At 46.2% G+C, this 56,860-nt stretch overlaps 2 protein-coding genes and 1 long non-coding RNA gene across 3 annotated transcripts; 1 reads left to right on the forward strand and 2 right to left on the reverse strand.

Moving 5' to 3' along the window:
- The first annotated feature begins 1,759 nt into the window (after window positions 1–1,759).
- LOC142881353 (ADP-ribosylation factor-like protein 4C) lies at window positions 1,760–4,567 on the forward strand. Its single transcript, XM_076015626.1, has one exon. The coding sequence runs from the start codon at window positions 3,020–3,022 to the stop codon at window positions 3,602–3,604; it is 585 nt and encodes a 194-aa protein (XP_075871741.1). The 5' UTR covers window positions 1,760–3,019; the 3' UTR covers window positions 3,605–4,567.
- A 19,192-nt stretch (window positions 4,568–23,759) lies between these two features.
- Window positions 23,760–26,075, reverse strand: LOC142881370 (uncharacterized). Its single transcript, XR_012925566.1, has 2 exons — window positions 25,330–26,075; window positions 23,760–24,387 (listed from the first exon to the last, which is right to left on the reverse strand). It is a non-coding gene; the product is annotated as an uncharacterized LOC142881370 (long non-coding RNA).
- A 4,126-nt stretch (window positions 26,076–30,201) lies between these two features.
- On the reverse strand, window positions 30,202–56,453 carry cckbra (cholecystokinin B receptor a). Its single transcript, XM_076015638.1, has 5 exons — window positions 55,985–56,453; window positions 46,304–46,552; window positions 37,997–38,258; window positions 32,875–33,002; window positions 30,202–31,360 (listed from the first exon to the last, which is right to left on the reverse strand). The coding sequence occupies exons 1-5, from the start codon at window positions 56,130–56,132 to the stop codon at window positions 30,753–30,755; spliced, it is 1,395 nt and encodes a 464-aa protein (XP_075871753.1). The 5' UTR covers window positions 56,133–56,453; the 3' UTR covers window positions 30,202–30,752.
- Window positions 56,454–56,860: the final 407 nt, after the last annotated feature.

A 56,860-nucleotide genomic window follows, 5' to 3' on the forward strand; every position in this document is an offset into this window, starting at 1 on the left:
GTAAGAGCAAAAGCATCAAAGGCATGGAAGGTGGTTACTAGTCTGTGTAACTTCATGGGCAATTTCATTAGAGACACTGGCAGCGAAAAAAGATAAGTACATTTAGCATTCAATCTGTACAGCATGTTGTGAGATCGTGAAAGCTGCGCTTTGCATTTTGTTGGGTACATTTCTGAGACAGGCGGACAGACATCTCGCTCCAGGGGAGACTGACTGGTGGTTGGAAGGTCTGCAGTGGACGGAACACTACTCAACACGTTATTTATGTGGAAATTCACTATTTTATAGTGGGTCAAGTCATATGCTATTATCAAACCCTAAAGCTGTTGAATAAAAGTTTTTGATCAAATTAATTAAGTCAGTCATTATTGTGTTGCATTCACAGTAGCTGAGGCGATAATACACAAAGATGACATATTTGACAACCTAACATGTTTTTTCAGCTTTGTTCATCAAACCGCTTAAGTGTAAATGTCTAACATGTTGAGTGTGTCCACAGGTACACAAAGCTGATTCTGCTTCTGTTTTGGCAGAGTGGAGTGTGTACCAACAGCATTTTTATTCAACAATCACTTAAATGTTTTTGAAACCATTTCCCTTGAGAGATTTTCTCCAAATCTGGAATTTTTGTGCGTTTAATCTTTTCTTCTTTTGCTGAACAGGAAATTGTTTTTTTCACGTCTTATCTTTATGTCAGTGTTTCATTTTTTTTTTTTCATCAGCAGTAAAGGTGACAGCTTATGTTAGTGATGCAGACCTGCTACAACGCAACCACAACACAACCCATGGAAAAGACATACTTTGGACACCTGTCTTTGTTGTTGTTGTTGTTGTTGTTTGTTCTGAACTAATGTATATTAGTAGTATTGAAGTATTTCTTTTTAAAACAGCATTATGAAAAAGACATTTTTGAGAAGTCAGCTTGGTTTAGGTCGCTTGTTAACATTTGTAATCCATTGTCTCCGTGCAGCTGCACCATAATGCATCAGAAAAATGTCAGATTACCTGTAGGACTGATGTGAATGAGTAATATTCTAGAACAGTCCTATTTTATTTCCGTGTAAAATGAAATCTGAAGCTTGCGTCTACCCTGAAACTGTGAGGTTGTGGGTTTGATCCCGGCTTGGTCATACCAAACATTAACAGTAGCCCTCAGTAGCACTCACGGTCTTTCTTCATTCCGTCCACTTGTGTGTTTATTGACCTTTTCTTTGCAAAGAGAATAAAAACCTTGACGACGAGCAGAAGCCCCATTTTCATTTGGGGCCAGCAGCTGAAAATTTCCACGACATTTCTGAGAGCAATATACTTTTTTTCCTGTAGTAATAGCATTTAAATACCAGGGAGAGCTAATTTACCATCTCACTGAAGAGTATGTTTCATTTACAGTTGCGATATGTTCTCTAAAAATCTATCAAAAAGTTCAGGCGTTGCATGGCCAATGAGAAAATATAACTATAAACAAAGGCCACCAACATTAGAGGGGGAAAAAAATCTGTGCGTGGTACTGTGCGTTCAGTTACTTTGTCTTCTTGCTTTTACATAATAAGAAAATTATGCATAAATAGATAAATATTGAAAAACAATGATGCAAATGACTGTTCTACAAAAACTTTTATGTAAACTTGAAATGAACTTCATATGAACTATGCAGCAAACTGTCCTTCCTGGACCCAGATACAGACGACGGTGTGCACTTATCTGGAAAAAGAATTAACTTTCATGCAGCAAATTTTGGTTCCTCCATCTTTGATGTGATGAAGCAGCCGTCAATAAGAGGAAAAGTTATATTTTTGAACCAGTCGGTCATCTTTTGCAGATGAACAAGGTCAGGCCAGTGAGTGTGTTTGGCCACAGGAGGATTTTGATCCAACCCAAGGCCTGAGCAAATAGCAGACGGACGAACTGACTGACAGACAGACAGACAGACAGACAGACAGACTCAAGTCAGTCACTCACTCACGTAAACATCAAATCAAACCTAAATCTCTATTTCTAGCAAAGAAATAGAGATTTATTATTTTATTTTACTTTTTATGATCACCTGATTTCATGATTTCTTGCTTGGAATCCTTCATCTGAGTGCCAGTCATCCTTTAGAAAGCTTTACAATAGTTTTCTGAATGTTCTGGTAGTCACAAATGACTCCCAATGACTGGTGCCCATTGTGTTACAACCGAAATTCCAAAATCGACTATTATCAGAAGAGCAGCAAACACATTTTACTGCTGACACTTACATAATAAATATATATTAACCTTTGAAATTATTGCATGTGACACTATCTATTTCCACCACCATCAGACATTCCAAAAACTCCCTATCATTATCATGGAACCACTTGCCAGAGTCCTCGTAGCATAGCTTGTCTCTTTGCATTTTTTCCCCCAACATTCTGCAACAATGAAACGATGATGGAACCCATAGCCTTGAGGGGAAAGAGACAATAGCAGGGGATCAGTGTGACTCAATCCTGTAAAGTGTCTGTTGAAACTTTTATTTTGGTTTTTAACTCTGCAAATAAATGACAATATAGTCCCCGCTGACTCCCTGCAGAGCCGCAGTGGCCACATCCCACCGCTAGGGGTCCCCGTTTTCGACTCACTCGACACGCTCTGACGTCACAAACCTCTCACAAGCGACCCAAGCACCAACACGCGCCGTCACCTGCGCGCGTGCGTCCCTGCTTGGTGGAGACTGCTGCTGCTGCAGACATGTTATGACGCGGGCTCTGCGTCTGCATCAGGACGGTCCGGTCCAGGAGGGGGGAGTGGGGTGGGCTGGGGAGGGGATGCTGCGGCCCCGCCTGGGACGACGCCGGAATGCAGCCCTCCATCACGAGCATCTGAGGCCGGGGATCGGACGCGTGGGTCCTGGAATGGGACACGTCTGAGCGAGCGTCGCCCCCTGCGGTGACATCGCCGCTGCGGGACTTGCGGGGAGGGTAGGGTGGGGGTGGGGGTGCGTAGGGTAGGTGGGCTGGGGTGTTGGGTGGCGGGTGGGGGTAGCGCCTTCCAAGATGGGGAACAGCTTCACCAACCTGGGCGCCTTCCAGTCGCTGCACATAGTCATGCTCGGCCTGGACTCGGCGGGCAAGACCACGGTGCTGTACCGGCTGAAATTCAACGAGTTCGTCAACACGGTGCCCACCATCGGCTTCAACACGGAGCGCATCCGGCTGGGCGGCGCGGGCGCGTCGCGGGGCATCAGCTGCCACTTCTGGGACGTCGGCGGCCAGGAGAAGCTGCGGCCCCTGTGGAAGCCCTACAGCCGCTGCGCCGACGGCATCGTGTACGTGGTGGACTCGGTGGACGCCGAGCGACTGGAGGAGGCGCGCGCCGAGCTGCACCGGATCGCGCGCTTCGCGGAGAACCAGGGCGCGCCGCTGCTGGTCATCGCCAACAAGCAGGACCTGCCGCGCGCGCTCGACGTGGCCGAGATCGAGGGCCAGCTCGCGCTGGCTGAGCTCGGGCCCGGCACGCCGTACCACGTCCAGCCGGCGTGCGCCATCATCGGCGAGGGCCTGCACGAGGGCATGGACAAGCTGTACGAGATGATCGTCAAGCGGCGGAAGTCGCTCAAGCAGAGGAAGAAGAGGCAGTGACCACCACCTAATCCCAGGACCGAGACCATGACTCATATATCAAACTGTAGTAAACACTGCGGGTGGTGGAGGTAATATATGCAGTATATGTTTATAGTGACGCTACTTTGGCTGGATTTCTATTAGTATTTTTGCCTCTCTGTCATCGTCACAGGGCATCTCAGTACGACTGTTCATGAATGTGAGACGAGCCTGTCTTGGTTTTTATCTGTTGCATTAGTTCAGACGAGCATTGGGGATTCCGGCAGCGTCTCCCTCGGATACAGTTGGTGTGCCGGATCATAACAACCTCCCATCTCCACCATCAGCCTTTGCCATTTATTTATTTATTTATTTATTTATTTAATGTGGGATGTCAAAAAGATATCTAATCTGAAAGGCTCTGAAGTCACACAAGCTACATGTAGACTGCTTGAGAAGCCAATGGAAGGGGGGAAATTAATGTTGTGTATACAGTACTAAGTGTAGCATTGGAAATTGTGGCAGAAGTGTTAAGATTTGTCCACTTGTAGCTCTGCAATTCCTCGACCCTCTTTGAATTCTGAACGTTCCATCAGAATGTTGGATCTTTTAATCGATGACGACTGACTGTTGGTATGTGTGTGTGTGTGCGCGCGTGCTGAGTGGCAAAAAAATCTTTTTTTTTTTTTTTTTTGTCAGTCTTTGAGAAGCTAAACCAGGAGTCAGGCCTGCTGGCTACTCATGTGGTCCTTGGGGGCTACCTGGTGCCCGTGGGCACCACGTTGGTGACCCCTGACCTAAACTATTCTGAGGAGGATTAACATGGAAGCGACTGTTTCTGTTCTTTGTGCACCTGGGTCCCAAAAGCAGAACTATAAGATTACCGACGGGCCTGACAACATGTTACTCTTGGGAATCGAAAATTCCTGCTAAATATTGTATTGCTTTCCAGCTGTGTGTGTGTGTGTGTGCGCGTGTGTGCGTGTGTGCGTGCGTGCGCGCGTGCGTGCGTGCGTGCGTGTGTGTGTGTGCGTGTGTGTGTTGTTTGTTTGCTGACGGGTCAACTTGGGCAGCAGATCATGTGACTAGTTGACAAAAACAGAATATTCAGAAAAAAAAAACTATTGTAAAACTTTCCAAAGGATGACAAACGACCTTGCGCAATTAAGAAATATACTATTTAGATTTATAAGGAATGTATTTAACAGATATTTATATTAACAAGAAGGCAACGTGATGAGACGGGACAAAGTTTCCTCACTAGTGGCCACCACGTAAAACACAATCAAGGAGGGATTGAACGTGTTGCTGTGTCAGTTTGCTTGCAGCTCATGACTTGGGCGGGACACAAACTGATGGAAATCAAAAAAAAAGAAGAAAAAAAAACTCGAGATCGAATAAAAATCTAAACGCTTTTTGTAATCAGCTTTTTGTTCGTCTTGCTTGGTGCCGACCGACAACTGACAGAAGCAAAGTGTCTTCCTGTGTCAAAACACAACTGGAACCGGTTTATCTGCAGCAGAAAGTTGACTTTTCCTCTGAACGATGGCTCCTTCATATCACATGGGCGAATGCGGAACAAAAAGAAAAAAGAAAAATGCTGCATTAAAGTTTATTTTGGTTAATTCCTTCTTTCCAGCGAGACAGCCGACCCTTATCTGTGTCTGCTTCTGAGAAGGACCGATTGCAGCAGCAGAGTTCAATATAAAGTTAAATCAGCATCTTGTACTTTTCTGACCGGACTGTTGAATGTCATATCGCAGAATCAAAAACTTGGAGAGTGAATGTGCGCGTGGCAAAGCTTGTGGCGCCCTCTCCGCAGCACACACAGCCGGGCTGCATGAGGCCGTGCATGACGGCCGCTGCTTCTAGGCCATGTAAATTATACAGTGTAGTGTCGAAGGCGGGAAAAAACAGCAAAACCAAATGATGCATTGAATGCCACAGCGGGTGGGGGAAAAAAAGTATTTTCTCAATTAAACTATTTGTAAATCGAAATGTGTGTTGTCTTTTTTCTCAAGCTGCCATATATGCATATTTACTTCTATTTATCAAATACATTTACATTGATTTATTATTAATTGAGTGTAATGGAATTCTTTAACCAGACCAAAGGGCTAAATACTGCTGTTTTTTTTTCCCTCCTAGTAATATTCATCAAATTACATGAAGGTAATTAAATGTTCTATTGTTATGAAATTAAAATCTATGACCGCTCGAGATAAAAAAAAAAAAAAAAGATGCAGACAAAAAGATTTTTTTGGGGAAAAATAGTATAATACTGATTCTTGAGTACAATTAATGTACCAGAGCCGCAGTTGCAAAAAGAAAAAAAAAACAAAAAACGCCTTTGTGATATTTACACATTACTTAAGATTTCACTGAAGGGTCTATTTACATTTTTTGTCTTCCAAGGGCATGACCTCTGACCTCTGAATGACTTCACTACATGAGTGAATGTGAAACCAAAAATGCTGCATTAAAGTTTCTCTTTGATTAATTCCCTTTTCTAGTCAAAGTGACCTCCCAGTCATAGAGCTTCCAAACTGTGTCCGCTTCCAGGGAAGACAGATTGCAGCAGAGTTGACACAAAGTTCAGTCAGCGTCCACTGTAGACCGACATCCAGCTTCAGATGTGTCCTTAGTTTCGTCAAGGACAAACTAACTAACTAACACACCAACTGCAGTCAAAGAACATATTAGTGAGAATTTCCTAATGATGTTACAAGGATAAAACAAAAAACTGTGACTATTATACTCCATACTTCCTGTTTCAGGCTTGGCGTGTGCTGCAGTTCTTTCATGTGGTTCATATTGACACTGTAAGGAAACGTCACACACCACAGCACAGTGAGATTCACTGAGCGCAAACCGCCGACCGCTGTGTCTTTGGCCGCGCCTTTGACTCCTCCTCCATCCCCGTTCACCTCCTGTCCATCTGTGAGAGGCAGCGAATGGGATTTAATCCCTTGTTTGGCTGTGAAACACATGGGACACTCTCTTTTCTAATATTTCATTGTGGGTTTATCTGATGGCAAGATTGTTAAGATTAACTTGTGTTTCTCCGTCAGGAGCCACAACAAAGACATGGATTTGTGTAGACAAACACGCAGCTCTATTATTGGAGGTTAAACAAGAACCGACAAGATGGGAAATGGCTCCTCCAGATGGCCAAATACACTTTCAAAAATAGACTGCACTTATATAGTGCTTTCCAGCACCATCATGGTACAACAACGCAAAACCAGTGGATTTCTGTACCTGTAGGTCCCTCTTGTGGTAAAACGTGTGACTTGCATTATCACACGTTAACAATTTGCTGCTCTTGGTCTTGGTTCAGAGTGCAGTTGTGGCTCCTAGCTCATCTCACAAGACGGCCACGATGGACCTCTGTGCATCCTTGCCTGGTTACTGTCCTCACTGGCCACAAGTCTACTGTTTAGTAAGAACAGACTGATGTGTGAGTGCACGGAGCGCTCAGGTGGCAAGAAACAATTCACGTTCAGTTCATTGTCAAGTTCATCGGCAATCAAACATTCAATGTTCCTTTACTTCTAAGCAGGCACCGTGTGAACATCTGCAACCAGGTTAGAAAGGTTTGACAGAGTCATAAATTAATTCATTTATGAGGAGAAAACATTTTTTGTTTAGAACCGGATAAAATAAATTGACTCAGTCTTTTGCCATCGGTAGAAAAACAAGTTTTGTTACATCAGGAAAACTATTATCACGAGATAATAGTGCGTAAAAAATACACTAATGCCGCTTAAATGTTGTAAATGTTACACCACTCACTGCAGACGACTCTTGTGGTGTGGGAAAAACGTTCATTTATTGCTTCACAGACAGGAAAACTCCTGGAAAAACGCTAGGCAGCAGGCATACAGCAACACGAGACAAAATCAGTTCTTCCGGGCTCGACTATCGACTGTCACGGTGTATAACCGATCGCCACCTGCTGGCAGGTGGAGCCCGTGAACTTGTCCCCTCCCATACACATCAAACAGTTTGAAAGAGTGACAACCCTCAAATAAAACAAGTGCACAATAAACTCCTTACAGGTGCCACATAAACAAACCAGCTTCAAGTCAGGGACGCCGTCACGGGCAAACAGGCCTGGAACCGCTAACTCTACAAGTAAGCTGTTGCATTATATAGTTTGGCCACACGATGGCGCCATTAGACTAGTTCAGCTAATGACCGATTGAGGTTTTCATTGAAAACAGCCATTCTATTAAAAAATCAAAGAGATGGGAAATGTTTAATGCTAAATAAATAAATAGCCACATTAAGATACAACATAAATGACAGGAAGCAAAGTAAAAAATATGTCTTTTTACTCTTGAATTGGTCCTCTAATGAACAAATTTTAATTAAAAGCCCTTAAAATAAATTATTCAGGATATTAAAAAAAATAGAAAATTGATAGGCTAACTTAAATTTCTTATAACTTCGGCATTGAGTATGTAATTTTTAGGCATGGATTAAAAACAAAAGAAATTAAATGATAAACTCTCTCATGTGGATGCAGAAGAAAGCTGTCGGTTCATCAAGTTCACACTGCCTCTGTTCCCCATTCCCCAAATTGGGAACAACAATTTGAGTTTGTGAGTTTGCTCTGTCTTTCGCTGCCACTTCCTGTTGGCACTATTTACATTTACATTTCCCACCGAATAGCCGTCCTCGCTCCCTTTTTCAAGCGCACACCAGGGCCTCACGCAGGACATTTCTCCAGTTCTCTGGACCCCTTCAGTCTGGTAGATGTCTGGAACCAAGATAGACCTTAGAATTGTGTTGTTGTTGGTTTTTTTTGAAAGGAGAAAAGATTTGAGATGTGTCCTCTTGGAGTGCAATAGAAAAATGTAGCGGCCCTCTCTTGCTGTCACACAGCTCGCTCCCAACGAATTGGAAATGCCAGCATCCCCTCCCACGCTGCGTCCTCTCGCCGCCCACTCTCCTTCCAGTCTGGGCTTATTTATCGCACAAACTGGCGTCTGAGAACCGTTAAAGAAACACACACGCACAAAGAACAACAACAACAACAACAACAACAAAAAAGAAAGAAAGAAAGAAACAGACAGGATGGATTTGTTACAGCAGGGGGTTTTGTCGACTGTACGCGCTGCTCTGAGGGGGCGGCCACATTGATGGAGAATAATGTGTTTACTAGACAGACTGTGAGACGAGGTGCCCCACACAAAAACACACACACACACACACTCACACACACACACACACACACACACACACGGGTTGAAGTGCAATGACTCTGCAGTCGTCTGACGTCGCGGCCTCTGGACACGCGTGTTCAGCCTCTGTCATCCGTCTTGGAGCCTCATGCATTTCCAATCCGGAGAGCCGGGAAACCACATGAAATGTTGATGTCGCAACACAAATTTCTCATGAGCATTTTTTTTTTCTTGGCTCGCCAACAGATGCAGCTAATTATTATGAATGTCCACATTTGAATGGAAGAGAGTTAATATTTGTTTTGCGCGATTATAACATTTCCTTTGTTTGAAGATGCCGGCGATCCAGGAACATTTGGTAAGTTTTCTGTCACTGTGACAGGACTTGTTTTCTTCCGTCTTTCTTTCTTTCTTTCATAAGTTCTTGAAAACTTGGACTTGGACTTACTTAAAAAAAAGGTTTTCGGACACCCGTAAATATTGTCTCATTCCCAGTTATTGTCATTAAATATTTGCCTGGGTTTTTTTTCTGGTGTGTGCATTTCAAAGGGATTGGCTGCATCAGTCACACAGACAAATGGAATTATTTTGTTGTTTATTGACAGAACAGTGGCCATGCATCTTATGGGTAAATGACAGTCACTAAAATAAACTGTGCTGGGAGACTTAAGATTCATTCTCAGTTCAACAAGCGTAATTATTAAACCTGATTATTTGAGAGAGCTTGTGTTTTGTTCGAAGTCAGGGGAACAACTTGTTAATTAAAGTCATTGAAAAAAAATTGCTCAGTATTGGTGGCTGAAAATTAAAATTTCCATTTTACCTGAATCTGGCAGGGAGGCTATAAGGCTACAAACAATGATTAAATTAATTTTTTTTTTTTTTTTTTTTTAAATGGACTTCATTAGCTTTAAAATCTCAGCCCTCCTGTATGTTGCTGCCAAAAACGGTCGGCTAGCTGGATTTTACAGGAGAAAAAAAAATGGTTTGTGGTATTGAGCAACGCTCTGATAGCTGTTTGATAGATGTTTTTATTTGTGAGGCCATTCACTCGACGATAAGGAGGTTGAAAACAAGGCTTCACAGGGGATGATGCAAACAAAAAGCAGAACAAAATAGATCCAACTGAGGAACAAAATGTCAAAAAAGCAACAACAAACATCTGGCAGGTTTTGCTGTTGGTGAGGAGAGAAACTGGGACATAATGGTCAGAAAAAGTCACTTTTGATCCGGACATGTCTGAGACTGGAGGCATTTAGCAGGTATCGCTCAGCGCCTGACATTAAAATGCCACCAGAAGTGTCTGAGCCCAAGGCCGGAGATGAACGGCTGCCCTTTCATCTGCATCTGTGAAGGCGAACGGCTGTTCTCCGTTTGATCCGAGCCTTGTGAAGAAGCTAGGATCGCGATTTCGTATTAGGAGGGGGAGGTGTGACGGCTTCACGGCAAGAGGTTTGGTCAAATATTTACCCGTATCATCAGTGAATAGAGGATATCTCAAAGGATTTGGCAAGAGTTCCGGCTAATGAAGCAAAGTCCCTTTCATCGCTGACAATCAGACAGTTTGAATGAATTCTACGTCTCTTGATGTACAATAGACGTGGCGTCGGAGGAGAGGGGAAAGCGCAAGCGGGTACAAGCAGCCGTCAATCAGCCCGACGAGTCGTGCAAGAGCCACTCGGGGCACTTAGGAGACGTCGCTGAGGACAAATAATTAGGGCCTCCTACCCATGGAAAGGGATTTCTTGGCAATGTAATGGAATTTGTGTCGCCATGAAGAGGTTGCGCAGGCAAATGCATCGTAAAAAAGGTCGGTTGCAGGGAGCTGGATGGACTGTTGAGGCTGCGATGACAGCAGGCGCGTCGTGAGTTGAGGCGCTGCTTCTTTTTTTTTTCCCCCAGTGTGACATTTAAATGCGTCATGAAGCACTGCAGCACAGAGCGCTCAAAGAGTCTGCGCTGCCTCGCAGTAGTCACATTATATAGACATTTGGGTTTTTTTCAAATTTTTACTCTTGCTGTGACTCACCGTCATTAGAAGTTCTTGGTTCCTGGACCACCCATCATGGTGGTGGTCCAGGAACTGCTGAGCTCTTCTCCTCCAGGTGTCTATGATGTAGCAGCAGGAAGGCAGACAGAAAGGCCTGATCGGAGGTGGAGTAGAGAGGTAATGTTTGTATTAAAGCAAACAAAATGTCTTAGATTGACCATCGAGATCACCTTCTACTATACAGTAACACAAAACTGCCGGCAACATTGCTAACTACAGCCTGTTTTCAAATCGTAGCTAGTAGCTAGAAAGTGTTTTTGTCTGTCTGCTGTTTATTTATTTTCGATATCGCTGTCACATTTTCAAGTAATTCCTTCGTCATTGTCTCCCCGGACAATGTGGGAGGCTCCAGTTGGAGTTCAGTCACCAGAGGGGTGAAGCGACAGGAGGTTGTTAACCCTCATCCACCTCGCAGGGAGGAAAAAAAAAAAAGCAGATCGGGGTGCGAAAGTCAGAGGGGCTGACCGGGCTGACGGCCGAAACGCTTCCCGCTCAGCCTTGCACCAAATCAAATGTCATCCCTGCCAGGGTCAATTACCGGAGCCGCCGGGAGGCGAGGGAAAAGGAAAGGAGGCAAACGAAGGAGAAGAAATATGCGGCCGAGGTGATGAAAGTCTAAAGAGCACAGACAGCGGAGGAGTTCACGGCTGAGCTGGAAATACACCATTGATGTTCGAACCTCAAGAGCACAGCAACAACAACAACAACAACTCAACAAAAACGATTATCCTCCGCCGTCTGATTACCTGGAGTGAACAGAGAAATTAAAGGGTGTAAACACTCAGTGTGAACACCCAGTGATTACAATCAGCGAGACAGAGGACTTGTTTGAAGGAGGGAACGGGAATAGCCAGAGGCTTCGTAGCTACATTTTGAAAAAGCACTACCAATGTCAGCGAAGTGTTGAGGTATGTCTCACCCCAACGCACTGGAGCAACAGAAGAATTGCTTCAGAATTGCAACAGAAGGTTGTTTTGTTTTATTTTATTTTTAAAGCCTCTCTCTTGCATAATTCCATATTCTGTGAGAAGTTCCAGTTTATTTATGCTATTAATTTCTTATCTGGGCACAAAAAGCCTCTCGTCGAGGATGCCTGTTCCCAGAGTGCTCATCGTGAGAAGATGGAGGAGAGGCGAATGAATGACGGCTGAAAAAAAGCCGCCACGGTTTGAGAAAACTTCAGCCTCCGCGCTTCGAAGCCTAATTATTATAGCGAAGCCTGTCTCGTAATATCTCAAACGACACACAAAGGAATGATAGTAAATCATGGCCTAACAATCAGCGGAGGGAGCTGCCAGCAGGCGGCGGAGCGAAAGCGGTACCTTGCTTTTTCTTTTTTTAAATTCAAGCCATGGAGATAATTAAAGGGAAGTTCATTTTAAAAGAGTAATACAACTGATTAACAACCATGTAAAAGGTCCATTTGTAGGATGAATAAATTGAAATGACTCTCCCTTCCCTCTCTCTCCCTGCCTAAGCGAAGGCGAGCATGTTTTATTGCGGAAAAAAGTCTGAAATGTGGGTGAGGTGGGAAAAATCATAAAGGAAGTTGACTGGCATACACTTAAACAATCAGAAGGGTATGACTGAGTTGTTAAACTAATGAAATAAAATAAAATAAAATAAAAACCGGAGAGTATAAATTCTCGGTCATGTGTCATTTTTATTCTGGCTCAGCTGTGACCAGAACATTTCATGGTTTGGTGGAGGGATGAGCGGAGACACGGAAAAATAAACTGGCCCTCGTAACTCCCATTGTAATGCTCCAGGAAGATAAGCTCAGATGATTGATGGAGCTGAACAATGAAATACAGCTCAGATTCTGAGAGGTTGGATAAATACACAAGATCATTGTCTTGCATCCATGTCCATGTCCATGCAATCCAAGACAGCTTAAATCAAGGTGATTGAAGAAGCCAGTGCAAATCCAGACCAGGATTCAGCCCTTTTCAGATGAAAGATCTCGGGGCCGGATGAAATGAAAAGTTGCGCGTCACCAATCGGCAATCCAATTTAAAAAAAATGCAGGAGACATACATACACGGGGGGTGGGGGGTCGACAAACCCCATAAGCCTATGAACACATGGGTCTGAACGGCCCTGCTCCTAGAGATTCCAAAGTCTTCACTTGGTGTCACTAGCTTTCCATGCAAACTGCCTGTGGAGACTTAAAAAAGCCAGGCGAGGGCATTATGTATAGTCAGAAAGATTTCGCAAGTGGTACTCACTGCCGTACTGTGACAGCTGCTTTTTAAGACGGACGTCTCTAAGATGGGAAAAAGGATTTTCACTGGGGCTGGCAAATGACGTACGCCTTCAGGTATTAGTCGAGCGAGGGAAAGAGGAGGACGCCTATCACTGGCTTTTCCCTTCATAAAAGTCCAATTTAATCCCCTGCCTATTTGCAGAGGTCGTCTGTTGGGTTGTTCTCATTACCCCCCTCTTAAACACTTTACAGCTGCCAGACTTGATTCCCTTTGGCTCTTGCTGTTTGTCAGTCCGGTCTGTTTTTGTTTTTCCCTCTGAAATGAAGGTCTGAGAAAACGAGGAAACTGTATGCACAAGTTGGGAGAAGTCGGAAAAGTGTCTCAAAATCATTTGCATGTTCTCACTTACAATAGAGGATTATTGGGAATCCTTAGAATCATAGGGTCAGTGACGGATGGAGGAATCCGGATTTTAGACTACAGAGTTTTAATAATCCTCGCAGCACTCTAGGAACTCATGACTCCCTGAAGGAAGGATAAAGAAGAAAAGAAGTTCAAAGTTTAACAGTGAGGTCAGATACCCAAGAAATAAAGTTACATGGGAGGAGAAAAGAGGTTGCGGTTGATGGTATTGCAGAGGGACATAGTAGGATGGCCTCACCACAGAACCTTGATCCTAATCGACTTATCCAAAAGGGGTACCTTGTTCGCCTCCTGCTTTATTTCATCGACCTCGGCCAATTCAATCCTGCTATCAACAATGTCGACCTGAGCCCAAGAGTTGTCACGGCTTTTACAACCACGTGAGAACGCAGAGAGAATACAGACTTCTCAAGCCAAAAGAACCTGTGAACATTCCTCTCTTTGCAGTAATGGCACATAATGCCAGCGTCGGACATAGAGGGTGGATGGTAATGGTCCTCCCACAAACACGTACACACACAATCTAGTGCGGAACATCTTTCCTTATTCATTATTTGCACCAGGATTCATCTTCATTGATCTAACCCTAAAGGGCATACGTAGTTTTGCAATTCAGCTATGCCGACTTTCTCCCCATTATTCATCACATTTCATTAGACCCTTTTCTGTAGTTGCTGAAAACCTGAATGAGAAGAAAGAATAATGGAAGAGCTCGAGTCTGATTTGAATCAGCACAATGACCCCTCTGCCGTGCTCATCCACCGATCGATTCCCCTCTGTGAGTGGACCACTGGGTTCTGTGCAGCTGTCAGATCTCAAATGGTCCATATCTCCATGGAAAAATAGACAAAGGCTCGTTTAAATTCTGACCTCCGCTTCACTGCAGACCTTGGGTGCAGCCAAAAGTTTTTAAAGACAAGGGGGAGGTAACATTTAGCTTTAAATGAGTGTTTTGGACTTTGAAAATTGGTCGTAGAGGGGTGAAGTGTAGATCGGGGGCTCGGTCAACTTGTTGATCTGCATTAGGTGGCATCAATGTCAGCTAATAGAGCTGAACTTTCCCTTGCTCTTCCATCAGGACAAAAACTTAGAACGGGGCTATCTCTGTCTGCCATGGTTTTTCTCTCCTGTTTGAATTAATGCAACACAACCTGAAGAAAAATATCTTGAGCAAACCAAACTTGTTGACTTTGGACATTAAGAGGCAGTTTAACCAGTTTAATTTTGTTATGGAACTCCCTGAAAACAAATGGCAGGGTGACATTTGTTTAGCAAAAAAACCTCTCATGTGACTCGTCGGCTCTTTGAAGCAGATTATTTTGACCATTAGCATAACTCGGTGGGGGGTGGGAGGAGGTGTGTGGTGCGGCATTTTGAACATTTGTTTAACAATATTTGTTGAGTCCACTAGTAGAGAGAGATGGCTGAAACTGTACAGCATGTGTGAAGAAATATATGTGTGCGGGGAGTGTGCCGCTCTTATTTCACATCAATTTTGCTGGACAGATCCATTAAGTTCATTATTATATGTCAACATTATTAACACCGAGACAGAGGAGGGGCACAGTTAGGGAGGTGGAAACGGCAAGGAGGCAGTTGAGTCTTTATGGAGATGTTTTTGCTTTATGTGAGAAGCCAAATGGCTTTCAGTGGGTGCACTGGAAAACATCAAGGTATGCCGTCACTATCTGGGTCAAATGGCAAAAAAAACTAAAACAAAGATCCAAAATAGGACTAGTTGACTGGTGAATGGGACGTCCCTTCTCCAAATTGCAATCTTTGGAATCCATCTTTCTCAGATGGATGTATGAAATAAAGCTAGAAAACTGGAGACGTTCCACCTGACAGACGATATTGCGAATGGTCTGAAAGACAAACTGAGCAAAACTGAACACAGCTATGGGGTGTTTAAGTTGTCAAGAATGTCTTCAAAAGGCTCTAGATTAGCTTCAGAAACTAAGTGATTGCTCCTCCATCCATCCATCCATCCATTCATCCTTCTGTCATGGGTTTCCCAGGCGAGCGCACCCACGCGGCGCACCCCCTCAGTCCCTGTCTGTCATCTTGACTGGCATCATCCTCCCAGGGTCAAACCCCATCCTTGCTGGATCAGTCACACTCCCGCCCCGAGGGTTCAAATTAGGTTGTTTTTTTTCCACTCAAAGGGTATAAGAAGAAGAAGAAAAAAAAGGCTAATCAGTGTGGCGCACAAAGGTGCGTGTGTGCTGCATGTCGCTCAAGCGGCAAAAATGGGGAAAATTCATTGGGCGTCTCATCTAATACTCCTCCATCACCTGCCCACCTGACAGTGCGTCTTTCTGGTCCTAGTGGTTTATCTGGTTGAACCCCGTCAGTCACCTGCACTCAGAGAAGAACACATGCAGTCTGACAGACTGGAGCATTTAACAAACCAAAATCATAATTTAAGCCTATTTTCACACACTGGACCTTTAAGTGAGATGCTATTGTTTTGGAATCAATGGCATCCTTGAGGAGTAGCGGCGATGGACGAGTCAGGCGTGGCTTCATTTCTGCCACATTCTATTTCCTCAGGCCCCATCAGATGTCCTTAATTCCCACTGAAAGCGTTTTATCTGCACAGCCGACTTTTCCCAAGTACGGTCTCTGAATTTATATGTCCATTACCTCAGAATGTATTATCCCCGGCGGTGTCCACGGGTAGTTTGTTCACAAGCAATATGAAAAATTCAGCATATACCAGGCGCCTCTCTGTTGACTTGCGCCTGCAGAGCGGATTAGGGATTCTGTTTGTGTCGACTTGCGATTGATCGACGTGTTTGCCTTGGCAAAAATGCAGTGACGGCAAAAGTCGTCTGGAATATCAGTTGCCAGAGGTGACATGTTGACATCTTTCCCAACGTTTCTGTTTCTCGCCTTATTTTTCTTCTTTCTTTTTTTCTTTTTTTTGACAGAACAAATACGTGGGAAGTAATTCCCTGGTTTGTTGTTGTGATTGAAGGTACTGAAGGTAATATCGCAATTTCTCAGAGCAGGGCCTTGTTTTTTTCTGCGTGTGTGTATAAGTGTTTTTCTTTCTTTCTACGCCCAGTAAAGTTTATAGTCTGAATTTTGTATATTTACAGAACGGAATTTTTCCTCCCCAATCTTAATTGACTTGTCACACCAGACCGGCTTAGACAGACGTTGCGCAAAGGCCTGAAAAACATTGTCACAGCGCTCTGCCAAAGGCCGTTGTTCTCAAAAAACGTCGGGACCTAATCCCGCTACTTTCATGTCACACGGAGGGGTACGACTTGGGGAACAAGGAAGGCAATTTCAACCTGAAGGGAGCTGCGAAGGATTCAATCTGGAAAAAAAAAGGCAAGAAAAAAAATCCCCTCAGAGGCTCCAAGGCACGTGGTGCTGTCACTCTTGTGCACTCTTGCACTCGAGAGATTCCCGTTAGTATTAGTGGGAAGCTGGCAAAGCAGTCGCCTCTCTTCAGTCTGTTTTACAGTTCAAAGATGTGTTGGTTCGTCTCCCTTCAGTCCGCCCAATCAAATTTCAGCATGTTAGCGAGCCGCCTCCCTACTTCCCCCTGTTGGGTACGCCAGCACTGAAAGGTGCCGGTGGCAAACAGGTGGCTTTCTTTCTCACAGACACCTTTCCCATTTCCCTCTGTGTGGCTTATTGGCGCCGGACAGAGCAGCGCTATAATGAGGAAGTGTCGGCAAGGATGACGTATGATGTCTCCCTTCTCCTCCAATGTGCTCCGAGAGAGAGAGAGAAAGCTGGAGCTAGGAGGGAATCCAAGCGGCGTGGGAGGATTCGGCGGGCGGCACGGGAGCTGGGTGCGAGTTCCCGTCCCTGATATCAGCGGTGACGTGTCGAGGTGCCACAGTCAAAATTGGGCATTTCGGGGTAGGTCTGGTCTGCCAATGCGACCTCAAAGGCTCCCACTGAATCATGGGTACTATTTCAAGAGGGCGGCGGGCGAGAGTGGTGACTACTGCAGTCTCCTTGGCAGACGGAGGTGTAGATTCTAGTGATGCGCAGGCCGACCTGTAACCTGCAGTTGCCCGCTGGTTACGGCGGGCTGAGCCGAGTGGGGTGGGCTGGAGCGGGTCAAATAATGTATCATGGGATTTTTCCAAATTATAAAATATTTATTTTTGACGGACTGAAAATAAATCAGTTTGTATGGATATACTGTGTCAAAATGTCAGTGTGAAATGTCAACAGGGTTCATCTTGTGTTGCGGCTGCAGGTCCATGTGGTATACACACGGCTCTGTTTAGGAAACACGCAGAGTGCAGAGCTCGGGATTCACCGTCACAGGGCTATTTATGCATCACGCGTGTCTGTGATGGCGCTAATTAATCTCAACTTAATGTGCTAAACTGAAAATAGAGGCTGCCTTCTGCTTATTCACCCTCACAGGTTTTTTAGTTGCCAAATATAGGACAACCGCATATTTCACGGGAGGGTTGGCAACCCTATCTAGACCACAGACGGAAATCAAATGAGGTTTTGTCATTTTCCCTAAAAAACGGGACAAATTCTGTCCCGGGAGAGATTTCATTTTTCCCGGGACAGGTGGTGAAAAAAGAGAACAATTCTGGGAAAAAACGGGACGGGTGGCAACCCTCGCAACAGGCTAACAAGCTCCACTGTGACATTTAGCTTTTACGTGGTAATGGTTAGTCCACTTGTTTCTTTCTTTTCCCCCCTGTAGCTGTATTTTGGCTGGCCTTTGCCTAAACACTCTTTTGAAGAAGATGAGTTGTCTTCCACTTAAGTATTTTCTCAGTGGTAAAAATGTTCTGCTTGATTCACAGATTCACACAGAGTTAGTGAACCGTGACGAATAAACATGAATGAAAAAAAAATGGACAAAAAGGGAAACTTCGACAATCTGGATGTTTCCCCTGCGAGCGCTGATCCTTTTTTTTTTTTTCTGAAATAGTTTCACAGCTGTGTTGCCTAATTAAGTTACCCGGCATTCCTTATTAGAAAATCCCCCCTGAAACAGTGGGCAAAAGGTTTAATTCAGGGAGCCGTCGGTCTCTCCTGTACCTTGACCATGGGATGTCACCTTGCACGAGTAACAAAGGGGCTAATTTGAATAACAAGGTGGTTGATAAGCTCCTTGCTTCGCAGTGCGCAACTACAGTTGCCACCACGGTGGCATTAAAATGCGGGCCCTGGTGCACAACTCAATTACCACTTACTGAGGCGAAAAAAGGGGGCCCTTAACGTGTGGCGCTCGGTCTAATGCAAACTATCCAGCCGCAACATGACCACTCACGCCAACACACAGTCATGATATATTTAAAACGACACGTTGCCCACCAGAAAAGCACAACGCAAATTTAGGACGTCTACACATCCTACCTGTTTATTTTCATCCAAAGAACTGTTGAGCTGAGAGCCTCCAGGTGATGCAATCACCCACCTGTGGCTCGTTAAATCAATTAGGTGCAGGTGTGCGCATCCTCGTTACAACCGTCAGCAGCCGGCAGTGATTTCGAGCTGGATGAAAGCAGCTTTGTCCACAGTTGTGTTGTTGATGCTGGAACTCACTCACAGATTAATCCCTCCAACACCCCCTTCAGTCTGAAACCTGGCAGATTCAACGTGTACCTGATTAAGTTCAGGAGGAGAGAATCTGGTTATGAGTTTGTGTGTTGTTTAATATTACATTATATTACCTCACTACATTATTACCTTGAAAAACTTTTGATATGCACATTGTTGAAGCTGAATTATTTGTATTTTGTGTTTTGTTTCAACTAACATATCCCCTTAAGTTTCACAAGCTATGCGTTTTGGGTAAGTAGCAGGCTTATCACAGATGAACATGTTTTTTTTTAGTGCATTAGCGCTTGTCTGACAAGGGTTTGTGAGTCAGTTAATTCAGCTGAGCAGAGGATGTATGCCCTGAGGTTTTTTCTGCCTTTGGACTCTCTCAGAGGTCGGCTCGGCTGAGCCTCCTCGCTCTTGGGTAACTGTGAAAAATTGCTTGTCAGGCTTGAGGAAAAAGTGAATAATACAATACCCATCTTAAAAAAGGGCAGTTTTCAGTCTGTTTCTTATAGTTTTTTATATCACATGTTAAGAAACACATTTTCCTGTGTCCCTTTCCTGGTGAAATGTACTTACATTGTATGTGAGAAACAGAACAGGAAGCGTCATAAATCAAACTTGCCGCGTAGCATTATCCTGCTAAATTATCCCTTTTTTTTGTTGCACGAATGCCTGAACACAAGGTCGAAAAGCGACTCAAACTGCATTTTTAATCAGCTGGCAGTCGGATGCAATATGGTACAGCGGAAACAGCGGGTGGCGGTATAAATCAGCCACAGGCCTCCTGCGCATACCACGCATTCATATATATTTATATTTTAATCTTTTTCCCAGGCACTCCCCCGACTTAACCAGAGCAACTTCAAAAGTAGTTTTCAGTCTAAACGGCACATTCATGATTGCCTCACCCTACCCCCGCCTGCCGTCAAGAGGCGGCAGTTGGATTTTTCATGGCAGCAGGATGGAAGGAGGAAGTCTTTTCAAATGTGCAAAGGCACAATACTGGTATTTTTACTCTGGGTTGATTTGGATGTTTACTGGGTTCCCATGCATCTTGCTCATTTTTAAGGTAGGACCCCAGGAAGAATAGTCGCTGGTGAAGCAGTGACTAATGGGGTTCTAAAATAAAATAAAGAATTTAAGGTGGCAGCAACAGCAGAAATAGATTCCTCCAGAGGATGTCCCACCATCTGTAGCCTTTTTTATTATTATTTAATTGTGTTTCTGCCTTCGCAATAAGACAGCTAGGATAGGCTCCAGCAGACCCCCGTCTTTTTGCTGGTTGGCTGAGGGGAAGGTTTCCGGTTTTTCAATGACACATTCTCTGACATCGCTCCCACCATAGGGAACTCATGCAAAGAAGTCTCGCCAGCTCAGCCTCGGGGCTTCTGGCTCGCAGACGGCCCCCTGATAGACGGCAAACGCCAAATGAGAAAAGTTTGTTCCAAATCCATTACTATTAGCTCGAGGAACGCGGCCCAGGCGATTACCTTCCCGCAGAAAAAATACTCAACTTGCGCCGCTGGCCAACGGCAATCTCATGAACTGGCAGGACATTTGCCGGGAGGGAACCCTCGCACGGGTCGTCTGGTTGGATGTCTGTGTTTCTTCATGAGGTGATGACCTAGACAGCAATAGCGATGGACCCACATCCTTGTTCATTGGTCACATGATCTAGATTTCCACTTCTGGCCAAGGCGTTGCCAACCTGTCAATGAAATCCGCTTGCTTAAATTTTCTGGAACTCATCTATTTGTTTTCCTGGTAGCAAAAAAAACATATTTTTGTGGCTTTAAAATCAGATTTGTATGTCCCTTTAGGGCCTCTTGGAACTTGCCTTACTGTCAGTGAGAAAACGTAATTTACAGACTTAGAAAAGCCTTTGAGGCTCCCACCCTTTTCCTTCCAGCCTTTTAGCTCAGCAGCTGTCTTGGATATGGTGGTAATGGCAGCTGAATGGCTATTGACTCTTGATCTCACTATACCCTCTTGTAGGTCTTCCCCCACATTACGGAACATCACTCGCTCTCTGATGCGGCACAACAAAGACTCAAGAGACAACATGGAGTCGAGTCTAAGTAAATGATTAACTGAGTTTGTTCTCCTCCAGGATGCAGGAGGAAAAAACAAACACAACGTTCAAAACCCCCTCAAGGGTTTTCACGAGGGCACATTGTCTCGTGAGATTGTCTGAGGCTCCAAAAAAATGGGGATTCAACTGAGAATCTGCTGCATATTTTAGCAGGAAGCTATGCAGGAAGTTCCCTCATTAGAACTCACACTTTGCAGCCGAGGCAAAATCTCTCTTTGACACACAGGCTGGCGGCTCCCGCTCCTGAAGTTCCAGCCTCGATATTACTTATGAATGACACATTTTTGCCACTTCTTCTTTTTTTTTTTGCAAAGTCTCAAATTCCAAAGCTGCAGCCACAAAGTCCCTCCAACTTATAGTTTCCAGACAGAAAGCTCAGTGAAAGTGGCAGGTTTTTGTTACACCCTAGAAACCTTTCGTTCTCATTTCCCTGCATCCCTCCATGGTAAAGCTTGCACAAAGCGCCATTTAGCTTTTGTCCACGCATTTTCCACCTAGGGGTGTGCTGAAACGGCAAAATTAGCCTCCATGCACAAGGCAAGTTTTATCAGCCCGAACCAGGATTAAACTTTGCAGTGGAAAGGTGAGCGGACGGAGAATAAATCATTGGCTCTGAGCTGGGCTTTCCTGCACTTCTCCTTTTAATGTGCCAAGCGAACTGAAACATCACACATGCTGGGTCAAGAAAAAAGGCCGCTGGGATTGGAACCTTTACTGTAAATGCGGTGGTAGCTACAGATGACGCTGCCACAGGATTGATTACCTTTGGAGGCGGGGGCATCTCCAAGAGAAACAAGCTATACCTACGAAAAGCAGTGGGGTGCATGAGGCCCCACTTCTTTATTGTTTGTCTGTGCCTTTGTGGTGCCGGAAGGTGAGAGACTGAAATGGAACATCATGGGATGAAGCGCAATGTGCCTCTGGTTGGGACGGGTCATTAGGAAGACGTACAAGAGGGTTGGCGAGACGACAAATGAGCTTTTTTGCGCTGCTGTGATGGCGGGACTGGCGGGGCAAGGAGGGTTGTAGTAGGAGACGAGGCTTCCGTTGGACGTCCCCTTCGCCCCTGAGAGATGTTTAGCAGTCCAGCGCCTTGCAAGGACCAGTGGAACGCAACTGGGCCGGAATTATAAATGACTGCGCGGGCGTACAACCGTCGAGGGACATCGATCCTCATCTCATCATCGATTTTGGTCTGTTATGGGTCACCCGCCGTGCTGTGTGGGGATTGGGATTCCCATTCAGACTTCAAATGAGCCAGGCTGCAGCCTGGGGGTGCCATGCAGAAATCCAGCTGCTGGGAGGAAACAACGCAGAGGTGGAGTAACCCGACCCGGCGCTCATTACCTGCACTGCGATTTGTAGACACCTCTTGAGCTAAGCTGAGCTACACTGCATACGAAAATTGAGCTATTTCAAATCAATTCCACCATTGTTTTAACTCTTAGAAAGCAGGTAGTCCTAAGACATCATGGCATGTTTAGCACGCATTAGCTTGTTAGCATATTTGAAAGTAGTTCACTTATACAGCATTGTTTTAACTTCTTAGCGTAGCAGGTAGTGTAAAGACATTGTGGCATGTTTAGCCCTCATTAGCTTGTTATTATAATTGAAAGTAGTTTACTTATACAATATTGTTTTAACTTCTTCTTGTAGCAGGTAATACTAAGACATCATGGCATGTTTAGCACGCAATATGTTAGTATGATTGAAAGTACTTCACTTGCTGTTTGTGGCACTGACCTCGACATGTACCGCCCTCTGGTGGAATGGAAGTGGTCGTTCCTCTATGATCCTTGACAGTGGTGCTCAAGACGAGAAATTGCGACAAATGAAGCAAAACTCACTGAAACGAGACTGTGTGATAAATATGTTCCGCTGAAAGGGGGTGGGGTGGGGGGGCATCAGCTAGCTAGCCCTCTGGCACCATGACACTACTCACACTACTTCACTCAATTCCAATTTTGTCAACTTTTTTCTGATCCTTCCTATCTTATCTTACACCTTTGGTGCAGATGTAGTTGATATTTTGACACAACCACCAATAAGTCTGGGTTTTGTTTTGTTTTGTTTTTTAATTTTCAGACCTATTGCATAATTTAAAAATGTAAAAACACAAACTGTTACGTTAAGCTTAAGAGATATCCACTAGACCAGTAAACAGCATGGATGGAGGTCATCAATATTCAGAAAACAGCCAGTTTCATTCTGCCCTGGGTAAAATATTTAAAGCGCCTCTTCAGCGCTGCCGGAGTGAGACCAAACATGAAAAAAACAAACAAAAACAAAACAAATACTCCTCTGTATTTTGAACAGCACACGGTCAATAAGCGTGAGGGATGACTTGGAAAAAGGAAAATGTACTTTCCCAGCTTTCTGGTCCGAGACGACAGACCCAGAGTAGCGGCCAGGCGTTATCACCATGGTGACGAATCCCCAGCGCTTCGCCACTTCCTCCTCATCCTGGTCAGTGAAACGCGAGTCTGAACTTCCTGAGGGCTTCTCAGCCGGCGAGGACTTTGATTCGCACCCCAGCGCGCTCTCCAGGGAAGTCGACTCGCCATCCGTTGCTGCTATTTTAATATTTTTCTTTCTTTCTTGCAGCTTCACATTTTGTTTACCCCCACCCCCCACCCCCCACCCACCAAAACCCTCCTCCGCGGCGATCGATTCACTGCAGGCGTAATCATGTTTTTCTCCCGATGTTTATTTCTTTTTTTTTCCTTAAATAGTGGACATTTGGCATGAAAAAATACTGTACAAATAGCCAGAAAAACCATGAGAGAAGAGGAGCACAAGCGATAGTCATAGTCATCATACCGGAGCCACAGTCAAAGCAAAAAACACCACAAACACAAGATCCTCACATTTTAAAACCTCCACTCAGACGTGAGAGGATGTTTGTCATTTGTTTTTTCTTTTTCTTTTAAAACAGCTACAGGACAATTACATGTTTTTATAATATTCCAACATTGGACGAGCAGGCACCAAATGTGGCAGAAGAGTGAGCATAGGCGAGGAGCGCTCTGGTAAACAGTAATCACACGGACCAGACAACACAAAGACAGCTTCACATTCAGGGAGGCATTTCCACGGCGATGGAGAGATAAATACACCAGGTACCGCTTGGGTCATTCGCCTCCCAATTCCTCTTAGTGTACATTTAAAGGCCCCAAATTTTTTTGTTTTATTTTGTTTTTTTCTTAGATTTCTTAAAACTCCATCCAACGTTTCCCTTAGGTGCTAAAACCTGGCCAAGCTTAAAATATATGATATCGAGTGAAGCATTAGTTCTGACAGGGCACGACGTCAGCCTTATTAGGGGGCGTTTTCTCATTGCCTCGCCTCGCCTCGCCACGGTACGGTTGTAGGGCGTTCGCACTGGCCGCTACACGGTTGTAGGGGGCGCTGTTTTGGTACCTCAATCCCCCAGGGTCCAAGCGAGACGAAGCGAGTTTAGTGGTGACGTAGCGACGAGCAGGGCACTGGATTGGCTGAGTGTCCTCGTCGATGTTCCCTGTTGGAGCGGACATCCACGCCAACTCCTTCGACACGGAACTTCCGTGTTGGGTACATTTTACCGTGAATACAAGTAGCTACTATTGATGTTGTGCAAATATATTTACATGTGTATACATTTTTTGAAAACAGCTTTTCCAATACATGTTTACCTTGTCTTTTGGGGAGAGGCGGGCGAACCGGGAATGCCCTCGACGTCGCCAGTGTGTTCAACCATATTCGCGAAAACGACGAGCGGCAAACGGCGAAGCGCTCGGAACAAATCGAGTTGCTCCTGCGTGAGGCGTGTTAAGCTAGGGAATCCGAGGAGTCTCGAGACGAGAGGAAATACGGACTCGTCGAGAGGACGTGGCTCTTCGCCGCGAGGAAGCCTCGAACACCGCGGCATTTAACAAAGTCGTCCTTGGCTATAAAGGTTTAACTACACCTTTACTTCAACTTTACTCTCCCAGAAAATGAAACAATAAATTATATATGTTGCCTGCATAAGTTATCAGCTGTGACTTTAGTGAGGAAAACTGTTCTTTCTTTAACAGAAAAGCAACCGCAGACCGAGCAGCAGGTATGAAACAACCTCTACTCCATCGCTGCGCTGTTGTGTATCGCACAGAAATGATGCTGTCGAAAACATTGTCCCGCTTTACCGCGTCGACTCCGCCCACGGTCTCGTGATCCAGCGGCCATGAAAACACAATCGAACCGTGGCGAGGCGCGGCGCGGCGAGGCAATGAGAACACGCCCTTAGTATTCCCCGCTGTGCGACCCTAATTAGCTGTAGGCTTACGTCACGATTGAAACAAACATTTTCTCTGTAGCTCTTGTTTTTCAGGGTTGGTTCGTGGTTGCTGCTGCTGGGCTCCCTGCACCGCCTTTCACGATGGCTCGTGAAGGACAGGAAGAGCTTCCGGCCCAGGCCTCTCACGCAAGCGCGTGGGAGAGGGAGTCCCCAAACCGAACCTGAGCTGCCCTCCCTGCCTTACGCCTTTCACGATGGCTCGTGAAAGCGTTCCACGCAAGCGCATGGAAAGGGTGGGGGGACCCCAAGCAGAACCATACCACCAAACCTAACGTGCTTGATTGTATAATAAGATTTGTTAATTTCGACAAAGTGACCCTGTCTGAAATAATTTTCTTTTCTAGAGATCTTTATTTTCGTTGTTGTTGTTGTTGTTGTTGTTGTTGTTTTGGGGATAATCAATCATGTCAGGCTGCCCCTATACGCAGCCTGCGGATGAAAAATAAAAGATCTGAAAATTGCTTGAATACGGGACCTTTAAAGAAGCTGCAGCCACGGGCTGCTGGATGCATTTTAAATAGATCAACACTCAGCTACTCTTTCCCTTAACACAACCTTTTTTTTTTTTTCCTTTTTACATTTTTTGAAGAGGAACTGAAGGAGACCTGTTCTTTTTTTCCTTTTTTCCCCCCTTTTTTTTTTACACCCCACCACCACCTCTCCTCCCACCTCTTTTGACAGGACGACACTCAGAGAGGCTGCAGAGAGAGCGCAAAAGAAAGAGGCATGAAAAAGCCGAACATAAGAGGAACATCAAGGCAGTCGGTGCCAAGACGGCCCTGGAAACAGAAACGTTTCGCCGAGCCTGAGGCAACGCTACATTCTGCACGGACCAAAGGCAGGGAAAAATAAAACCCGGAGGAGACAAAGAACAGAGGCACGTCTCACTCGCACTGAGGTTGTTCACTACTACGGAACTACTACGATTTGGGGGGAGAAAAAAAAAAAACATTATCTCTGGTTCAATATGTGGGAGAAGCAGGGGTTGTGTTTCTAAGTACAGAGTGAATAAAGTTTCAATTAATAGGTAGGTAACTGAGTAACGGCACCCTAACGAGCGGCGTAACGATCTGCCTGATCCATCAACCGCTTGAAAAGGGTGACGCGGGACACTCCAGCCCACAGAGGCCGCTATTTTTATTCGCCTCCTAAAAGAGGCCCCTCCCCCGTCGTCCTGAAAGTTTTGACGGCTGAAACACAAACAAGGTCGGGATGTTTATTTCTTCCCTCTTTTTCCCCCTCCGCCAGCGGCCCGGAGCCCTTAATAGGATTCTTGTCAAGGTGGGCGGAGATAAGGGGAGGCTGCTCGCCTCCGTCTCATTTGGCTTTCAATTTGCATGGGGCCATTGTTGCGGCGACGGGGTGGGAATTAGATTCTCTCTCTCTCTCACTCTCTATCTCTCTTTCTCTCTCTTTCTCTCACTCGCTCTCTCTCACTCTTTCACTTCCATGCCAGCAGGAGCGTCAAAGAAACGGCGGATTTCCTCCCGGCAGTCCAGCCAGCTTGTGTCTTCCGCCTTGACAGAGTTGTTTCTCGGTCAGTCGGCGAGCAAATCAAGTCGCGCTTGGACGCCAACTAGGGTAATTGGATGTGGGCGGGGCTAGCTAAAACAAAAAGCACTGCCCCGTGTGGCGAGTGGCAGAAATTATGCTTACGATTTCACGATTTAATAATCAAAAAATAGTAAGAAAAATTGTTTTTCTTTCTTTTAAATTTTCGCGAACGTTGCTCAGCTGTGTTATGAATGCAGCCATTTTTTTCAGTTTGGCTGCCAAGTGCGTGTTGTCACTTGTTCCTCTTGCTTTGGTTAATTTAGCTTTGTTGCCTCTCAGTCAGGACCATTTTGGTTTGTTATTTTGGCCTTGGTCCACCCGAAGCTGACAGCTAAACCTATATTGTATAGCCATTTTTTTTGTGAATTCAACTTTTGTTTGAATGAACCAGTCATTATTTTTTGTCAACTAACCTGTGTCCGTGGCTGCTTGGCACTTGGGGAAGATGGGGCCTTCTCATGTCTCAGACCCCCTAGACTGGGGCGTAGCATGTGGAGATGAGAATGATGGGAATTTTAACGAAGCTATTTTGCCTGTACGCTGAAACTAAAGCCAAATCTGGTAGCCCACTAGCCTGTCTTGAGGCTTGGCTAACTACAATAGTGGGAAATAATTAAAAAAAAAAAGACACACACAACACATAGAAAAGTCAAGCATCCTCGTGATTGGCTGCTTGGGAATACCTTTGCTTGGCCATGAAACCGTATCAATGACACACCCAACGCTGCCGCCGCTGCTCCAACATCACGAGCAACACCGATGCTAATTTAGCCGCTATCCGCTCCTCTGCGTACAATATTTCGCTTCTGCACTTCTGCACTTCCTCTTCCTCGACTTGACTTTTCCCATTGTCTGCAGGCCGGCCGATTGAAAATGCTAACGATCGGCCGACTCCCGGCGATGGAGCGTCTGACTAAGTCCGACTGGCCCCATGCCAAGAGTGCGAGGAGGGGAAGGAAAAAAACTCTAGGCGTTGGCAGTTGGTTTTTCTTCACGCTTGTGGGTTGGAGGGTGCTGACGTGAGCAGAGTGAGTTCAGAATTTTTTAGAAAATGAAAATTGTTCTGTCTGGGCGGGTCGTTGTGGGCAGGACTTGGCAAAGTTACAGAGCAGTTGTTTTTTTGTTGAAATTGTCAAAATTCAGGGGTATTGACTGAAAATCATCAAAATATTTGGATAAATACTCACTGGTCTGTTGATGGAAGTGAAATTAATCCCAACCCCTGAATGACTCTGCAGTGGCTGACAATGAAGTGGACACACACACACACACACACACACCCACACAGGGGGGACAGCAGCAGAGCCAAGTGTTCACACAAGAGACTTTGGCTTAACTTTTTTTTTGTGGGCCAGTTGTCTAGCGCCAGAAGACGACAGCAAATTTGGCTAACAGACAGACAGACAGACAGACAGTATGGGTCCCACCAGACAGATGGACATCTCTCCTCCACCTCCGCCAACGTCTGCTGCAGCTCCGGCACCCCTAAAGCCTTTGGCTGTTACCCACATGCTGCTGCTGCTGCTGCTGCTGTTGTCACTCATGCACTCGTTCGCCCAAGAAGAAAAGAAAAAAAAGAAAAGAACTGAAGTGGATAAAAGAGGAGGGTGGTGAGTGGGTGGGTGGGAGGATGGATGAAGATGAAGTGCCAGGCGTCAGGGATGACATGAAAAAGTGCACCAAGCTTCAGACTAACAAAAAAGATGAAGTTGTCGCTGCACAATCCACCAGGGAGCAAGTTGTACAGTGCCGCTACACGTCAATAGCTCTTTTGTTTTTTGTTTTTTGCTTTGCAGGGGAGAAGAAGAAAATGATGCCGACTAAAGAAAAGTAACTCCCCTAGTAAATCCCCTCACCCCCATGCCAAAAAAACCCCTGAAAAAACGGAGGCTAGGCTAGCTTTGGAATTAGCATAAAATGGAAACACACAAAAAAGACTTGAAATGGTTTTTCAACTAAAGCCAAATGTGTTTCGAGAGATGTATGCATTTGGCAAATATTGACCGAACGCTGTTTTGACACGTGATGTTTTTTTCTTTTGCTTGTCACGTGAACAAAAGGTGCAGACGCTGGAAACAATAATGGTCACGTGTTGAACCAATCAGAAGGCCGCAGTCTGGCTCCCGAGGCCCTTCTGGTGAGGAAATAGGTGCAATAAGAACAGTGAGTGAACAGTTTCTGACAAACCTAGCGTTGTTCAACTTCCTAGTCGATCGCCCACTCTCTCACTGCTTCTGACTGACCAAAGACGTTCTTCACGCCAATGCAATCCCAAAAGCGGCACCTACTGCTACTGAGCCCGCTCTTAGATTCTAGAAAAAGAAAAGGAATCTGGTTGATATCTGTTTCGCCTTTTTTTTCCCTGAAACTTTTTTTTTTACTCATTTGCTAAACTCCAGGGCGAAAACCTTTGTAGTTTGTGCGTTGCAGTCGATTAGCGCAGGCTGGGCTAATCGATCGTCTCTCCTACACGCAATTGTCACTTTGCACCGGCGCTATTTAACTCAGTCGTTATGCCCGAGTTTTCTTTTGCTAATCCAGCTGTTCCGCTTGTTCTACGTCATTTCCTTTGCACCGGAACTCATTATTCCCACTGATCACCCAGATTAAAGAGTCGCAGACGTAGCCGAGCTTGTTGTTATTATTACTGTAATTAATTTATTGAAGGGATTAAGACAGTCGGGGCCATTTATCTCCGGTTTTAATCATATAAAAAAAAAAAGCCCAGTGAGAGACGCGTTGCCGCCTCGTTAGCCGCGGCCCCGGGGCGCTGGGGCCGGCGGTAATTGGCAGCTCGGAGGCAGAAGGCAGAGAGGTACATTAAGACGGCGGGGACGTAATCGAGCTGGGGTAAAAAAGTGGGGGAGTGTGGAGTGAGGCACTGACTCTGAGGTTTTTACGTGGCACCCGCATGCATCTTCGACCGCTAACAGACGGACTCATCGCACTTGCGAAGCTCGTCAGTATTCAAGGTCGACCGCGAGCCCTGGCAGAGGTTTGTTTCAGGCAGGTTGGATTTTTAGTGTCAGGGACTCGACGATGTTGCGCAAAGGTTCCTAATCTTGCGGGTTTCTATACGCCGACAGGAGACGACCTCACCCACTAAAACAAATGGACGTTTTTGAGGTGTTTGAACATTTTAGGAGATTAGAGGAATTGACGATAAAGGGGTTTAGGTCCTAAAGCACCAAATGGGTTTGTTACATAACGGGGCTGTTTCCAAACAGATTGTGTGATAAATGACCCTTTCTTATTTATGGGGGGGGAAAAAATTCTGAAATTGTCTCAAAACTTCTCCGCGAGTTCCATTTGGTCAGCGTCTCAAGTTGGTGTCTCGGCAGAATGGAAATTTTCTCAATCCGAAAACACTATTTTTGGGGGGGAATGAGTCGCATCTGGTGCTACTGGAACTGTTACCGCAAAACAAACCATGACGAAACAACAGAAAGAAGAAAAACGATCTAACCTTCACACACTGATACTATAAGTGAAAATGTTCTCTGTATAGCACAATGTCTCTTTCAAGCAGAAATAATCGTCATGAAAAGGAGGCTTTGGTGCAGTGAGAGCATGGAAATGTACGAGCACACCAGTCAACATGATTATCCCTTGGTGTGTGCGTGTGTGCGTGTGTGTGTGTGTGTGTGTCTCAAGCTGACGACGGAAATGGACGAAGCCACACCAGGAGCGCAGGCACTTGGTGCTTTCTTCGGAATGCCAGCAAAAAGAAGAAGAAGAAGAAAAAAAAAAGTGAAAGAAGTCCATTACTGCAGGACGCGGGACGTTGTTTTCTCAAAGGCGGGCGGAGGCTCAGCAGGCGCCGCTGGTGTTGACGGTGGTGTAGCTGAACTTGGACATGGACGTGGCCATGGAGGTGGCGGTGGCGCCATCGTCGCCGGGCTCCCGCCGCGGCCCGCTGCAGCAGCAGCAGCAGCGGCGGCACAGCCAGTGGCGGCGGCAGCAGGCGAAGGTGGCGAGCAGCGCCTTGCGGAAGCGCGTGTTCATGAAGCAGTAGATGATGGGGTTGACGCACGCCGAGGTGTAGGACAGCAGGTGGATGAAGGAGATGGGCGCGCCCGTGAGCGAGCGCGAGGCCGAGCGCAGGTCGAAGGCGCGCCAGGTGTTGGCCGAGTAGAGCGGCATCCAGCAGATAAAGAAGAGCGCCACGATCACCATCAGCATGCGGATGACCCGCCGCTTGGCCTGCAGCTTGGCCTCCGACGTGTTGCTGCGGGCGCGCTCCGTGCGCGCCTGCTGGGCGGCGGCCGAGGCCGACAGGGTGGGCAGCTCCACTGACGAGGAGGTCTTCTTGGACACCTGGATGTAGCAGCCGTCGTCTTCGTCGTTGTTGTTGGGGGGGGCGGCGGCGGCGGTGGCGGCGGAGGAGGAGGCGCCTCGACCCACGCCGTTCTTCTGGGCTGGAGAGAGAGAGCGAGAGAGAGAGGGGAGAGCGAGAGAGAGAGAGAGAGAGAGAAAGACGTCCAATGAAAGGGCAGGGAAAATGAAGAATGGATCTGCATGAGATGAAGTCACGAGATTCAGTGTCTCATTTATTTTCTGCCCTTTACACTGACAGGAGATGCTGATACCAAGGTTGTTCTTTGTTTGTTTTTTGTATAAACATTTAAATGAACAGAACTCACACACACACACACACACACACACACACACACACAAAGCCCTAGCACTTTAAATTGCATATACACTACCAGTCTTATCTTTACAACTTTCAACACTGCAGATAGATACTGAAGACATCAAATATATGAGCAAGATATTTGTAATTATGCAGCAAAGAAAAACACGTTCAATAACTCTGAATATGCTTTTTATGGAAGGTGGCTATTTTGAAGAATTTAAATATAAAACGTGTTTGACTTATTTTACATTTTTATTGTTTCCAACATGTGTGTTCAAACATAGTTTTGATGTCATAAGTGAGAAACTGCAATGCCAGTAGTCATGAGAATGAAAGAAAAGACGTTAAATTCATAAAGTGTCCGAACTTTGTTTTATATTATGTAAACCTTTGTATTAGGTTTATATCTTCATTCTATTTATTGCGTTATTCATTGTGGTTGTTGGCACACTGCTATGGACACACACAACACTGATACTGTTGATATCGTCTTATGTATCCATTGCTGCTGTAAACCCACGTATTTCCCACTTGGGTGATCAATAAAGTTAATTCTATTCTGTTCTATTTTTCTATTCTAAATCCCCACAAGGTCTGATAGACGCGCACCAAGGCCCTATTCATATGCATAATTATTTCATTTTCATTTTTTTTACATGAATTATTCAGCACGTAATGGATAAAATTTGGCACTTCACTTATGCCGACGAAGAGAAAATTTCATAAAGTTTCCAGGGCTTGCTGCTACCAGCCGCTGAATTAATCCATGGCGCTCGTTATGCCTCAGAAAGGGGAGCGGAATTCTTCGCTCGCAGGGACGTAAGCTGTTTAGCTAATAAGAGCCGGAGGCTGACGTGACGTCAAAAAATGCTAAAAAAAAAAATTAAAAAAAAAGTGCGTTGGGTACTTAGGCTGTCAATCCTTGCACGTCTTGATGCGCAGGGTACAGTTGGCGCCTGAAATTGGTACCAAAAAAATACACTTTGTGCACATGTATTACACCTACCCTGCAACACCTGCGAGACATTTTTCACGCCCGTTTGAAAAATAAAATTCAACAGGGAGCATCACTTCGAAGTCACGAGCACCAAGAGTAAAAATAAAACACTGCTATCGCCCAAGGATGGTGGAGTTGTTCGTTAACAGCGAAGCATCAAAACACCAAGAAAAAAAATCCACAGAGGGGTTTGATTGGACAACCATTCCCAATGTTGTGTCCTGCAGCCTTTTTTCTTTTTTTTCACAGTTTGTAATTTTTTATTCATGTTTTTCATTTTCTCTAAGGTTTCTCACCGGTGTTCTCGGCGTTCTGGCCCAGCTCGAACTGCATGCCTCGGTAGAGCTCCCGGGAGATCAGCCCATAGGCCACGATCATCATCACCCCCGGGATGAAGAACAGGATGAACAGCAGCAGCACATACCTGGAGAGGAGAAATGAAAAAACAAGAAGAGTTAGAGGCAGCAGAGAGGAGGGGGAGGAGGAAGAGGAGGAGGAAGAGTAGGAAGCCTCTGAGGGCCAAACATATCAGACTCTGGAGGTAAAACTACTCAGAACTTTAGGATATTTATAACACCATTCGGAGCTTGAAAATATTTGCAGGGCCGAGTTGTTTTTGCCGCTTTATTTGCTCCGGGACATGAGCTGCAATAACGTCCACTAATTCCAGAGACATTTCCAGAGAGGCAGAGTTGGGAAGTTTAAAAATCATTCCAATCTCTTTTTACACTCCTTGGATCTTCAGGTCTTGACGATGTAGGAGGAGATAGCGTGCCGTTTGGACCGGTGTCACCCGGGTTGCTAGACATGGCCAAACATGCTGCCGAGGAATTGCGTGTGTTTGGCTGTGCACAACAAGTGTATCTATAACCCCAAGGCTTTGATTTTCAACCACTGGTGTACCAATTTCACTCCTAAGAAAATTCATTTCATTGTGGAGTGACTGTGCTTTAACAGGAACGTAAGCCTATTTTCCTCCCTCAAGTCCCAAGGCCCAGGTTTCACATTGAGTGAGTATGAATCAATTAAGAGACTATAATGTCATTATTACTGTATTATTACTGTTGCTCAGGAGGTAGAACGGGTTGTCCATTGACCGAAAGGTTGGTGGTTCAAATCCCGCTTTATCCCAGACTGTTGTTGTATCCTTGGGCAAGACACTTAACCCACATTGCCTCATACGAATGTGAGTGGATGTTGGGTGGTAGTGTCTTCCGTCAGTCTGGGCAGCTGTGGCTACACAAGTAGTTTACCATCACCAGTGTGGTTGTGGTGTAAATGAATAATGGGTTCAATGTAAAGTGCTTTGAGTGCCAAAAAAAAATTGATATAAATCCAATCTATTATCATTATTATTATTATTATTATTATTATTATTATTATTATTATTATTATTATTATTATTATTATTATTAATATAAGGCTGAAACATGTATTTTATAATATTTTTGATTGGTGATGTGCCATGGTATCTTTGTCAAAGTAAAAAATGTGCCATGGCTCCGAAAAGGTTGAAAAACACTGCTTACAAAAGCTAAGCTAAATGCTAACCTGGCAGGTTATGTGGAAAAGCAGACCAGTCGGATATGCAATGACATGCACTGCGCTTGGCTGGCCTGCTTTAAGCGTGCTATCCAGTATGCCAAAACAGTGTCAACTAATCGTCGTCTTGTATGCAAATTTTTTCTGGAGCAGCTCGGAGCCTCGGGGGAAGCAGGGGCTGCAGAATCTTTATTTTAGAGTTGAACAGCAGTCACCCATGCAAGTTTCACTGAACGGCACAACCCTGGTTGTGGTGCAACTTGAAATTCAGCTTTTCCAGAAAGCTGCCTGCACCGCAGGGTCTCTCTTTTTGTTGTTGTTGTTTTTAGCAACGGGAAGAAGGTCCTCGCTGATATTAGTTTCCAGTGTTTTCCACTCAGTGCGGTGGCTGCGATCCACAGCACTCTGCTCATCCGTCAACGTCTGCTAAACAAAACTTTTGAGACGTGAACATGAGGTGCTGTAATGTGCAAATGGCTAAAGAATTTTTCTTCTTTTTGTTGTTGCCTGGAGCCGTATGGCAGGATGTTTGCTGTCATTTTGCTTTTTTTTTGGAGGACTTGATATCTTTATCTTCTCTGCAGAACCTGGATTTATGACACGTCGTATAGGGGACATATCAAATTGATGTCAGGGCTAGAAAACTTAGTTTTGCATTGGGCATATATCAGTTTTCAAATACCAATCTCTATATATCCATAGCAAAAGGTTGAACACCGTGTTAGACCCTTGATGCACAAGGAAAAAGGCAGAATTAGAAAAAAATGCTATCAGTTTTCCAACTGTGTCACTTTGATGCTAAATGTTTAACATTTGCAGGCAGCACATGAAGAGCGAGAGCAGTTTCATTCACAATCCGTTTTTTCCCCGATCCATTTCTGGACGAAGGCTCTGAACGCTCAACGCCAGAGAGAATAAAGCTTCGGCTTCGGCGGAAGAACAAAAGCTGCTATGGAAGCAAAACGTAGGACAGTGCGGGCAAAACAATCCACACAGCAGAGAGAGATAAAAATGAATAAATAAATAAATAAATAAATAAATAAATAAAAGGTGCTGGTGCATATTCGAGCTCCGATCGAATCAAAGACCCAGGACCCAGATGGACACAGCTGATGTGGAACAGATGAGAAAACGTGATAAATATTCAGATGTAGCTCCCTCCTTTGACCATCGCTCAGGAAGCTTTCGCTTCATACAAACAGAAATATCAGCAGCAGCCGCTGTGAGTTACATTTGGCCTCTTTTAATAACGTGAAGAGGTGTAAAATACCGGCCAAATAACAAGCAATACAAAAAACAAAACAAGACATTGGCTGTCAAGTGTGCAGCAGCAGCAGCAGCAGCAGCAGCAGCTGGCATTCATATAGCAACTTTCTCGGGATCAAACTGAGACAATTTGCATTCAAACACGGTGGGTTAAACCCCATTTCATGCCGATTGACCTGCTCTGTCACAACACATACGTCACAGCAAACATTTGATTGTTCAAACGATGGGGTCGAAGAGAGTCAAAGACCAGCACGTTTTCCCCAAAGGCACACAAATGTCACCGGTTCAACCGACTGCAGAGGAGGTGGGGTGCCGAACTCCCCGCGATAATGAACGCCTGGTTCCAAGAAGAAGGAGAATCATTAGATCTCGTCTGTGACTCGCCACGCCGGGGTTTAATAAGTGTGTTATGGTCGCAGTGTGAGCTTCATTAGTTGCCTTCTTCCTCTGCGCCTCGCCCCTCCTTTATTTTGAGTTCCTTCTCCAGCTGTACCTTTAATTGAACAGGCGGTCATGATGGGCCAACAGGGAAGCCACAATTACATTTCGAAAAAAGACGAGGCGAGGAGTGGGGGAGGGTCATAGTCAGTGACACAGCCGGACTTTTTTGACATTTGAGCCCAGACTTTATTCATCAAACCTCCTCTAACTTTCCACCATCTTTGTCTCCGCCTCTGCCAGTGGGCTAATTAGCCAGGCTCCCCGCTGCCTCGTCTTTCCCAGGCGAAGCTTTACGGTTTGATCGACAGCCAGAGAAAAGAGACTCCTTCCCGGCGATCTGCCACAAAAAGGCTGTCAGGCGGGGAGACGCGCAAAGGTTTTTTTTTTTCCGCCTTGTTTCGGCTCCCGCTTCATTTTAAGTGCGCCAATTCTGCATGCTTATTTTTCTACGGTGGGGTTCATCTCAAGCATTTTGTTGTCTTCTACACGCTAGCGAATGTGTGAGCTGCCGCCAGCTTCCGCACCCACCCAGGCACAAATCAGAGGAAACCCATCCTTCCATCCATCTTCTATACCCGCTTATTCCTATTCAGGGTCACGGGGGTCTGCTGGAGCCCCTCCCAGCTGTCTTAGGGCGAAGGCAGGGTGGCACCCTGGACAAGTCGCCAGTTCATCGCAGGGCCACATAGACACAGACAACCATTCACACTCACATGCACACCTACGGACAATTTAGAATGTTCAATTGACCTCACATGCATGTTTCTGGACTGTGGGAGGAAACCGGAGAACCCGGAGAGAACCCACGCAGACACAGGCAGAACATGCAAACTCCACACAGAATGGTCCCAGGTCCAGGCCCTGGAATCGAACCCACGACCTTCTTGCTGTGAGGCGGCAGCGCTGATCACTGCGCCACCATGTCGCCCCAGAGGAAACCCATTAAGTAAATTCAAACAGACGGCAAAACGGTTTTATCCGTCAAGCTTGACGTGTAATCAATCCTTATCTTTACTCAAGAGCGGTGTCAAAATTTTATGCGTCCTGCTAAAACACGCAGGTGCCCGCTAAATGAGTTCAATGAATGTGCTGCACTTTTATTAAGAAAGCAAAAAAAGATGGATCGGAGAGTATTTGGCATGACCAGCTCGTCTGCAGGAAATCAATGCTTTCAAAGACTCGTCTTGGAGGAAATCCACTTTACTCCAAAATCAATGCAGATTAATTAAAAACATCTAAAATTACGTTCCAACAGTAAATTCCAAGGATGGCAGAACATCTTGAGCAAATGCTGATGCTGCTGCTACTGATGATGTGAGCGACACACATCTACTGTTCGCCCAGCTCTGTGGCTCGTTGTGGCTCGCCGTGGTTCTCAAACTATTTCAAACCAAAGGTCCCACACTGGGGATGGAACAAGAGCGAGGTCTCCCATTCTGTAAGATTTTGCTCCAGGCTCAACATTCCAGAGAATAGACTACGGAGAGAACTATAACTAAAAATACACACATGGCATGTCTTACGAAAGGAATGGAAATAATTGACAACCTCTTAGGCCCTTCCCAAGGACCCCTTGGGGTTCTTGTGACAAACTTTGAGATATCTAGTGCTGAAGCCAACAAAGTTCACGCCCAGTTCAGCCTGCAAGACTTAAGCCCTGATTTTCAAGTCCTGTGCGGGTTTACCAAGATCCCGAACAAGAGCGTCAGATCAGAGGCAAATCTGCAATGGTGCTCTGAGATAAAATGCTGGAGGGGGGTGTAAGACATGTTCAAAGGCCCGCCGTAGGTCCCCAGTGCTTCTCCAAAATCTGGGATACATCGACGACTACCAAAGAGCAAACGGCCAATAGGAATGAAGGGGGAAAGTAATCACGATCCTCAGGGGAGTTCTGCCTTCACAGTCGTCTATTGACACACCTGTGTTTCCACTCCACCTATCCCAGCAAGCCTTTCTCTCCCTCTGAACCATGCTACAAATGAAGGACTGTTGCTATGGGCATGCAGGGGCGAGTTGGCAAGAACAGGACAGCAGTGAGTCAAATCCGGCAGAGTCAAGATTAATTAAACCAAAACGATTGCCGAAAGAGTCCCAAGTTTGAGTTTACGCCGCAGCCCTTTTTTGCTGCGTGCTACATAATGAAACCGTTGCACAATCTTTGCTTACCAGGTCTGCTCAGCGTGCGGACTGGGCCAGTTCAGGCGACACATGTGGCCGACCGTCTTCTTGGCCTTGGGGAAGGACAGCAGGACACTGAACACAGGGTAGGGCACCATGATGAGCAGCGACAGCACCCAGGTGGCAGCGATGACGCGGTAGGCATGGGACCGGGTCTGCCACGAGCGCGACTTGAGCGGGTTGCAGATGGCGCTGTAGCGCTCGATGGCGATGGCCACCAGGCTGAAGGTGGAGATGCTGACTGAGATCCCTGTAGGGAAGAAAATGTTCAGTGGCGAGGCTGTACTGAAAACATGTTTCAGTACAGTAAAATCTTTCAGGGTTCATTGTAAAATTTGTGACAATTCTGTTTCTGTTACACTACCCACCATTTTAAGCTACCCTGGACACATGTTGATTTTACTCTTTACCAGCTTTTCAAAAGTAGCTAGCGAAGCACTTCAGCACAATGCTGCAAGCAGCTGGTCGGTGGTGAGAAACTGGCAGGACCAAATAAATCGCAACTTCTTTCCCATCTGCACAGAAAAGATTTTTTTTTTCAAGTCTCATAGAGATTCATATCAAGGTGCTGTATGATTTTCATATTATTTACAGTATTAATGCCCACTGGGGTTTAATTGTGCTGTGACCATGGACTCTCTCTCTCTCTCTCCCTCTCTCTCTCTCTCTCTCTCTCTCTCTCTCTCTCTCTCTCTCTGTTGTACAGGTTGCATTCCTCCAGACAAGATCAGAGTCTCCCACCGGATTTGCATTTATGAATATGCATAATCTTCTATAGAGGTGAGTCCAAGTGAGACAAATGGCAACAATAAACCCCCACCTGCGCAACACCAACAGCGATGAGGGGGCCCTTGAGTCCAGACTCTGGCTGTCACACATTAATACCCTGTTTCCTTTGTCCTCTGTCATGAGAAGGCAAACACAGTCCTCTACAAACACCACTAGTCCATTGTCATTCATGGAGGGGAAGTCCAGATGCACGCGGTGGTCACGGTGCAGGTACAGTGTCAGGCGACTGACTGTCTGAAGGCTACAGTCTTCGGATTAAACTCCAAGGCAGGGCAAGTTCAACATTGTGTTATTGTCATTTGTAGTCGAGCAGACCACTGCTGTACAAGTGTGAGAGGCCGTGATGTCGTGATGTCGTTTCCCAACAAGGCTGCAGGTTGGAAACAACATAACGACGAGTTTCCCCGAGGGTGACTTGAATTGAATTGACTCCATCAACTGATTCTCGCTCGGGAATCAGCCTCGCGCTGCCATCTCTCTTTTCCTAACCAATGATAAATCCACCAATTGTACCCATCTGTGTGTCTTTATTTTTCATTGCAACAAAGCAGCCTCACACAAGTCGTTATCCGAGCAGACAGCTCTATTGATCTCAAAGGAAAAAACATATTTACCTTGGCAAACACTCTCTGTATTTTCTTTGGGCTGCTAAAAAAAACCATCCGTCGTTACCGCACATTCAGAAGAGGAGGTAGGAACAAAGCCCGGTATAGTGGTGGTGTGGTGGGTAATTTCCAGGGGCTGATTTGCAGCACTGTATGCACATACACTTTCTGAACAGCTTGAAGATAGCAACTACTGCAAAAAATAAATAAATAAATTGTGAAATTAAGTTTGCATAATGCGGGGGCAACATATTGCACTGTTATCTTTCCGATGTCGGAACAAAAGCTGTGACTTGAAGAGAGGCTGCAGAACAAAGGGGGAACAATCGACAGAATTATGTCTGCACGCCTTTTTGTCTGTCTTTTTTTCCCCCTGCGCTCCACGAGTCGTCGCAGAGTATGCGGCGTGCATTATTAAAAGCATTCTAAGCTCTTTGCACGGAAAGCGGTAATTTCTTTTGATTGTCGGACAGGACGGCACATCAAACCGCACCGCCGTGCGCAGATGAAGAGGGACGTTTGCCTGTTGCAACCCCCGCGAGGGCGCGTGAACTTCGGCGTGAACTCACAGGGCAATCGGGGGTTCCTGCTAGGTTAGATTTTCTGCGATTCAGGGACGGGTGTCAGATGAAAGAGGGAGTGAGAACACCGGCTGAAAGACACGGCGAAATGTCGTCGCGACCCACGAGCAACAGGAAGCTGGCGAGAACGCTTAACGCGGCTCAGTGTGCTCCTTTCTGCAGCCTCGGCCTCCGAATTTGCATTAGAGATTTTATTACTCCCCTAAAATGCAAAATCAAAAAAATCAAATATATTACTCAATATTACTTTTTTTGCCTTTCAGCACCAACGTGGCAGGTCGCTGGTTCGGATCTCAAGACCAACAGGAGGTTGGAGTGGGGGAAGTGGCCACTGCTTGTCTCCACCTTGAACACCACCACAATGGGCCCTTGTGCAAGGCCACTAAAGGCCTGACTCCTCCTGCATAAGTTTTACTATGTAGGGTATGGGGTCAAATGCAGAGAAACAACTTCACCATGAGAATCAACAATAAAGTAACATAATAATAATAATAATAATTATAATGATGAGAGCAGGCCTTCGCTGTGGCTCAGTCCCGAATAATAATAATAAGAAGAAGAAGAAGAAGAAGAAGAAGAAGAAGAAGAAGAAGAAGAAGAAGAATGCAGTTGCATTCATATTCCCTTGTTACATAATATGTAAAGTGTGCATTGCTGCTATACAGTTGGCTCTTAATCCCAACAAAACCAGTAAATTATATTGTGCATCGCAATAATTTTTCATTATTCATGCATTCATTTCAGGAGAGTCCATTAAGTCTCTGTATTGATTAAATATTATTTTCAGTATTTACGAGTGTTTGGTTCATCACTCTTGACTTCAGGCCAGCGGTCACTGCCATCCCACTTAACTGCGCGACATAAAATTTAAGAAAAAAAGAAAAAAAAAGAGCATTCAGTCGCAACAGTCACCTTGAGCTACAGCTGAGCAGAAGGATGTGGGCGGCACAGTCAAAACACGAAGATCCTATCGGTGCGAAAGTCTCGCACAATAAAGTCTCTGACACCCCCGCACTTCTCCTTCAAGTGTGAGAGGCTCCGGCTACACGGGAAGAACAAATGACACACAGAGGGAGCGTTGTTTGTTGACGCTTGGAGGCGGTGGCGTCCGCCAGTGGTTTTTGGAATACGAGGAGAATAAAAACAAAGAGAGCAGGGGGGCAGGGGCAGGAGAAAAAAGAAACAAGTCAATCTGTTTCTCTTGTCCTGCTTTGAAAGCGTTGAAAAAGAATTATCAAAGGGAGCAGGTGAAGCAGCAGGTGAAGCAAATGTAAGAGGGGGAATTTATTGACGGGAACCTGCGGAAAACGACAACACGGCGCAGCAGGATTAAGAGATTACGAGCGTCGCGGAGGAAGCCGTCAAGGCGCGCCGACAGACGAATAAATATTCAGAGGGAAACTACGGTGGGAGAATTTAGAGGTGCGACGGCAGCAATAGTTTGGCGTGAACGTGAGCTCGCTTTGGCACGTACGGCAGTCACGACAGCGAGCAGAGTGTTGGCGAACTTTGCGCTGATTAACACCTGCTGAAATACAGGGTAACAAGTGAGAGTATGAGAGTTCCGCTATGAAGTCTAATGGTGTGACTGGCATCATCTGCAGCACTGAGGCGTGACATAGGAGCACCAACAAACATCTCCAGCGCCAATCAGGAGTTGTCAGGCAGGCGGATTGACTTCACTGTACGGAGCGGAACGCATATTTATGGTCTGCTTTGCGGCGCACATGTAGCGGCGTGAGCCAGTGAGCCTGCGTGAAATAGTTTTCACGAGCGATGCCCCTCTGAGGGCGACACTCATCAAGAGCGATGGCCCCAGCGGCCGCGCACGTCCGCATACGGGAAGGAAGTGCACTGCCAGGTGGGTGATGTATGGCGTCGATGCAGGCAGGCAATTTGGATTGATGACACGGCTGTGGGCCCACACACGTACGCGCACACACACACACACACACACACACACACACACACACACACACACACACACACACACACACACAAAGACGACAAGACAAAAGATTGATGCAGTTTGCGTCCGAGGGATCGGATTCTCGTCCCGGAGCATCGAGGGGCCTGAATCCATCAAGGCCGGACCTGCAGGTCCAGGTCCATTTCACCGTCACTTCCCATTACAGCACAAACAAAATGCCCAACACTGGTCGTCAGTCTCGTGTTCCGAAACTTGAAAATGTACCGCAGCGACTGCACATCGATCGAGCCTCCTAAGGACATATTAGGAGGCGCAAGTGATGTCAAATAACGTAGTTTGGGGTATATATAAATATAAACCTCAGTATGATTATTTGATAGCTTGTTAATTCATTAACACTCTATAGAATAGAACAGAACAGAATAGAATGGTGTTTTTTTTTTTTATCCAACATTGGGTGTATTTGCATAATTAGAGTAACATATAGTGCTAAGAAAACAAAAAATGATATGAATTAAAAAGAAATAACGAAAAAAAATAAGTATATACATAGCGTAAGAAAGGAAAAACAAAATATTTACATCTTATGGACACTTTCTCACAATATGTGCTTGGCGCCTGTCTGAAATATATGTCTGAAGTTGGAAAAATAGTGTGAAAAGAAGCAACGTGACACTCACCTTGGGTCTGACCGTACCGCGAGTCTGTTCAGCTTTTGTCTGAACACGAATCCTAGCAGGCTCAACCGCCGGTGTGGTTACATGCCGTAAGGTCATTGCTGCTGAGTAAATTCCACTCAAGTTTGTTTTCTGTCTCCTGTATGGATCAAAGCTTCACTCTCCTACGAGCGTCTGAACAGCGGGGACGAGTCGGGACCGAGTGCCGCCGAGCTAATTACCTCTCCGCGCACAAACTAAAGTATTCTCCCTGCTCTCAGTACTTCTTTTATTTGGATGGATGTAAAAAAAAAAAAAAGAGAAAAGACAGAGAGCCAAAGGAATAAAAGAGAGAAGTTCAAATACGTCCATCTTGTTCATTAAAGACTGGACTCGGGCCAACGCTCGCAGCAGGTGTCCTGAAAAACCGGCTTCAGGGCGAATCTGTGTAGTTTGGAGGCGAGACTCTTCCCAGCACGCCACCCTGTTAGGGCAGACATATCTTCCTCGCCCAAATTCACCGGGGCGCTGTTGTTCCGGTGTTGCCCCGAAGACTGACGGCACCAATCACCGACATGCCGCGTCTTCTGACCACATTTCATTCTGCAAGTGTACGCAAATTTTCATGTATTATGCAAAGGCCACCTTGAAGGTCTTTGTTTTAAGGAAGCCGACAGGAGATCTGAGAAAAAACAAAAACAAAAACAAGACAAAAAAACACGGACGCGTGAATGTGAGAGGAGAGTCCGGACACACGCTGTGCAGGCCCGGAAGCGACATGCCTGGAATATTAGCGCATCGATCTCAAAGGCTGAAAGCGAAGTGCCGCCCAGGCTCGGCATGATGATGATGAAGATGATGATTATGGAGCTGCGGGCAGATGGACAAACGGTTGAATGGATGGCAGATTGTCTCTTCTCCGATGGCCAAGCGGTATGACACAGTAGGAATTAAGCGAGGGGTAGATGAGCTTGCTGGGCAGGTTGGCCACAGAAAAAAAAAACAATCAATGCTTCCCGACAGTGATGATCCCATCCTATTGATTGTTGTTGGAGAAGATAAAGCTGTAAACAAGAGGGATTTGACTACTACTGGCTTTAATTATCTCCTTTGCCAGTTTCCACTCAAGCTAGCGCAGCGATGGCGGTAAAGCCAGAGCCAATGGGGCGGTGGTGGCATTGTGTGAGCAGTGGGAGGAAACTGGGACTGTCCACGTTGCTCAGCTGTCGCGCGGCGATAGCCTCACACGGAAGCGCACCTGTCACTTCCCGGCTGTGCCCCGCTGCATCGCTGAGATTGTTTTCTATATTTGTGGGCGTTCCGCGGCAAGGCTGCCGAATGGAGGTAAAGATGACAATCGACCCCGACACACAAAAATGGACACAAAAAACAGGGCCAGGAGTATCAAACCAGACTAAGCAGAGTGTGTCGGGTAAAAGACTTTCCGCTCGGCGCCACCACAGGAAGCGCCACTGAGCGTGGGGGCGGGGGGGTGCAGGCAGTGAGAACACATGGCATTTCGGTATGTCATTGTTCTTTTGCGTTGCATTTTAACTGCAGAGGGGATTCAAACAATAGCTAAAGATATTTCAGCGATGATTATTTTAAGTCTGACGGCGCTGACCTTTCAGTGAGAGTTAGAAAATGGGAGGCTATTAGTTGAAACATTTATTATGCTATAACTAGCATGACGGGTTTCGACTCGCGCACTTCCCTCGATCTTCTTCATCTCAATCATGCTGTCACAAATCAGGCAATGACGAGATATCAATTACAACCGATCAAAAAATCTAGTAGAAAATATTTGTACGAAGTATTAGTTAACACTAATTAATAGTAATTAAATATTAGTCCAAATGAAAAATATCATGTCAGTTGATCACAAATAGCCAAACAAACAAACAAAAGTGCTAATTTCTAAAATGAATGCGCTGTAGTTAAAGCTCTAAAAAGCTAGCAGACTAGCTTATGCTACAGTCGACTAGCATGCTATCGGTCCCCTGTCGTTACAGACCAAGTAAACAGACTATTATTATTATTACCCTCTTCTGACCTTTTGAAAGTTGAGAAGTATGTTACGTAGATTCTGCCCGTTGGTCCAGTGGTGTGAACCGTCCAGCGCTGCCCTCTGACTCTTTGGACCATTTCGAACGTGTGAACAGTCTTCTGCATGCTGTGCACTCCTCGCACTGAGGCCCTCAAAATATTAGATGCTTGATGCAGACATGTGCTATTTGGAGCGCTTCAGGATGATGCTTAAGTCATGTGGACGGACAGGATGGGAAGTGAAATCCTCATCATTATTTATGGTGCAGAATTCATTCTCTTTTTCTTTCTTTTTTTTGACCCAGAGCACAACCCTGCCTCGACTTGGACGAGCGTCAACACAAGACACTGTGTTGTCCAGGGCAGTTATCCCTCGTACCCTCCTTCTTACCTCAGCTCGGGGAGCGCCGTAATTGAAAAAGAGATCCTGCAAGGGGCTGCACTCACTGCGCCGCATCCCAAACAGTAGTGGGACGGCGGACCTCGCTGTTCTCTCTTTGACTGTTCAGAAGCACCGCGGCCCGAGATGTCTACCCCCTTGGTGTTCGCCTGTGACTCTGAGGCTCTCACGTGGCACCTCTGATTCTGGGCCCTGATGGCCGCCGACTCATCGGCAAGTCACACTCCTGGAGACTTGTGACTGTTTCCAAAGTACTCTCAGCGTGATGGTTACCTTCTGACAGGAGCCGGGGGGGACTAGCCTCGCTCGTCAGACGCAGAGCAATCTTTTTTTGCTAAATGAAATATTGCAATTTCCCTGATGGCTGTAATATTGAATAATCCTTTTAATGAAAAAGACCGTTGTGAAATTCCAGTGTACTGTGATTTTGTGCTTAAATTCGACAAAACCCTGAATTAATTTTACCCAGGGCAATAGGAGGGGGTGGTTAATGTCATATTTTGCAAATTTTCCCATCTTGCGTCCTTCAGCGTGTGCGCTCTGCTCGGCTACCACACACACACACACACAGACACAGACAAGCTGCTCTGCGATCGCTTCTTCAGGTCTTGTGGGTTCGTTGCACCTCTGCTAGAAAACTTTCCCTCCTCATTGGTTTAAAAAATAAAAACGCCTTCACACGGCCAACTCCGGCCCTCCTCCAAGTTGGCTCGCACCACCTCAGCAGCATCAAACACGCAGAGATGCGACAGATGGTATTTGGCGGTCTCATGGGACATTCGGAGTATCCAACGACGTCTTCCACTCGACTAGCGCCGCTGCGCAGAGTTCAAGCCTCACTGGTCGATGTCCTCTGAGGCGCGCCGCGTTATTCCTTTTTTTTGCATTCCTGAACGACGTCTTTGTCTTCTCCGGGCAGTCAGGGACCTACCGTTACATTTATACGGGAAGCAGAGTGCTGAAGAGACCAGGTGCAGAAGCATACTTGACTTTTTTTTGAGGGCACTGTTTCTTCCTGCGGGCTCTCGGCCAGACGGGCTTGCGAAATAAAGCTCTTGGATTTATGAAACACCCCTCTTTGGTCCCATCAATCAGGCACGTCGAAGGCGGTTGTCAAGAAACCCTTGCGCTATGACACATGGTGCAACAAACCAGCGTGAACAAACCTTTTCTATTGATTAGCAGCGCGGCTTCCTCTCCTTTTGAGAGTCCCCACACGCGAAGAAAAAAAATGTATCACCGGCTAAATCGGGCACGACAGCCCCCCACAGCCCTCCTCCTTCCTTACCCATGAAGTAGGAGACCGTCTTGCACATGGCGGCGCCGAAGATGAAGTCCTCCAGGATGTTGGGGATGAGGGTGAAAGGCATGCAGAATATGGCCATCATCAGGTCGCTGACCGCCAGCGACAGCAGGAAGGAGTTGGTGACGGTGCGCATGCGCTTGTTCATGGCCAGCACGATGATGATGAGCAGGTTGCCGAACACGCTCAGCAAGAAGATGAGGACGTAGAGCAGAATGCGGAAAGAGTCCATCTCTGTGGGGAGAAAGGTAAAGAGAGAGAGAAAGGGCAGTGAGTTCCCCATAGGTGCCTGACGAGGGGCACCAGATTCATTCATCAATTCATGGCTTGGGAGAGCTGATTAAAACCCCTGAACGCTATAAAACCTGATATAAAAGGACAGATTAAAGTAAAAGGGCTGGTGCATTTAATGAAGTGGCTTCCTGACAGCCTCCTTTCGGCAGGCAGACGAAAGCCAAGAGCACGATTCTCCTCCTTCTTGCACACAGAGGACAAATTCAACAGGTTGCTCAAACAAAGCTCGAGGCAAAACCAAACAGAACATTTTTACATTTTAAATTGTGCTAGTGTCAATATTTCCCCTGCATAAAGTCTGATAATCTTTTTTTTTTTTTTGCTTATTATTTGTATGACAACTTTCCTGATGCACCCCGTTAGTGAGACCAGGCTCGGGTAACCCTGTCTCTTCCTCCTGGAGGAGGAGTCACAAACCTTCATGGGCAGGGAGCGGGAAATTAAATAACTGAATGAATGAATGAATGAATGAAAAAAGAAAAGATTCTGAGGGAAATGAGCATCAGGGCAACCCGGCTGCAGGGTTTTTTGGGAAGCTCTCATCATCTGCTTCGTCCTGTCACGACGAGTCAGTGTGAAGGTTAAGAGCATGTGAGCGGACAAGGTCGGGGGCAGGTTTTCTGCTGCGCAGACTGATTAGAGACAGCGACGTGACACGCACGCACGCACGCACGCACACACACACACACACACACACACACACACACCTCCTCCTCCGCAGACCGCACCAGAACACCCGGTGCACATCGTATCAAGCATCCATATTACAAAAGAATCTGTCAGGTTTATTAATATTTATAGGTGCGGGACTCTGTACCCAGCTTCTCGTCACGCTTCCTGATTTGTGCGCTGTGGCGTCGCGGAACTCAGAATCGCTTGTTTTACATGGTAAATTTTGCCTTCGACTTCCTGCCTCCCTGCCTTTGTATCCGCCAAAGCTCCCCATATGGCAGCCACCAATTGAGTGTCTTTGGGGTGGAGCTGAAAAAGATCGCACGGTGGCCTGAAGGGATCCATGTCACGGTTGGTATTTTATGGGAACGCAGTGGTAGAGGATATGAAGAACACTACAACGTTCTCATTGGCTACGGCGCGTAGCCTGTAAACTTACTCGCCATGTACTCACTCCTGGTGACGGTTAGCACAACCAGGATGAGTGCAAAGACTATCTGAGAAAAGTCTGATTCAAAAAGACAAACTTGACCACAAAGTAAATTTTTTTTCCGCACAATTAGACTTCGCTGCAAGATTCGTTCTCCGGGTTGTTTCTATATATGTGAGTAAAAGATTACCATTGGCTACCGCTGCATTGGGATTTGGTGCGCAATTCTTTCCCACCATAAAGCCTCAGAAGAGTGATCCGCATTAGGGGACTTCGGGCACAGCCTCCACTGACATAACAGTGACTAAAAAATGGTTGAAATTTCCATTTCAGGGCAAAGCATCCCTTGAATAAATTGCCTTTATTGCCAAACAATGTTCTGCATCACTTAGAGTAAAAAAAAATAAAGAATACGGATGATAATTCACAATTGCACAAAGATCAATGTCGGCTTTAAGGGTCTATCTACACGTTTAGAACAATGATAAAAAGAAAACGGAGCTGGAAAGTGGCGGTGGCACACCAAGGTGCGTGTGCACACCTCTGCCCTTCACAAAATATGAATTATTCCTTTGATAAGAAGCCATCTGATGGCTTCTGAGGCCGCTCCGCCAGCTGAACACCATCACTGCACACGGCCTAATCGAGTCAGCGTGCATTCCGTCGCCCGCAATGCATGACAACGCCATTCCTAGTGCGACGAGAGAACGTGCTGGCTTGAGATGCGCCCATCCCCGGCGAAACGTATTAAGCGTCCTGCAGCGCCGGCTTGGCGCATAAGTAGAAAATGGAATTACATATCCGTTTGGCATCCGAGCCGCCACCACGTCGCCTCCCCTGAGCCCAACCACGGTAGAACAAGTCCCCCCCCCCCTCCTTCTCTGGGACTCCCTCAAGCACAGGCGCATTGTTCCGAGGCGCCTGTATCAATAAATGCATCTCAGCTAAGCATTAAAAGAAGAAGAGGATGAAGAAAAGGAGGTACCTTACCACAGACTCATTCAACCTCAACGGCAGCAAACAGGAGAGCAGGGGCCCAGGTGGTGGGAGTCCCTTCCCTTTGTTGAACCCCTGTACTTGCTGACATTCAACTGGCTGCCATGACACAAGCAGGCAGTGATTATGTTGTGCCGTCACTGCCAGCACCATTAAACTCTGATCACTTCACTTTGTCTCATCTTTAAAGGAGAATTAGTGCGAGTAGAGAGGAGATAATAAGTCAATTTGGGAGGAAAGTGGACTGGGGATTTGCGGGCAAGAGGTTGATTAGGTAACTTTCGCCTGTAGCCAGGATAAAATGGCAGTTTTGTTCACGCGAATGGGATTCAAAGAAATTTACAAGAAGCCTACCAATGGGGAGCGCCAGTTTCTCCCTCTCTGTGTTGCAAAAACAGCGTTATTAAATAATGGAATGTACCGCAGGTATTCCCTTAATTTCATTCAACAAGATCGTTTTCCAAGGACGGGGACCGCCGTGCAGAAACGGCACAGCTCGTGCCTCCGTTCTCTACTGATCAAAAATCATGTCTGCCGCTGCTAATGACAGACTTTGAAATTCAAATGACTCAGGCCATGAATGTAAATCTGGCCATGAAAAAATAATATCAATGGTCCTCCTTAACATATTGTAAAACTCATCCATTATTTACGCACACTGTGTGACAGCTGTGATATTAGGCGCATTACTCATAATGTAATTGCATTTTTAATGTGCTATTCTGTTGTGCTGGCACACCATCTAATAGGAGTGACATTTTCTTTCCTGCATGAAGAGCCTGCCGCGGCTGACTTATGACAGCGTTGGCTGGGAGACAATAGCGCGTCAGCGATGAAATGCACACTAATCGTCACTGGCAACCTTGGAAAGTGAAAGATTTTATGTTCGGGGCCATGAAAGGAAATCGAGCTCCGGTTTAAATTCCCTCCATTTTTAACGGCTGACGGTCACGGCCAATCAGGTGTCGCCTCCCTGCAGCACAGCAACAATCCAGACAGTCGATTTAGTGATTTGGCGATTCAATCAAATATTAAAATCGAGCGCAGCAGGCGTCAGTGCTCTCCCGCATTCAATAACAAGACGCAAAAGGCAGATTCTGGCTCGAAGGAGGCAGAACTTGCGACATCCAGTTTCACCTGCCATCTCATTTTTAGGATTGCCTCCCTAAATGAACCCTAATGACTTGAATCCAGTGCAGTTAGCCGTTTAACCTATCGACCCCACAGAGTGCGGTGCCGCCAGGGTCAAACAAAGCGGCGGCAAAGAATCTTTTGACACCAATTTGGCAAAGTGCTCACTTTGCAGGATCCGCCGCCGAGATGAGCCGGCTCACTGATGGCGTCAGCACAATTACGCTCATTTAGCTCCCCTGCCCCCGTCATCATCTTGTAAGGGAATTTGCATCGATCCCTGCATCTGTTCAAAGGTTCTTTTTAAGGCAGCTGGGGACAGGTTGCACTTCTTCAATGGGACTTGGCTGCACCCGCAAATGGTTTTGTTAGCATAAATTAGGTTTCAGGGATGTGAATATTTCAACTTGAAGACAAGCAGAGTATAGATGTTCATTAGATGGAGGATGCGGATGGAAGGCTCACAGCAGGTGGGGATTTTTTTTGCACGGCGAAGTGGGGCCGCCGCTCGCTGTGGCTCTCCCGTGGGTGACCGATTCACTAAATCTCCGTCAGAGCAGGCACCACGGGGTGGGAGCCAATGCCTGCCGTCGGCAGGGCGGACGGCTGCAAACTGTAAATCACGTTCCCATGGAGCCCGCTCGGCGTCCACTGAGTGTGCATACCGATGACTGCACCGAGGTGTCTAGGGATCCCTTATTCTTCAGCAGAAGCGGACGCACGTTGTGTAGAAGTCTGAGTAGCCGGTTGTTGTCTTTTTTTAATTGGGGTGAAAGAAAGCAAAAGATCCAACAGCTAAGGCGTGCAATGAATGAACAACAAGGTTTTTGCCTCCAAGAAAATTACTATTAGAACAAGTTCACTCCCTCAGCCTAAGTACGACTGCGTTTGGAGCAGCTGAGGCGCTAACACGGGTTCTTCACAAGGCCCACACGAGGGGGTTACCGAGCCCGGCTCCCAGCTTCATGTGAAGCAAATCCTGAAGAATGATGAAGAAATGCAAATTAGGAGTCTATAAAAGCATTGAATCATCCGCGTGTGCGCTAATGGAACCACTGCATCACCCTCCGGGTATTCCTATTCAGTACTTGAACCAGGTCTGAACCTCTATTACCAGGGTATCAGCATAGTGGTGGTGATGCCCTGGAACAGTTGTCAGTCAAGGTGATTGAGACATTCTCCTCAGACACATTTGCCGCTATGCTTTTTTAATTGCCATTATTGCCACTGAGACTTTCCAACCCCCGCAAACTGCTCTGCCCGTAGGGAGAAATCAACTGGGTATGTTAATTGTTTGCTGCAGTACAGCCTCGCCACACACGGTACACCTATTAGCACGGCTGCATCTTGGGCAGGTGCGGGGTCTCTTAGTGAATTAAACTTTCCACCGAGGCGCCGGCAGTAAATCACTTTGTAAACATAGCAGCGTGGCAGCGAGGCGACAGGTGCTTCCAGAAGACAGGGGAGCGCAGCGCGTTTCAATTACACCACGGGCTTACCGCCTACGCTGCTGTGAGATTCTGTGGCAAATAAAAAAAAGACTAAAAATCAATCACTGATTACGGTCACTCGGGGCAGCCAGATATCTGGCGTCGTAGAAAACAATGGCAGATATCATGCGGCTGCAGGTTTGATTGAGCTAATGGGATCTCACTCCGTGCCCCGTGTCCCCAGCAGCCGCGAGCGGTTAAGCCTGCGCTGCTTTCATGGGGTGAACTGACGAGGTGAAGGCATATCAAGTCCATAATCTCTCACTAAATGCACGGGAGCTCTTGGACTGCGCAGCTCGTTCCTGTGGAAGACCATGATGATGCTTATGGCGTTGACGCGGGTAGTTTGTTCCGATTGACTTGCTCCTGATCCTTTTAATATCTCTCGTCATTACCAGGATCATATGATGGTTGACATCACTGTGCGAATACCCAAAGGGAAAGAATTGCTAATCAACCGCAAAAGTCAACTCTAATAATAAATATGACTATATATAGATATAGATATCGATTATTGCTTAAAATCACCTCCATCAGGAATAGCTCCTCGTTCTTCGTTGATATTTACTTGGGCGCAAAAGAAAATGAGACGCTGCCCATTTAATGAAACCCACCACATGGCCTCATCTGGACAGGGTGAGCTCAGCAAAGTGTCACACCGAATCAGCGGTTTGGGGTGGGGGGGGTGGGGGATAAAACACCATGTCCAGACGCCTGAGTCGAGGTGCAGCTCAAGATGCTGCTCTCAATGAGCAGGTTGGCGGTCTGAGGAGGATGCTCCTCTGCCGTGACTGCCATAATGTGATGCCTGTCAGCCGCTGTTCTGAAGAGTTTTCAGAAGACGCTCCATCAGCGAATACTGCCGACAGCAGGTGCAGGGATGGTGCAATAGGGGGCCCCCGGACGGAGGCTGAACCCTCCCTTTTCACCGTATCGCACGACTATTAGCCCCTCGATTGGGGTAGAGAGGGGCGGGGCTTGAGAACCACCTCTATTGGTGGTGACAGGAGCGCATCGATTTCCTGCACTGACATTTTAATTACGCCCGCAGTTGGTGTGAGGTCATTCAAAACAACAACAAAAAAAACAAAGGCAGGCAGATTTTATTTGCGGGGCCCGTCGAAAAAAACAAGGACGCAATTTCCGCCCCGGCTTCCCGCGGGCAGAGAGGCATCATTATCCGTCTGCGTGAGCAAGCAGAGGCGTCACAGAGAAAGTGATCGGCTTTGATTACTGCACTAAAGTTGGCGGAAAAACATGAGTCACTGTGAGTCCCCGAGTTTGTGACCTCCGTTACAAATGTTCATATCTTTATCCAACACCTTAGGTAGAGATCTCGCTGGGCTGTGCGTCAGGGCCAGGACTTCCCTCAAAGGACCCAACATCCAATAAGCGACTTCCTGTTGTTATTAACGCATTTGCGCAACCACGACTCCTTCAATCATCTCTCTGTGGCAGGCCCCCACACACCCACCCACCCACCAGCAGACCTACAAATCTCAAAAGAGCCACGCATAAGAGTTTAGAAAAAAATGAAAAAATATAATAACTCTATAGGATATTGAGACAATAGCAGCAAAAAGAGCAGTTTTCACAGATTCGCTGGCTTTGTTTCGGAGATTAAAGTTTGGATACTAAAGGATAGCAGAAAAGAAATGAATAAAACAAGACAAGCAGGAAAACCTAATTGGTTGAGTTCATCCATCCATCCATTTTCCATACCCATTACCCACTTATTCCCAAGCATGGTCATGGGGGTCTGCTAGAGCCTCTCCCAGTTGTCAAAGGGCGAAGGCAGGGTGACACCCTGGACAAGTTGCCAGTTCATCACAGGGCCACAGAGAGACAAACAACCAGAAAGGTCCCAGGCCCGGAATCGAACCCACTGCCTTTTTGATGTGAGGCGGCAGCGCTAACCACTGCGCCACCGTGTCGCTTGGTTGAGTTGATTACCCAAAATATACATACTAGGTTGTTTTGGTTTTTTTTAAAGCTTCAAATTCGAAAATCAGTATCAATCTCTCAAAAGACAAATGCACTCTCTCTCTCTACCTCTCTCTCTCTTTCTCTCTCCCTCTCACTCTCTCTATGTCTCTCGCTTTGAAAGAAAAAATTATCCTTAAACGAAAACATGTTTGCCTTTGAATTACACAAACACTAAATAAGCTCTTTGGCAGACAAAGGGTTTTGATGAAAGGTCCTGGCAATGTTGACAAAGGCATTAACCTTTTTAAAGGTTTGCACATGCTAATCATCACATCAGCCGTTTCTCGTTCCCTGGCTGATTTTGGGGCTGTTTACACAAAGACGTGTTTCTCTGAAAACGCACAAATTCAATATTTATGCAGTTTGGCCTCGCGTTTACACAAAGCCAACAAAAACCGCACAGATCGAAACCGCACTAAGAAAACGAACCTCAGGTAGGATTTTTTTTGAAAACGCCGCCTGCCCGGATTCGTGTAAACACTGAAACTGATCATTTTTGGAAACACTTATGTCACAGCTCTAAACCCCACCCCCCGCCCTGCAGCCTGAGCCGCCGTGAGGTGCAGAGGACCACTCACAACAACAACCACATCGGGCAGCGGACTTGTTACCGCAAACAATAGTGATCGATCGTGGATTGTGTGCAAAGTGAAAGTAAACACGACGAAAGCAATTTGCAAACCTCCTGTCTTACTTTTCATAAATTTTCTTTTGAGTCAGCAGACTGGGATACAGGGGCAGGAAACCTGAATGAAAAAAAAGTTAGGAAGCTTTTACTGGCACGACTCCCAGTCAACCTTAACATGGACCTTTCCAGGCTTTGTGTTCTAAAGTAACTCGAAGCAGAAATTAAACTCTGTCGTTTATCCACACCGTCTTTTCACGAGCGATCTTTCTTTCTATTCTCAGTGGCGCACGAGGCCGGGCATAGCTACTACTTTTGTGTAACTGTGTTTTTCTTTTTGTTTTTTTTGAGTGCCGTTTTTGAAAATGTGTGGTTTCAAAAAAATCTGACTCCGTGTAAACGGCACCCTAGTCGTCGTCTCTTCTTTAAATCTCCTTTTTTCCCTGAGTTTGGTATTCTTCACTTTATTTACAATGGTTTACATGTTTATGGATAAGGTGGGAGTTTGACACCAAAACAATGTCGCTCTGTAACAAGCCGATCTTGTTAGACCGCACCAACCCTTTTGCACACATGAATGACCTTAAAGAGCAACTTTTTAACATTGCAACATATTAAACAAAGGAAAAGTCCTTTGTGCATATCCTTCACGACTACAGGCTGTAAAATAAGAAGCAAAAACAAAGAAAAGCCAGACCCTACAAAATAAAGCTCAAAAGTTGGTTTGTATGCAATTCTTTGTAACGGTTCCCAAACACCACATCTCTAATTTTGCCACTCTGAGAGCGAGGCAAAGTAGGGAGAGGTCCGCTTCAATGAACCAGACTGCCGTGATTCCACAAGTGGACAAGACAAAGCCTGCGTGGGGGTTTAATTTCCTGTCCCACCGCTTGAAGAGAACATCGCAGAGCAACTCAACCACACAGCCGCATAATCAGGGCCGCATTGATTTACCTTGGTCCTACAGGGAAACAAGCAGAGGAGGAGGAAGGAGAAAAAAAAAAAAAACGAGGCTTGCGGCGCATTAAGGTAAGTTAAAGGGGAAGGCCTGCGAGGGAAGGAGGGAGGGAGGGGGGATGAGATGGGAGGCGGCAAATAATCCATCCGTAGGATATCCCTCTTGGTCCAACAGTGAGCATGCAGTGCACACAGTGTTTGATTGCTCTCCAGCTGCCCGAGCCGATACCTGCGAGTGTGTACCCAGCGCTCCGAGGTCAATAAAAGTAATGCAGTACCGGAACAGGGCCGGCTGTGAATTATTTAGAGGAAAGTGTTGGGGTGTGTGGGGGGTGGGGTTGAAGATCTGAATTTTTTTTCTCGATCCTGCAGCACTTTGAGCGCCAAGGTGGAGGAGAAATTGGTTATTTTAGAAAGAGCTCAACTCTTTCCCAACATGTCATTAACCCTGCGGTGGTCCTGATGAGGCCTGAGGCCTCGTCTCCTCCGAAGAGGGACAGGGGTTTCATCTGCTTAAGGGTGAAAAGAATGAAGAGTAATAACTCGACTCAGAAACAGCTCCAACGCGCACACCAACACACACACTCACACACACACACACACGCTCACTCCAAACAACCAGCATCGCACCGTCGCCACTTTCTCTCTGCTGCAGCTCATCCTAATTGTGGCTTCATCGACTGAGGGCAGAAAGCGGCAGTAAATTGAGCTCTTTCTGCAAAGACAGAGTAACTGCTCCGGAGCAGAAATCATCATCAGCTCTCCTTTGCTTGGGCTGCTCGATTTGAGCTAAATTAGCCAGGTTTGAAGAAAAAAGAAGCCTCCCCCAGGTGATCTGACTCCAGCTGTGTTTTTAGCAAATTAGAACTATCTAAAAAAAATAAAAAATAATAAATAATAAAAATTGCAGGAGCAAGCTCAGGTGCCTTTTCGTAATGATTAGACCTGCACTTGTGGCACCTTTCATTCCCCGCTGGAGACCATAGGATGCCACCTGAAGCATTGGAGACATCCAGGTGAACCCCTCGAGTCGTTAGAACATGAGTCTTGATGCTGGGAGGAGGAGGTGCCGGAGGTCTGCTTACCTCTGCCTCTGGCCACCGGTTTGGGGAGGACGGTGCCGTTGGCGCAGCTCGCGTTGTTGTCCCCGAAATCTACGCTGAGGTTCCCCCGGTCGAGCGCGCAGCCGACCGACACCTCCGGCGCGCTCGCGTTGCCCGCCCGCACATCCATGGCCGCCCCGCTGCGCCTCTCGGTCGGATTCACTGCGCAAAACTGGAGAGACGCTCCTCTTCCCTCCGCATAACAGCCGGCGACGAAGACGCGAGGGGGCCCGGAGTTTGGGCAAAAGTTGAGGTGGCGCGGTCCGATTGTTTTAAAAGAGGGCGAAGAAGAAGAAAGGAAGCCGGAGTGTGGCGAGTTGATTGCCGTGAAGTGGCGCTTCGAGCCCCGTCCGTCCGCTGCGCTCCCACCACGCACCAAGTCCTTCTGTGAAGGAATGAAGCTGCGCTGCTACGGCAACTGACAAGCTCTCTCTCTCTCTCTCTCTCTCTCTCTCTCTCTCTCTCTCTCACCCTCTCTCTCTCACACACACACCCACTCAGTCTCTCTCTCCCTCTCGCCTCCTTCTTGATTCAGCTCACGGCTGTCACTGTACCAAGCTACGCGCTCACAAGGCTGCAAAAGCACCAGGTGGCACCCGCGAGGTTCTCCGCGCCTCCACTCCCCAGACACGGAACACCGGAGCGGCGTAACCTTGTGGGGGATTATTTGGCCAACAAGACAATCAGGATCTAGAGTGGTCTGGCACAACTTCGACGTCGATATCAATTAAAACTCATCTAAGAAGTGAACCGTTCACAAAATACAAGTTACTGTTGACTTGTGATGAGAGTTTAAATGGTGACCTCAGTAAAAACAGAAGCCCGATCGAGTTGTGGGAAACAATCTGTGATTGTCCC

This window comes from Nelusetta ayraudi, unplaced genomic scaffold, assembly GCF_046127955.1.
Source record: "Nelusetta ayraudi isolate G7.1 ecotype Tasmania unplaced genomic scaffold, CSIRO-AGI_Nayr_v1 ptg000006l, whole genome shotgun sequence".
Classification (NCBI taxonomy): domain Eukaryota; kingdom Metazoa; phylum Chordata; class Actinopteri; order Tetraodontiformes; family Monacanthidae; genus Nelusetta; species Nelusetta ayraudi.

What these genes read in the sequence shown, in the direction of transcription:
- LOC142881353 (XM_076015626.1), top strand. Translation starts at nt 3,020, where the DNA reads ATGGGGAACAGCTTCACCAACCTGGGCGCCTTCCAGTCGCTGCACATA.
- cckbra (XM_076015638.1), bottom strand. Translation starts at nt 56,132, where the DNA reads ATGGATGTGCGGGCGGGCAACGCGAGCGCGCCGGAGGTGTCGGTCGGC. An exon ending in ACCGGTGGCCAGAGGCAGAG is followed by an intron (nt 46,553 to 55,984) that starts GTAAGCAGACCT and finishes TTCTCCCCACAG; the next exon opens with AGATGGACTCTTTCCGCATT. An exon ending in CCGCACGCTGAGCAGACCTG is followed by an intron (nt 33,003 to 37,996) that starts GTAAGCAAAGAT and finishes TCTCCTCTCCAG; the next exon opens with GTATGTGCTGCTGCTGTTCA.